The sequence below is a fragment of the Nicotiana sylvestris genome, chromosome 3 (genome assembly GCF_000393655.2).
Source record: "Nicotiana sylvestris chromosome 3, ASM39365v2, whole genome shotgun sequence".
Taxonomy (NCBI): Eukaryota; Viridiplantae; Streptophyta; class Magnoliopsida; order Solanales; family Solanaceae; genus Nicotiana; species Nicotiana sylvestris.
Genome location: NC_091059.1, coordinates 214,334,046 through 214,406,134, shown reverse-complemented (window position 1 = coordinate 214,406,134; position 72,089 = coordinate 214,334,046). Strand labels below are relative to the sequence as shown.

General features: G+C 34.9%; 5 protein-coding genes across 5 annotated transcripts in view; all 5 read right to left on the bottom strand.

Moving 5' to 3' along the window:
• Positions 1-1,428: 1,428 nt before the first annotated feature.
• On the bottom strand, positions 1,429-2,410 carry LOC104227293 (protein LURP-one-related 12). Its single transcript, XM_009779511.2, has 2 exons — positions 2,024-2,410; positions 1,429-1,897 (listed from the first exon to the last, which is right to left on the bottom strand). Exons 1-2 carry the CDS (start codon positions 2,246-2,248, stop codon positions 1,481-1,483), a joined length of 642 nt encoding a protein of 213 aa, XP_009777813.1. The 5' UTR covers positions 2,249-2,410; the 3' UTR covers positions 1,429-1,480.
• An 8,617-nt stretch (positions 2,411-11,027) lies between these two features.
• Positions 11,028-12,560, bottom strand: LOC104227292 (pseudo histidine-containing phosphotransfer protein 6). The gene is made up of 5 exons (XM_009779510.2): positions 12,301-12,560; positions 12,060-12,190; positions 11,633-11,776; positions 11,480-11,552; positions 11,028-11,327 (listed from the first exon to the last, which is right to left on the bottom strand). The coding sequence occupies exons 1-5, from the start codon at positions 12,367-12,369 to the stop codon at positions 11,274-11,276; spliced, it is 471 nt and encodes a 156-aa protein (XP_009777812.1). The 5' UTR covers positions 12,370-12,560; the 3' UTR covers positions 11,028-11,273.
• An 18,758-nt stretch (positions 12,561-31,318) lies between these two features.
• LOC104223253 (palmitoyl-monogalactosyldiacylglycerol delta-7 desaturase, chloroplastic-like) lies at positions 31,319-34,390 on the bottom strand. Its single transcript, XM_009774651.2, has 5 exons — positions 33,672-34,390; positions 33,445-33,585; positions 33,210-33,350; positions 31,906-32,012; positions 31,319-31,807 (listed from the first exon to the last, which is right to left on the bottom strand). The coding sequence occupies exons 1-5, from the start codon at positions 34,236-34,238 to the stop codon at positions 31,606-31,608; spliced, it is 1,158 nt and encodes a 385-aa protein (XP_009772953.1). The 5' UTR covers positions 34,239-34,390; the 3' UTR covers positions 31,319-31,605.
• Positions 34,391-49,962: 15,572 nt separating this feature from the next.
• Positions 49,963-52,525, bottom strand: LOC104223254 (phosphatidylcholine:diacylglycerol cholinephosphotransferase 1-like). Its single transcript, XM_009774652.2, has 3 exons — positions 51,885-52,525; positions 51,448-51,585; positions 49,963-50,453 (listed from the first exon to the last, which is right to left on the bottom strand). Exons 1-3 carry the CDS (start codon positions 52,278-52,280, stop codon positions 50,082-50,084), a joined length of 906 nt encoding a protein of 301 aa, XP_009772954.1. The 5' UTR covers positions 52,281-52,525; the 3' UTR covers positions 49,963-50,081.
• Positions 52,526-65,695: 13,170 nt separating this feature from the next.
• LOC104223255 (topless-related protein 4) overlaps positions 65,696-72,089 on the bottom strand; it is a 10,099-nt gene continuing 3,705 nt past the window's right edge. Inside the window, exons 9-26 of the mRNA XM_009774654.2 lie at positions 71,967-72,089; positions 71,755-71,864; positions 71,595-71,664; positions 71,047-71,120; positions 70,850-70,945; positions 70,667-70,762; positions 69,975-70,102; positions 69,654-69,888; positions 69,404-69,568; positions 69,235-69,333; positions 68,824-68,967; positions 68,060-68,170; positions 67,747-67,926; positions 67,516-67,644; positions 67,320-67,415; positions 66,799-66,987; positions 66,380-66,540; positions 65,696-66,285 (exon numbers count right to left, since the gene is read on the bottom strand). The exon at positions 71,967-72,089 is cut by the window's right edge and continues 46 nt beyond it. Of these exons, the coding sequence (XP_009772956.1) occupies positions 66,087-66,285; positions 66,380-66,540; positions 66,799-66,987; positions 67,320-67,415; positions 67,516-67,644; positions 67,747-67,926; positions 68,060-68,170; positions 68,824-68,967; positions 69,235-69,333; positions 69,404-69,568; positions 69,654-69,888; positions 69,975-70,102; positions 70,667-70,762; positions 70,850-70,945; positions 71,047-71,120; positions 71,595-71,664; positions 71,755-71,864; positions 71,967-72,089 (2,405 nt within the window). The 3' untranslated portion in view covers positions 65,696-66,086. The remainder of the gene's footprint in view (positions 66,286-66,379; positions 66,541-66,798; positions 66,988-67,319; positions 67,416-67,515; positions 67,645-67,746; positions 67,927-68,059; positions 68,171-68,823; positions 68,968-69,234; positions 69,334-69,403; positions 69,569-69,653; positions 69,889-69,974; positions 70,103-70,666; positions 70,763-70,849; positions 70,946-71,046; positions 71,121-71,594; positions 71,665-71,754; positions 71,865-71,966) is intronic.

The window sequence follows — 72,089 nt, the reverse complement described above, 5'->3', positions numbered from 1 at the left end:
TCCGAACTCAATCTAATCAATCCGATCACATAAAACGCGGATAACGAAGCATAAAGAAGCAGAAATGGGAAAAACGGAGCGATAACTCATGAGACGACTGGCCGGGTCGTCACACTCACCTTAAGGAAAATAGTCCTAATTCAATTTTAATTCACTAAAAACTTCATATTCTAAAAGGAAAATATTAAATATAGGTGGAAAAATATTAGAATGTAAATTAATCTTTTTAAACCAACATATTAAAAATACTAGACATTAACTATAAGATTAAGTGTCTTTTAAAAGCTTAAAATTAGAATTTATTTTTGATATCACCAACTACTTATTTTACTTAAATTTACTTTGTATAATTTATCTCATACTATAATCTTTGAAAATTACACCTCAATAATTTCAACAAGTAACTATAAAAACATAAGAGAGAGAGGTGTTTGGTTGTTGGCAATAGTAAAAAAAAAAACACGAATAGCTTTGTTAATACAATATCCAAACTTAAATATCAGATTGATTTTTTAGGCTTGAAAAATATAATTTTAAATAAAATTATAACTATAGTCAAATATTTAAAACTTGCAATGAGTTAATATTACTAATTTCAATCAACAAAAATTGAATCGTTTTTTTTAATAAGAATAAATATTAATGTTTTTAATAAACAAATTAAAAAAAAATCCCATTCAATTTCTTTCCAAATCATCATATAAGTAAACCCTTTTTCGACAAGACTTTTAGATACAAAAATTAGATTTATTTTTATAGGAATAGCATTTGTGGTGGAAAAAATAAAAAATAATGCAAATTCGATTATAATATAGTAATAAACATTAACTGCAAAATCCTATAAAACTCTTGAATAAATTCATACATATAATTTCATATATGGAAAATTAAAATAAAAAAAAAAGAGTAGATTAATTAAAATGTAGCGGTTGAATTTACTTTCTGTAATAGTAATTTATTTTTTTAATCAGTTGGAAATAGTTCCTATAGTATTTCTTATATATTAAAGAAATAGAACAAATTGCATTTTGCTCGAGAACAAAAAAAAGACGTTTTGTGTCAATTGAATGAGATGGTTAAGAACTTATATGGGGCAAAGTTTTATTTTCCTTGACCTACCTAAATAAGATCAATAATTATCACTTTTAGAAACTTACAATTTTGAACTTTAACTTTATTTTATAACTCAACCATAATAATATAACATTTATGTAATTCTTTGAAATATTAGTTATTGATACTCTAAGAATAGTCTTGTATTAATGAGACCGCCTCGCTCCAGGTAAATCCGCCCCTGTGTATAGAATATAAGATAATAATACATATATAACCATTCCACTAGTGGTTTACCGAATTCTTTAAATGTGATATTTTAATCCAGATTCTTTTCAGTTAGTAGGATTTATTATTTTACAAAAAAGCAAAAAGGGAACAAAAGAAAAGATTAGTTTTATAGATTACAGTGACATGGGATGAAAATTCAAGAAGAAAGATTGGGATAATCGGATATGGGGTCCGCATCGACCCGATTATCATTCGGATTAACATAATCATCACCTTGAATCTGATCAAGCACAAGGACTAATCCCATGGCGAAAGCACCATCAAAACCAGGCTTAACTGATAAAGAGAAAACGTCCTTCCCAAGCACTACATTGGCACAAGTATCCACTTTGCGTCTAATCTCAGCCACTGATACTTTATCGGCGTTGAAAAACGTGCAGTTCCTCTGCGCAAATGACCCTTCGATCTGATACTCTTCCATTGGATTGCTGTATACCTCCACCGTCACGCTCGATCTTCCGATAATTGAGGATCTACGCACGCTGAATATTGGCTTTTGTCCCTCTTCTCTTTCCCCTAAGAATCCTTCCCACCTGTTATGTAGACTCGGCCTCTGTTCCAAAGAATCAAAACTGAATCAACTCGTACATTGAAAACTGAATGAATATCGCAATTATATGATAACAACAAGGTCAAAATTAGAAATTGAAAGTTAGGGATTTTGACTATTGATGAGTACCTTACGTCGAACAGTGAGAAGGCATCTACCAGTGGCGTCCATTAGAACGAGTTCACCCAGGTCACGAGAGTCCGGTCCATACGTATCGACTCGGAAAACAAGCTCGCCTTTGCAATCGTAGGCAGTGAAGCCATCGCCAGTGAAGAAAAGGGAAGTCTTGAGAACTGTGAGATTCGTCTCTTCACTATAAAGGTATGCATCTTCAACAACAGCTTTACCATTCATTCTCTGGTTCAAATTGCTTGTCGTTTGGATTAAAATCTGAATTCGCAAAAAGCTTTACTATTCTTAACAATTAAAGTTAACCTTTTGGCAAGAAATTAGATATTTATGAACTGAAGATTCCAAAGGAAGGCCTGAGAAGAGGTACAAAATTCGCTAAAGCATGTGGTGTGTATTTATTAGTAAGTGGTCCTATATACGATCTACAGTATTATTTATTAAAGTATTGTACTTAGCAAATAGAGTTATTTAATAATGAAGGAGCGTGAAAGAATCTGACTAGGATGCCTCAAACTTCCAGTTTATAGTACGTGTATCAATATTTAAATTCATGCTCACTCCATTAAAATAGCAAACTTATCTTTTATATTTTTTAGCTCGTGTATGCATGGAACCAACTATATGTTGTGGAGATCACAAATCAATAATAATGGTATAAAATTCAAAGCTAATATTATCAGAAGATATTTACAAGCACTCGTCTAATACATCAGAGGATAACGGAGGAATCCTATCTAATTAATTAATATGCAAATAGTCCCGTCTAATTTAATTACATATTCTAGAAGACAAGAAAAAAATACAATATGCTGGGGCCGGATAACTTTTTTTTAATACCAACTTCCTATAGCTCCCACTAGTAGGGAGATCTTAATACATAAAGTTTGAAAAAAAAATTCAGATGAAACTTCAACCTTAAGACCAAGAACAATATATACATGACATGATTTTAATTCATACTTCTTGCATTTAATTTTAAGAAATGACATCTTAACTTTGAACAAAAGTTATTCGACTAATGTGCAAAAAATTATACTATCAGTGCATATATACAGTTAGATATCTCTATCACAGCATCTCTATATAATAACAATTCACTAAGCAAGCCAAATTTTTTCGAATTGATTTATGTTATATTATAATATATGTTTTTTATAAAACACCCCAACCAAATAATATCAGAACAAATAAGACTATTATAGAGAGGTTTGACCGTAAATTAAAGGAACGGAGGAGAGTGAAAAAGTCTAAACAAGCAAGGACCTTGCTGCAAGGTTGGTGCAGCTTGGTGTATGGGGCAGAACAAGTCGTTGGCAAAGTCAGACGAGGAGCCTAATTCAAAAACATTATGGAAAGTAATATACCTACTTAAGGAAATAATGCCTGTTTGCTGAAGAATGTCCATGCACAGATCACAGATCACAGATGCCCTCAATCTATTTACTCGGCGTCTATCTAAACTTACTATATAAGGAAAAGACTCTACCACCATGTAACGATATCTAAGAGATTAAAAAAAAGATATAGTGGATATTTTTTTTAAAAAAAATATAGTGGATAATGTAATTTACTAAACCCATTTTAAGAAACAGACATCTGTCAAACGACATATGCATGGTCAAATGTAAATGGAAATTAAAAGATCTTGCAAAAGTATCTATGTTTGGATTGATCTGCACTTTCTAAATATGGTGCTTTTAAGAACTCCATTCTTGTTTTATTAATTGGTAGCCGAGAAAGAGACCCATTGCAGCATTGCAGGTGTCACATTTTATAGGAATTGTACAAATCAATGCGTTTTTGTAACTGAGAGAGAGTCGGCCAATTAACTGTCTTGGTTTTTTGTGGCCTCTACTTTCCCTTTAGGTTAAGGGACTGGGTTCCATGCTTTTTAAACGTCTTTGCAGCATTTTTTTATTTGAAAAGTAAATTAAGTTAATCTCAGTTGAGTTAATATTACAGAGGTAATTATGAGCTATGCATTGGCGAAGTAAGAATTTTTTACATATGTTTCTTGGTTGAATTTGGCAAATGTGTGCCAACTGATATAGCATCGATTTGTCTAAAAAATTAGTCTCAATTAACTACGGTGGCTTTTGTTTAGAATTTGCAACAATTGAGTATACAAATTCAGTCTTTGATTCTCTAGAAGAAAAAAAAACAAAAAATGTTTGTTTGAGCTGTTTTTGCTAAAAATTATTACTGAATTTTTTTAAAAAAAAGTTTCAAACTGATGAATAATTCAAGAACTCAAAAATCAAATACCACTCTTATATCCTAGAGTTACAAAAATTCACCAATTATGACATTAATAGTGTTCCTAAGTCCTAACTTGACTTGGAATACATGCTATGTATGGTGGCTGCGATAAATCTCAATGTTCAAATTTCAACTGTAACAATTTCTAGATGGCAGACTTTTTCTTCTTTGCATTTATGGTACCTTTTTTTCAAGATCAACCGACTTATAAGTTAAAAAAAATTTAAGACAATAATATGTGGTTGTAGCTGAGAAGGCAAATTCAAAAGTGTGGAGAGCTAATATGCGCGTTGCCAATTGACCCTGGATCTCGGAATTTTGGGTGTGTTTCTCATTTTGCTTTGAAAATTGGTAAAGTTTTGTAATTGTGGTTGGAGACGTTGACATTTCAACAAGTACACACGTCGGTTATATACCATTTAATCCATGCATTATGTCTATCATTATCGTTAATTAAAAGTAGCTTTTAAGTACCTACTTTTGAACTGTAAAGTTTTATTAAAATTCAATATCCATTAATATATTGGAAAATTCATATCGTTCCTTTAATAATAGAGAGCCGCTTTTTTTAAAGTCATAATGAAAGCTCATACGCAGAATGTGCGCGGAAAGTAATTAAAAAAATCGGCACATGCTTTATTGCCACTTTAAATTCACAGATATGGGATGAGATATTTGTAATGTTTTCGTGGTTAGTAATTTGCTACAATGAAAGTGAAGGAAAAGTTTTATAAGCTTTACAAGAAAAATTAAAGTAAGGATTGCTAGAACATCAATTCAGCATATGGCCAAAAAGTGTTTTTCTTCTTCAGCTACCACATTTTGCAATCATGCATGGTCTTTCTTATTGGGGTAAAAACTTTCTTAAGTAAAGCAAATTTTAATCCATATTCACCCGACGAAACAAGAATTTAGTGAATCTTATTAAGTTTCTAACCCTTCCAAATACTAGACCTAATATCAAATGAAAGAACGGCATTAATGACTAAGTTTGAACATTAGATGGCCATACTCATTTGCCAACAATAATACTCTTAATTAGGTCTTCTATTGGTCCTCTACGCTTAGGTTGAGCAATGGAATTGTACGCTTTAAGGCCTATTATGGAAATGACACAACGGAAAAAACTCAGTTCAACCATGGAATTTTCAGCGATGGTCCTTGTTATATCAGTTGTTTAGTAAATAATCTATCTTTTTATCTTTCTCGCGACTGATAAATTCTTTAGACTACTGTCTAAAGATATATTTTTTGAGCAACTGAAAATTATATGAGAAAAATTAGACTTGGTCTAACATTTTCGGGGAAGTACACGGTTAGCCAGTAATAAGATATGTATTTACTTTTAAGCCACTATTTAAAATGTTTTTAGCTACTGCCTTAATAAACTTTTACCCGCCCGGTCGAAAATACCCCTGCTCATAAAGTTCAGGACCAAGTGTCCTTAACTTATGAGCTTGTTACTGTAAGTTCAGGACTAGCTGTCCTTAATTTATGAGTTTGTAAGTCTAAGTTTCGGACTACTTGTCCTTAACTTTTGAACTTGTAACTCTAAGTTCAGGACTACATGTCTTTAACTTTTGAACTGGAACTCGAAGTTCAGGACTATCTGTCCTTAATTTATGAGCTTATAAGTCTATGTTAAGGACTACCTGTCCTTAGTTTTTGAGCTTGTAACTCTAAATTTAGGATTACATGTCCTTAACTTTTGAACTTGTAACTCTAAGTTCAGGACTACCTGTGAGTTCAGTATAAATACATTCCTCCAACCTCTACAACTACGTGGTAACGGAAACACCAAACTGAGAGAACGGTAGGCGATTCAAATCCACTTGATAATGTGTAGATCTTCCCTATTGGAAACAAGTGATATCCATGTACACAAAGTCGTGGTACTTGATATACATTTGAGCAACATCCTTGCTAATACCAAAGCGAAACATCTTGCTTAGGCATGTTATCCTGTGTGATCCCAGAAAGAGCTTCAGTGTAATCAGTGGACTGTAAATTGAATGGATAGTGACGGAAGAAAGAAAGAAAGTGTAACACCGTCTTTTCATATTAATTTTAATAGAATACCATTTTAAAAAGTGGCAATCCGTGCAATTTTTACAACATTTTCCGGAAGAGATAATTTTTCAAGAGCTATATTTGCATAAAATTTTAAACTATGTTCAAAATTTAAACAGTAGGATAAAATCAGCCTCTTCAGCCTTGACCTTAAGGCCCAGTCACTAAGATAGCGGTAAACCTACAATACTTTCCATGCAAATTTTAAGGTCCAAAGATAATCTAATATCTCCAGTAAGCATCATACTTTCACCTCATTCTAGTATCTTTTTCTTTTTATTTATAAAGATTCTCAAACATGTATGATGCTAAACTGAAAAACAAGATATAGTTTTAGGCACACAGGCTTTGCTCAGGATACTGGTCTGGGCACAGCCTTTCCTGGCTTTGGCACATGGCAAGCCGTAAACGTTGTTGGATTTCGCCCGACCCAAACTTTTGTTTTATCCATAGGCCAAGCCCAGGCTTAAAAAACCAAGACTCTACTATGGGAAAAATTCAAAAATAGTTAGATTTACAAGTGGTTATTTAAAAATAGCCACAGTTTTAAAAGTAATTAAAATTTAGTCACTTTTATATAAAAATAAATTTGAACGAAAATACTTTTCAAAATCCGAAAAATACTCCAATATAATATATTGGACTTCCAGTATAATATACCGGTCCAGCATAATATGCTAGAAATTCACACAAAGGTGCTCCAATATCCAGTATATTATGCTGGAACTTTCTGCGTGTTGGAGTTCCAGCATAATATGCTGGAAGTTTATACACATATGCACCGATCTCCAGTATATTATGTTGGGACTTTTCGTATTGCATTAAAATAGTGGCTATTTTTCAATAACTTTGCAAACGCTAGCAATTTTTGAATGACCTATACGAAAACTAGCTATCACTTGCTATTTTTACCTTTACAATCATCGAGTATTGAATTTTTTTTCAAAGAATTTAAGTTTTATGTATTTATGATGTAAAATAATTTACTTAAATAATTCTTATTTTTATTCTCTTGTCTATGATTGTAAGACACCAATGATGGATTTTCAACTTGTGTCTGTTTCTTTAGTTAGAAATTTAGCGAATCAAGTTGCTCAAGCTTTAGCTTGGGTGACTGTTTCTACAATCTTTTATTTCAAAAAATTCCATGGCCGTCCTATTTGGTCGCCCACATTTAATTTATACCTACTTTTAAAAAAAGTTTTAACTTAGTACCCATTTTTTAAACAACTTCAGGCCTCCTCCTCCTCCTCCTCCTCCTTCTTCTTCGGGTGACAATGATTTTATATGATGTTTGTGAGCATATTTCAAGGTAGTTTATAATGTTTTACAGTGGTGAGTTGTTATGACGCTTTATTTTTACTATTACTTAGGGTTTCTTCTTCTTCTTTTTCTTAATTGCAAAATGGGTTCATTAGATTTATTGTTATTTTGACAAACTGATGATTGAGGTGTGTTCCTATTGATATTTGGAGTCTATGTTTCAAATTTGAGCTCATTTGGAGTAGATTTAGGTATTAAATCGTATATTTGATTGTTATAATTCGAAGAATAAATTTATGTTTCTGGACAATTTGCACTTCAGGCCTATTTGGCCTTAAGTGCATGAAAACGTTGGTTGCACTTTAGACCTTTTTGTCTTATGTGCATCTGAAGTGCAACTTTTCACTTCACACTTATTGGTCTTAAGTTGAACAAAAAGTTTGTTGCACTTCACACCTTTTGGCCTTAAGTGCATTTCAAGTGTAAATTTTCACTTCAGACTTATTGGCCTTAAGTATAGCTAAACGTTTGTTGCACTTCAAATCTTTTGGTCTTAAGTACATCTGAAATGCAATTTTTCACTTCAGACTTATTGGCCTTAAGTGTAGCAAAACGTTTGTTACACTTTAGACCTTTTGGCCTTAAGTGCATTTGAAGTGTAATTTTTCACTTTAGACTGATTGGCCTTAAGTGCATGAAACCATTGGTTATACGTCAAACCTATTTGTCATGGCCCAAAATCCAACTAGTCGTGATAGCGCCTAACCCAACCCGCTAGGTAAGACAGTTAACAACTATCCAATTTAATGAGATTGATTAAGAGAAGAAATGATATTACAATTGCTTTTATACAAGAATTTTTGAAGGACTGATAGTACAAATTATGAGCTTCTAAGATTTAGAGTTTACAAAGCTAGTGTAAAATTAATACATCATTTGTCTGAATTATACATAAATAGATTTTCTTTTCATAAGTCTAGAGCTACCATGAACAAGAGGCAGCTATAACTGGAGTGCAGGTACGTCTTCAGTGCTAGCTCTCGTAATACACAGCAACTTCAGCATCCAAATTTGCACACAGTGTGCAAAAGTGTAGTATGAATACAACCAACCTCATGTACTCAATAAGTAACAAACATAACTTTAGGTTGAAAGTAGTGATGAGGTGGGATAAGGGTCAGAGTCCAACTCCAATAACAGTAACAGTTCGTAACAATATAATAAAAATGGTATACGAAATAACTCTGAGATATGATGCTTAGTTCATTCGCAGTTACGGAAAATAGGCATGTTTTCAAGTATAACAGTACATTCTAAGTTTTTTAACTTCAGACCCGATAAATTTGAAGTTGATCGTAAATTAGATATGCTTGCAAATATTTCGCAAAGTGGGTATCAGTTCAATTGTGATCCCAAAACCAGGTAAGATGCAAAAGCCCCCTTTTATTTTTTATGTATTCTCTTTTGTTGGGTAATAATTGAGAAGGCACCTTTGAAAAAATGGTGTAAAATAATTTTTTAAAATATGTTACTTAAAAGATAATGCCATATAAGCACTAATTAATAATTTAGAAATAAGTGGTAACTAGGCTAATATAAGCAGTTAAGTGTAAATACTCATAACATTGCTGGTGTATAAGACTTAAATATGTTTCAAAAATATTTATAAGGGGAATCTTGACGTAACTAATAAAGTTGTTACCATGTAACAAGGAGGTCACAGGTTCAAACCGTGGAAACATCCTCTTGCAGAAATACAGAGTAAGGATGCATACAATAATTACTTGTGGTTCAGCTCTTCTCTGGACCCCGCTCATAGCAGAAGCTTGGTGCGTGGAGCTGCCCTTTTCTATTATACCCACCTTTCTATTTTAAAAAACATAAGTTTATTTTTTCTTTTATCGATAATGACATAATTTTATAATCAAACAAATGTTTAAAATTCCAAGTTAAAAGTATTCTTTCGTTTATTTATTGTTTGAATTTCATATCAGTCAAACAAATTTATATAAAATGAAACATAGAAAATAACACTTTCGTTTTAAAGAACATCAAGTATTTATTTTTAAACTTGTTTGCAATAATTTTTTCACATCGAACTAGTCATAGTGACATCACTCTTAGGTTTTTACTTTACGAGGAACTGTAGCTAGTATGCTTTCTGAAGACGATGTTAAGTTAATTCTTTATGATCTTGATAGCCCAATCATATATCAAAAGAATTAATTAGCGCCCCAGCATCGTTAGGACTTTGGACAAATGATACTCCAAAAGGTAGAAATAAAAGAAATACTTGTAAGTTAACAGTTTTCCTTTTTATTTTTATATTTATAGCTCCAGGTTAAGAAAATGAAGATGCAAAATGCATTGTGAGCTGTACCTTTGAGGGTGAAGCTGGATTTGACTCAATTTCCATTTTATATTCACTTCATTTCCAAAAGTTTCTAGGTAAATTTTTGACACTTGACTTTTTTAAATATCAAAGGTCTAGATTAATTTAACTAAACATGTATACCAACAATGACTAAAAAAAAACTTATCATTTAAATCTACCCAAATTTTGTAAGAAATAAGAAAACATCCTTCCCCTACAATTTAACATTACAACTAGAGTCAAAGCACAAAAGTAACCAAGAGTATCGATCAAGAAGTGCGGTAAATCATAAAAATGAAATTCCTACAATTATAAGAAGTCTTTAGAATTAAATTATAATTAGAAGATTAATTGTAAACTATTTGGATTTGAAAATAAGAAGTATTTAGAAGATTAATACGGAGTAATAAATAACTTTTGTAAATCGCTTTGTCATAGAAAATCAATATACTTGTATGTCGACAATCAGTAGCATCTCACAATTATGGCCAATCTAGTTTTAATCAGTCCCCCCCCCCCCCCCTTTTTTTTTGCAAATTAAACTTATGTTAATGCTAAGAGACGTTATTTCAGTTGATTCCTAATTTATGAATATTTGCTTATGAAGAATTGAGAGATTTAAATGGAGTACTATATAGTATTATTTAACCAAGTCTAGGACACATGTTTATATAATAATTAAGTCAAGACCTTTGATACTTAAAAGAATAGGTGTCAAATCCCAAAAAACTACTCCTTCACTTTAATTTAGTGATAGGAACCTCATATTAAATGCAGAATCTTAGACCCTTTTTCGACTGATAATAAGATGGTTGGTAACATCGTTGATATAGACAGATAAAATGTTCTTTACATGCAGAAACACACTCATTTGACTGATGTTTTTGAAAGCGAGCTTTTGTTTAAATGTTTGATAAAGCAAAATATAATTGATTGGATGCTTTTGCTGTTAGTACGTGGAAATAAAAGTGACATTTCCATAAAGGGAAGCACTCAGAGAGTCATTAAAACCGAATCTCCATACTTAAATTCCAGAATCACAATTTTGCAGAATTCATTCAAACTATACCAAAACATTAGTCCTAGTTCCATTAATTCCCCTCCATGTCTCAAAGGTTAAAAAAATACTTAAATCCAGAAAAAAGTTCTCTAAATTTCGCTATCTCATTTTCTTCTGCTTTTGTTTCGTTAACCCACATGTTAACTGGTCGTCAAACTCTAAGAACCAAAACTCAAAAGTTGGATGCAAGAAGATAGTGACGTCTGCTAGTTGTGCTTTGTTTAGTGCTGGGCTGGGTATCTGACTGCAGCTGCTAGCAGTCTTTGCTGCTCTATCTGTAGCACGAAACTATGATCAGAACTAATTAATGCTAAAGATTCATTATAAGAACTATGATAGGGAATGAGTAGTAGCAATAAATGCATGGTGTACTTTCATCAACGTATAAAATAGTGTAAAATAGTCTATATTTTACTTAACTACTTACCTGGAAAAGTTCATGGAGTTTGTTCTTGAGATAACAGTATTCATGTTCAAGCAACTCTAAAGCTCTCAAACATCTACCAAACGAAAACTTTGGTCAGTATTAATGACAAAATAAAGGTGGTTAATTAAACATTTATAAGAATTTTTTTTGTACCCTAGTCGATTGTTCTGCTCGGACGCAACGCGAAAGGCAACGCATACATTTCGGACGCGTTTGGCACCAATGCTTGAGCTGCTTCCTATGAACTGATTCAAATGCACTCCCATTTTCTTGTAGTCCGAGAACTCTTCGTCCATCCTATTTTTTTCGCCATATTAAAAAAAGCTAAATTAAGAAAAGATGAAAAAAGGTAAAGTATATAAATTCAGATGTATGTATAACCCAGACCAAAGAGAGAACATTTAAAAAGACTAGAACTTTTTCCTCCTTTTTTCCCACGCTTACCAAAAAACATGCCCACAATATAGTAAAATCGCTTTTGTGGGTTTATCTCTATCTATTCTTTTTGTTGTATATCTAAAACGTAGTAAGAAAGAGGCGCACAAATTAAAGCAAACAAAAAGGAAAGACTAAAACTCACAACAACGATCTGAGATTTCGTAAGAGTTTTTCGGACTCTTGAAAATAAATGTTGACAACTTCAGAGACGAAATTAGGAGAGGATTCATCTTGAAGCTGTTGCAGCTGCAAATATTGCTCGTCCAATACTCCCTATATATTTGCGTACGAATAAAATCACATTTAGTACGTACTAAAAACAAAAACAAATAAGAGATCAGAAAATAATGGCAGAAAAGAAAAAGTAGGAAATAATAAAATACCTGGTGGAAGAGTAAGGCGAGCAAGCGATTGATATCAGCTCGCAATCGCTCCATTCCGAGACCAAGCATCCACAAAGGTAGACCCGTTTTGGCTGCTTTATTTGAAACTTTAGTAGTAGTAAATGAGAGACCAAAGGAATAGAGAAGAAAGGGAGAGTGAGAGATTTTAATTTTGTCTCAGGCTTTTTACTAAATGTAGGGGCGAAAGGGAGTTAGTTTGAAGAAGAGTGTGGTGTCGTTTCCTATTCTGGGGGATTAAAAATGGCAGTCACAGAAATTGCAGTCAGTCAGGTGAGAGTGAAGACTTATATAAAAGGGTAGCCATCTGGCGGTGAATTGACCCCACCTATCCATATTGTACCTCCCCCTATACACCTACGTGGAGTGATTTTATTTTGTGTCTTAAACAAGTGATACTGTCCGTGTGAGACCTCTTTTTATCTCACGTATTGGTGAATTCATAAATTATATATTTGGATCCATAAAATTCTAAGACTCATACGGTTATAAGACAAAAAAAAGACCTCACACAACTAATGTCAGTTGTGCGAGACACAAAATAAAAAATGTCACCAACATGGTACGAGTCATAATGGTGCGTGTCTTCTACTCTTCCTTTGTTTTTTTCCTCCCCCTCCCATTTTTTTGTTTTTTTTTTTCTAATTGGCGCAAAATATTTTCTTGCAAATTGAGTTAGCAATTTAGCAGTATACTCCCTCAGTTTCAATTTAAAGGCTGAGTAGATTTTTATGGGGAGCAACAAATTGAAATTTAGGTTTTATATGACTAAGTGTTATTTATGCATTTTATCATTATTTAATCAGTATTATATACAGCGTAGATTTTATATGGTTTTGAAATCATATATTTTCATGCCCCCTAATGTACTATCTCATGATGATTAATAATGTTTGATAACTATTTTCTTCACTTGATCAACGCTCTTATTTCTAACTTAATGATTGAATATATAACAGCTTTGCAACTAGAGTAATATTTTATACGCAATCCATTTCAATTTAGTGGGTGTTTGGACATAAGAATGGTAAAATTCCGAAAAACAAAGTGAAAAAAATTTAAAACTGAAAATGGTATTTGAAAATTAGAGTTGTGTTTGGATATAAATATAATTTTGGGTTGTTTTTGAAGTTTTGTGAGTAATCTGAGTGGAAATTTTGAAAAATAGCTTTTTGGATTTTTCAAAATTTCGAAAAAAATCCAAAATTCATATAGTCAAAACTAGAAATTTGGAAATTTTATGGCCAATCACTGATTTCGAAAAAAAAGTGGATTTTTTTTGAAAAAAGTTAAAAAAAAAAATCTTATATCCAAACGGGCTCTTAGATGATGGTCATTGACTTGCACAAAATTTTAAATAAAAAAGAATTTTTTTACTACAACTAAAAATATTTAATAATATTCAAAGTAATCTTAGGCCTTATTTGTTTGTACTTAATGGAAGTCTGAATCTTAATCATTCAGATATCAGACATGAATCTTAATCATTCAGATATCAGACATTAAATGCGTTTGTTTCTAAAGTCTGAATCTTAACCTTTTAGATTTTAATCATTAAGTGTGCTTGTTTTTTTACGTCAAAACAACTTAGTGGTAGGGGTGTACATGAACCAGATTGGTTCGATTTTTATTAAAATCAAAGCAAACCAACTATATCGGTTTGGATTGGTTCGGTTTTGTTAGGTTTTTCGAATTTTTATGTTACTTAAATATTTTTTTAATCTTACTTTGTTAGTTTTTTTACAAGTAAATATATGTTTAATAAAAATTTAAAAAATTACAAACACATTATCTATTAAAATATTCATATGGGAGAATTTTCTTAGCAACATATGATAATTATTTTTTAACCGTCAGATAATAATTTTTGTTGATGTACACTTTCAAGGTTAACTGAATTTAGTAATTAAACATAAAAATCAATATGATAACTAAATAATAATAACCACTTCAAATTCGAAAAAGATATAAAAACTTAATAGATCCTGACATATGAATATGGAAGAACAAGGAGATTGACGCATTTCCGTAACACTTAATAAGAAAGTGATCATACAACCGATTACTTAAGGTTAATAATCATGGAGAACTTTATATTCTATTAAATATTACATCACATAAGAGAATCCCAAATATTTCTAGATATTTTTAAAGAAAATTATATATAAAATCTTAAAAGTATATATAAATATTATTTATTTATATGTCGATTTGGTTCAGAGTTTTTTTACTCAATACTAAACCGAATCAAACCAAACTTAGTCGGGTTTTTTAATCGGTTCGGATTGACTTTTCGGTTTGGTACGGTTTGTACACCTGTACTTAATGGGTCTGAATGATTAAAATCTGTAACAGAGACTTAATTTTATTAAGATGATATCATCTATATTCTTTATTAACTACCATCACTATCTACCATTAATTATCAACTACTACTACCACCACCCACCACTATAGCTACCGCCACTACTCCCCCCTCCCCCCTCTACTATCATCCTCAACCATAACAACACACTCGCCCACCTCCACTACTACAACCAACCACCCCATCATCATCAATAACCATAATTGGCATTGTCGACCATTATAAACTACTGCCACCGGGCCACCATCACCTTCCACAATCACACCTACAACCACCACCCACCATTATTAAATATCACCATCCTCTATTAAAGTCGTTACGCTACCAATCACCACTAGCTACTACATAGAACCACCATCGTTAAATTAATTAGTAATTTATTTAAATTTTATGCTTATTAATTTTTGAATAAAGATAAATTGTATACATTTAGATGTTAAAAAATAAACAAATTTAATGATTTAGTATTCAAATCTTAATTTACATCTAATCTTCAGATGTATATTCAAATTCAAATATCTTAATTTTGATGCACATCTTCATATTCAGATTCAGACGTATTAATCTTAAAAACAAAAAAAACAAAAAAATGAGCCCTTGACCATCTCCAACCCGACACCAATGTTGACACACCATTTTAGTGTAAGATTTAGTACTTTTTTTGCTCCAACCTAACACCATTTTGGTGTATGATTTGGTGTAACACTATTCATCAACACCATTACTATTCATCATTATTTTAATATTATCTTTTATTATATAACACTTTTAATTTAACATATTATAAATTTATAATTAATTATAATTTTTATATAATATTAATTTTATATTTGGTGTATAATTTTCATAAACTAATTTTTGTATATTTTATTTTTATATAAAATTGTAATTTAATTTTATTATGTTATAATTGTATAAAAATGTATAACCATAAAAAATGAAAAGTACAAAACTGAAATATAATATGTTGTTAATAAATAACACAATGTTCATTAGTTATCATAAAAAAAAATATTTAATATAATAGCGACTAACATAGATTAAATTGAAAACACATTAAATAATATAATGGGATGAGAAAAATTACAACAATAATCTAATAATTTAGAAGGCCGGTTCTAGATCCATCAATATCATTAAAATATTGAGTGTATGCTCATTTTGCACTTCGTAATGCATTAGTAGACCATTTATGGGAGCAACATACTAATCTTGTAAGTTAAATTTTTATGTAAAAATAATACTAAATTTTACGATAATGTAATATTTATTTAATTATATCTAATCAATGATTTCATTTTTATTTGGGTTATATATTAATATGTATAATATATAATATTTAAAAATTGAAGGTATAAAATAATTTTATATTAATTGGTTATATAAGAAAGAAATATGAATTATATGGGATAAATATGTAAAAACGAAAAAAGAAAGGATTTGTTTTATAAAGAAAATAAAAAAAATATTCTTTTTTGGTGTAAAAAATAATGTAATGGGCTGGAGTTACTTTACATCATTTTGGTGTTTATACTATTTTGATGTAAAAAATAATGCAAGGGTTAGAGATGTCAATGCCCTTAGTATCTCATACTCTCTCGTTCCATATTAGAAAGAAATCATTCTAATTTAGAACGGACGTAATAATGTTTTCTAAAATATCATTTAAGTCAGACTACCACGAATTTGAAAGTGTCATATTAACGGACTTACTGCAAATCATCACCTTCTCACCAGGGGAGGATATACCGTTGAACCAACGGGTTCAATTGAACTCATAATTTTTTATGCGGAGTAAAAATTTGTATGTAAAAATTTATTAAAATTGTAAAAACAGTAGATATGAATCCATTACTTTAAAAATATAATAGGTTCAATTCTAAAAACCTTGAATATTGAACCCATAGTATTTAAATCTTGGATCCGCCCCTGCTTCTCACGATGTGCCCTAAATCCACCTACAATAAAATTTTAGGTTTTATTTCGAATCCTCTGTTTTTCATTGAACTTTAATCGGACAAAATCAATACTATGTGTAAGTCACATTGTAAGGAGTAATTTACCGCAGATATTCTGGTTCGACTTAAATTTTATACTAGTATTTCAACTAAGTACTCCTTTTTAAAGTAATGTTAATCTCTTTAATCTTAAATAAATCGAGAAATATTCTGCTTTTTTTGTCATGCATCGCCTTTTCGCTTGTTACTAGTGTATGTGTCAAAATCAAATTAGAGAAATTTGACATGCGGAAATAATTGTCATGAGGAACATGTGAATCAAATTGAGCTGTCTGGCCGAGGTTGAGCAGTGATCAATAAGGCCGAGGTCGAGTATTGATCAATAAAGCCGAGGTCAAGCATTGAACAACAAGGCCGAGGTCGAGCAGTGATCATCGACAAGGCTGAGGTCGAGCAGTATAGATAGATATTCCCTCTAATTGTACTTTTTTAGGGTTTTCTAGGGATATCCCCTATAAATGGGAAGGGAGGACTTCTCTAAATACTTCTCTCAATAGATGATTATACATGCGCGCATGTTTGATGTTAGGGCTCGAGTAACCTATACGGGCACGGTCCATCTGGTCGTTTGACCCTTACAACACTTTCATATCGAAGCCCCGGTGTCATGAAGTAATTTCCTTGCAACAAAGTAGACATTCAAGGGTAATGCCCCCAGCACTCGAGACTTATTATAGGGAACCTTGGATGCTGTTGAATTGCTCTAAGTTAGCACGAACAATGGTTGTCTCGTTAAAAACATTGCCGAAAAAACCCATTTGGGACAAAAACCGGTCTAAGAAAAAAAGAGTGCAACGCGTGATTTAAGATCCAAAGCTTCGTGCTGATCCTTGTCGATAGCCTGCAAGTGTTAGTCGAAAAAAATAGAGAGAATCGGAATGGCGCCGTGCCTTTATTCGGATTTTGGATATTTAACGTGATCTTCCTCGGCATCAGGCCCTCGTGAATTTTTGACCTCGATCATTTCTCCTCTCATTTTGTGCAAGGCTTCGCCCAGACCCGCTGCCTCTACGGTCTTCGTTGTACGGCTGATATCGATCTATATTCGACCTCGGCCCTCGATCGATGTCCCTTTTGATCCTATCCATGGGCGTGCTAGGATAAACGGACCTCGAAGGAATCCCCAATTGATCATCCTCGAGCTTGATCTTTGACTAATATCGATTATGTGCGTCGGCCCAAGTGACAGCCGGGTACTCAATTAAACTTTACTTCAACTGGTGTGAAACTATGGAACTCTGAGTGATGAGACCTTGAGTGAAAGCTTGAACAACCCAGTCATCGGTGATCGGAGGCAAATCCATCATCTCCGTTTGGAACAGAGATACGAATTTCCTCAACATCTCGTTATTTTTCTGTCTTACCTTGAAAAGGTCCGACTTTCTCGTTGCAATTTTAATGGCTCTGGCGTGTGCCGTTACAAAAGAATCTGCAAGCATAGCAAACGGATGAATAGAATTAGGGGGTAAGTTATGATACCATATTAAGGCCCCCTTTGATAGAGTCTCCCCGTATTTCTTCAGCAATACAGATTCAATTTCATCATCTTCCAAGTCATTCCCTATGATAGCACACGTATACGAGGTGACGTGTTTATTCGGATCGGTCGTCCCGTTATACTTGGGAATCTTGGGAATACGGAACTTCTTGGGGGTTGGTTTCAGAGCCTCACCAGGGGGAAGGGTCTTTGCACGAACTTTTTAGAATCTAGTCCTTCCAATATCGGTGATTCCCCCGGTATTTGATCAACACGGGAGTTATAAGTCTCTACTTTTTTGTCATTATCCTCAATCTTTTTCTTTCCAGACTCGACTCTCTTAGTGAGTTCCTCAAGCATCCACATAATCGTAGGGCCAGTCCCCGAGCCATTACCGTTTGATATCTATGGCACTGGCTTAGTACGTTGAGTGTTTTCTGGTTCGACTATACTTGGAGTTTTGTGCTGACTTTGAAGTTGAGCGATAGCAACCTGTTGAGCTTGATGCATCTCGAATATTACTTGGAGGCTGACTCCCCTATCTCCTATACCCTATGTTCCTTGGCCACCAGATCGGGTTTCCCTGCGTACACTTCCTCCGGGGTCTGCGCCTAAATTCGCATTCAAAGCAATGTGTGAACTGACATCAACTGGTTCCATATTTGGCACCTTCCCAGGGTTAATCGCTGGTACACCAACCCCTACATTGTTGTTTCCCCATGGAATCCAAGACCATCGTCGCTGCGTACGGGTGCGTTTTGTGAGTTTGACATGCTTTAACCTGAGAACAAAAAATTCTTGACAAGAACAAGTGTGAAAATAACGTATGTTATTAGAATAAGTATTGAAATAACCACTATTATCTTTATCCACACGGTGGGCGCCAAACTGTTTACCTCGAAAATACGAGTAACAATTAAACTTGATTTATGGTTTTAAATATATGTAATTTAGTTTAATACTAATTGATAACCAAGAAGTATAACGTATAAATTAAAGAAATAAGTAAATCAAACCAGTGTGCAAGACAATCTCGACCTCGAGCTAGGTGGCCACGAGGTTGATTAAGAATAGTAAAATAAGAACAATAGAGTAAAGATACGATTCTGATAAATATGAGCTAGAACGTAAGAGAGTATATTCTTTGACAATGATTGATGATGGTTATAAATGATTGGGGTATCCTTTATATAATAGGGGAACCCTAAATAAGGTACATTTCTATTGACAGTAAGGAATCTTATTGGGACAAATGTCTAACCGCCTAGTACAGATTAGTACTAACTTGTACAAATATATTCCGGAATTTATGCCATGATCTTGGGGATGTGGCGAGAATCTTGCTATTTCTGTTACAAAACCACAACGGCATTATCTCGAGGCCGGTCACATTCGGCCTTGATATTCATCAGACACTTTGATCTTCGAAGCCTTCCATCGGGCTCGCTCCTGGCCTATTTCGATCTCGCTCTTGAAGTGACTCTCGAGCCCACGAAATTGGGTAGCCCCGATTTCTATCGTATACAATGTTATCCATCTCAAATTTAGAATTGATTATCCTTAACTAGGATTTATCCTCTATCTTCTTATTTAATTAGTTTAACAAAAGGTCTCATACTTTTTGGTCAAATAATTTGTCGCCGTCTGTAGAGATTTTCTAGTTAAAATTTTAGTTTCCTCTAGATCTAAAATTCAATTCTATTTCCACTTTCTGTTCATTGTAGAATCACCCTTTCGTTACAAATGCAAACTTGAAAAACTGTAGGCAAAAGCTTTAAAGCATGCCTTTGTGATATCTGTGTCTTATCTTTCTCACTCTCCTTGGGTCCTTGTGGGGTTTCGTCCTTTCTGATAGGCACATTTTTCACCTACAATAAGTGTTATTAAGGAAGCAAAGGTTAAAAACAATTTTATTAAAAGTAACTCATCTCATAAGGATGTTTGTGGTATACTGTCAGTGGCATGCAACACTATACCAAATTCCTAAACTCAAGATTGGTTATGTGCACCCAAGATTGTATTGGGTTACAAATGCATCACGATTGAGACTGGGACTCGAACTCGAGATCCCAACATGCGAAGTAATTTTCCAGTCCATAAGATGCTGCGATATGACTAACAACGAAGCCAAGCATGAGGCTGTGATTGCAGGTCTAAAGCTAGCACTCGGGTACGGAGCAGAACGAGTCGACCTATAGTGCGACTCCCAGCTCGTTGTCAATCAAGTCACAAGGACTTTCCAAATCAAGGAACAGAGACTGCAAAAATACCATGCCGAGATCTGCAAGCCGTTACCCGAGTTCGATAAATGCCAGCTCGACCAAATCCCTCGAGCACAGAATATCAAAGCGGACGGCCTTGCCAAATTGGTAGCGGTTATTAAAAGCATATCCGGAGAAGGGAACGTGGCTACTCCCCTCCACTCGTCGACCGATCAAATCAAGGTAATGAACAATTTCATTTGGTTTTAACTGACTATTTTTCAAAGTGGAATAGAAGCATGAGCATTCTCCCAGATACGCGAACAGGGAACGATCATCGTCATAGCAAATCCGAAAATGCCAAGAGACCATATAGACTGGGACTGGACTGTCAGCCCAGAAAACATGTAAATCTCTCTGATATATTCAGGCAAAGCATGAGTGCATGAAGCTCACACGCATTTTTGCCAAAGCGACGCTACATCAATTAAACAAGTTACATTCGACCCCGCTCGAATCAACATTCGACCTCGCTAGAATTCATGTTCTACCTCGATCGAATTCACGTTCGACCTCGCTCGAATTCACATTCGACCTCGCTCGAATCGACGTTCAACCTCGCTCGAATCAATATTCGACCTCGCTCGAATTCACATTCGACCTCACTCGAATTAACATTCGACCTCACAAATCGACATTCGACCTCGCTCGAATCGGTATTCGACCTTGATCGAATCGACATTCGACCTCGCTCGAATTCACATTTGATCTCGTTCGAATTCACATTCGATCTCGCTCGAATTCACATTCGATCTCGCTCGAATTAAACATTCGACAATGCTCGAGTCAACATTCGACCTCGCTCGAATTAAACATTCGACCTCGCTCGAATCGGCATTCGACCTCGCTCGAATCAACATTCGACATCGCTCGAATTCAGATTCGAGCTCGCTCGAAAAATAGAATCAGAAAGAAGCAGCTAAAATAGTATTCCAAATTAAAGGGGTTACCTGATAAGGCATTTTACAAGAGCCAAATCGCCCGTTCAGATCTGAGGACGCGGATGACCTCTTTCGATGTCGCCCTCCTTGCCAAAGCTGCCATCCTGGCATCGTTGGCCTTCTCCAACTCTACTGTCTTCTCGATCAACTCATCACTCGAGTCATTGGCCCTGGTCGAACTCTACTCAAATTCAGCCCGCAGAGATACCACTTGGACCTGAAGATCGACACCCTCAGCCGTGATCCTCACTATTTGACCTCCCCATCCGAATTTCTCGAACTGCGATTAATAAAATCCGCTTACCGAGCTCGGCCAAAAGACGATCTTGATAAGCGGAGGGACTAACTGTATGGGTTAAAATCAAATTAGAGAAATTCAACATACGGAGATATTTGTTATGAGTAACATGTGAATCTAATTGAGTTGTCTTGCCGAGTTCGAGTGTTGATCAATACGGTCGAGGTCGAGCATTGATCAATAAGGCCGAGGTCGAGTAGTGATCAATAAGGCAAGGTCGAACAGTGATCATCAACAAGGCCGAGGTTGAGCAGTATAGATAGATGTAACGGCTAGTTTTGCTTTGTAATCTTCAAAGAGAATATTCTACTGGATATTCCTTCTAATTGTACTTTTTAGGGTTTTCTAGGGATATCCCTTATAAATAGGAAGTGTGGACTTCTCTAAAAGAGGGCCAGACTCTCTATCTCTAGAAAAAAAAGAAAAACACATCTCTCCAAAGAGATTAGATGATCTGTTATCCCACACTCCCCATCAGATCTGAAAAGGGTCCTAAGATTTTTGTATTTGTCTATCATTCATCTTTGTCAAATGAAAGATGATCCGCCTCACTCAAGATTGGGTGAATCTTCTCCTTTATTTACATTTTATCGTCATTTAATATTTTTTAATATATGATCTTTTTCATACTATTAGATTCAGCCATTACTACTAACATTTGTACTCAACTATATTTTTCTATTCATGTTATCTATCTCAGATCTAGAATTGATTGTCATTAACTAGGATTTACCCTTTATTTTCTTATTTAATTAATTTAACAAAATGTCTCGTACTTTTTGGTCGTGCACTAGTGTTTCGTTTCACATTGTTTCAAGTTTTAATTAGATTTTAACCAACTGTTCCTTTTCAAATACGAGTACTTCAAACTATTCAAGCACAATTTCTCAATCAGACTGGTAATTGGGTACGGGAAAGAGGGTAAAATCGAGGTGAATGTGGGGAATCAACTGGACCAAAGCTCCTACTCAGGATGGTCTACATTACATAGAGAGACTCTGTAACCGCAGGATTAAGGGTGGCGCAGGCGTTTTTGAAATGTACTAGTAATAGCTGCCACTGCGTTGGTAGTGTAGCTGGTTATATGGTGGGTGGTGAGTGGCGACCTGCAACTTGTTTATACCCGTACTTAGTCAGTCACCTCACCTCCCGCGTGCTGTCCTCTTTTGCTGTCAAATGCGGCGTTCTTTGTTTCTTAAGCTTCCTCTCTCTCCCTTTCACCCGACAACTCACTGCTACCCAGTGACTGTCATTTCCTCACCTCCTTTTACCTGCTATAAAAAAATGCTAGCGCTGCAGTAATTTGTAAGAACATTACCATACCTTTATACTCACTCTACATACTGCCAAAACCCACACCTACACTGCATACGAGTGTGGTTTCACACTTTTCATCTGACTCCTAATTTCGTCTTTACTTGCTTTTTCTTTTTTCTCGAGTGCAAAAAGAATTATTTGTTTATGCCACCATCCTCTCTACAAGTCCATCATCCCATGCCCAAACCTTGGAGTTTGGGCTAAATTTTTGTGGTCACTGTTCAGCTAGTCCCCCGGTAAACATGGTACAGTCACTTGTTGGAGCATGTTCTTTACTATGTAACAGCTCTACTGAACACGTGGCAATCTGGGTCCTGCTCCCTGCTGGAGTGCACTAGGTGCCTTGTTTTTTCTTGCTGAGGGCAGTGGAGACGGAGTAAGGAAAAAGAAAAGAAAAATTGGGGTTAAAAACATAAAATACTCTACTAATATAGGCAACATAGCAATTTGTTACTTAAGTTTCATATTTTTTCATTAACTTTAGGGATTGTTTGATTTTGAAGACAAGTTAAGCTGGAGTTAATTATGTTGTGATTAGTTATGTTGAGATTAATTATTTTAGTATTAGTTATTATTGATTGTTTGGCATGCTATATTAATTTTGGACCAAAGAAGATATAGGACGGTACTAAATTTTTATTTTAATTTTTTTTTGCTTATCTAACGTACCAAACGACCCCTTAGTTTCAATGAGCTCTTCTGGAAGCGCCAGCTTGATTTTTGGGTTAGTAAAAAGAATTTTTTGGTATACAATGTTGTATTAATCATAAATGCGTGATTAACATTTTGGTTTTTTATTTTTCCAGTACAAATAATCTTTTATACACTAATTTCTGTAAAATTTAGCAAGTACAAATATATGAGAGGACCTTATCTGAGTAAGCAATTACGTATGCCAGGTCTCTATATTAACAAATCTTTTAAAAATCATAACAGCATAGATAACCGAACAAACATTCTTATTGTTTATTATACTTTAATCCAATGTTAAATTAATTAACCCACTTTTGAAACTGTCTCTTCCTCCAGGAAATTCTATAAAATACTGCACGCTTGGAATTACATTAGCAAACTTTGAGAGCTCGGAAGATGAACCCTCAAACTTTGGTTTTTAAAATTAATAAAGAACTTTTGAAGACGTCCATACCCAAAATGCTTGTCGAATTTTTTAATATGCATAGACTTCATAATCATGCTTTATGCTCCCGTGCTTATTTACTGTAGGCGTTAATTACTACTTTCAAAATACAACTTTCTAACTGTTGCTTATTGTTATTTTATAATTATACCCAACTTATGTTGTCTTTTGGCCTTGAAATTCCAAATGTATACAAAACATTAGTTAATTAATCAATAATCTAATAATTCGTGCGCTACCGAAAAGTTGTTAATTAGGACACAATGGCATCCTCTTCATGTCACGTTTGTACTTGACAGTGGCATTGATACATTGCTCGAGATCACCATTATTTTGCCTTTTTATTGCCTGATTACCTCTTATGAGTGGAATACAGAATTCAATAGCTAATGAAATTATTTGTCTACCTATATTCTACAATAATCCAAGGTAGTATCATAATTTCATTTGTGAGAATGCGGGCAGTTAATTATAGTTTTCTTTTTTAAAAATGAATCAGAGTGATAAATGATTAAATATCAATGGATCGTGACGAGAACGCCTGTCATTTACAGTATACTATCGCATAGTTAAGTTGTAAGCAAAGGACGGAGCACAGAGCCACAGACTATTCTTTTTTTTCTCTCAATAGTGAAATTTGGACAAAAGCAAGTATTTTCTTTATTATTATTGATCGGATGACACCAATTTCATTTCAGGATATTCAAAATAATTGACATAACTGTATTATATATTAATAGTATATTTTATTTCTAAAAAAAATCCAATCATTTAACTAATGAAATTTATATCGACTGCCTGTTAATTAAGAGAAAAACAAAATGTGTTTTCACGAAAAAAGAGAGCTTCATTTATTTTAGATGCTTTGTAATTCTTTTAAGAATGTGTTAGATGGAAGAATGTGTTGGTTAATTTGAATTGTCATCCCTGTTAGGGGTAGATGATGTCAAGGGATAACCTCCCTTAAAAGGGAAAAGTTTAAGCTACAAATTGTTTCAGCAAGGCATAGGTCTTTAGTGATTAGTTTTGGCTATTTTTGCACATTCTAGCCCTTGAATCTAAAGGCTAGTTTGTGTAAATCGCTTACTTGGTTAAATGTAATTTTCATTTTGACAAAAACAAATTAGTATTCAAATACATGGACATAACTTCAATTGCTAATCTTCCATCATTTAAAGATCTAATTTTTATTATAAGCTCGAGTATTTTCAAAATAAAAGTCCATAATATAATGCAAATAGAAATTATTGATAGAACAAAAAGATATTCGTTTGAAAATGCAAAAATAGAGCTTAAAACAGAATCTTTGAGCTTGACGTCCGATACCTCTAGAATTTGATTTCTTGAATGTTATCCATTGGGGAAAGTTTGTTTGTCACTAACTTATTTGGAAATCATTGCCTAACAGTAAACAACTTCAAGATAACATGAATTTACAGATTGCAATTTGTAGACTTCTGGAGCACTGAAGTGTCCTTAAGTTTGTAATGCGCAAATAAACGTACAAATGGAGGGGGGGGGGGGGTGAAATAGCCTGATTTAGTGATTTATAACTAGTAATTAAAACTTAGCCATAGTTTCAAAAATAATCGAAATTTAGCCACTCTTTCAGGTAAAAATAAAATCTAAATAAAAATATCCTTTAAAAATCCGAAAAAATCCACCACAATATGCCGGAGCTCAAATTTTTTCGCATGTGATTGGAGTTCATTCCATAATATATTGAAGTTCCAACAGAATATACTGAAAATTTAAACGTGAAAGTTCTATAATCCAGAATATTGTGCTGGAACTTTCCGTGTTTCAGCTAGGGTATTTTTGTCTTGATTTATCTCCATATAAAATAGTGACTATTTTTCAATGACTTTGCAAATGCTAGTTATTTTTTAATTACTAGCCCGAAAACTAGGTAGCTCATGCTATTTTTACGTATAAATGATTTAAGAGAAACTACCAACTATGTCCATTTATAAGTAATTTACTTCAAAAATTGGCCAATTCATTAAATATTACTAATATTAGCCAAATGTTACCAATATTAGCCAATTAGCTATTTGTAGCCAAAAATGGTTAATTTTTGCTTTTTTTTTGTGTGTGTGTATCATTAGAATAGATTGGTACATCTTAAGGAGTTTGAACCTCGGTTATTTAATGACTTGGTGGAGTTTTGAGGTGGTTTGAATTGAAAATTCGAAATAGAAGATGAAACATGAAAAAAATGATGTGTACCACATTGTGCATCATTTGTGTATCACATATGTATCATATTTCTATCAAATGTGTATCACATGTATATCCATATATACTCGTGTGTATGATACATGTGTCGCAGAAGAATTTATTGAACTCAATTTTAACTACGAGTTTGGATACCAAATCAGTCTAATCATCTCCATTCTTTCTCAAAAATTGTATATTGACTCGCCTATATATTTTTAGTGGGTTTCAACCATACCCATTGACAAATATCCCTTTTTGCTAAGATTTTTGTAATTTTGTATACTAGATATATATATTTTTGTATTTCATCACCTTGTTTGCTAACTCATCCATAAAATTTTCCTTTCGTCTTGCATCTACTATTGCTGATCATGCTTAAAAATAAGGAAGGAGATCTTTGCGTGTGATTCTTGGAGAGAAAGAACATTATTGATTTGTGTTTTCTATTTTTATATGTGCTTGGTTAGTTTTGATAAGTCTATAATTAATGGCTAAAGATTGATAAGTTGAAATTTTTGATACATTTATGTAAGATTCCCATGATTTAATGGGGCATTTGCATCTATACCCGCTTTTGTGTCACGTTTTAACTTGTGCCCGCTTTGCAAAAAAATTATAAGCGTACCCGCTTTTTTGCATAACTTTAGCAGACGGGGCTGAAGTAGCAAAGACAATCACGCAAAACTTCAGCATTCTAGTAGCCGGGCCTGAAGTTCAGCTCTAGAGCTGAAGTTTTTGTTTTGTAACTGTCGAACTTCAGCTCTAGAGCTGAAATTTTTGTTTGTAAGCTTCAGCTCTAGAGCTGAAGTATTTGTGTTGTAACTGGGAAATTTCAGCTCTAGAGCTAAAGTTTTTGTGTTGTAACTGGGAAACTTCAGCTCTAGAGCTGAAGTTTTTGTATCCTAACTAGGAAACTTCAGCTCTAGAGCTGAAGTCTGAGGAAATCACTACTGTTTTTGGTGTTTCACGGTTGATCAACTAGAAAGAAAAGAGAACTAAATAACTTCAGCTCTAGATCTGAAGTTTTTGTTTTGTAACTGACGAACTTCAGCTCTAGAGCTGAAGTTATTTAGTTCTCTTTTCTTTCTAGTGCTTGTGTGTTCCAGTTCTTTTCTTTCTTCTTCAGCTTCTGCTTTTTTAGCTTTTGTTTTGTAATTTTAAACTCCAGTTATTTCTTGCTTACTTAATTATTAATACTCTTGAATTCAAATTTTATTTTAAACAAGTTCTCTTCTAAACCTACCTGATAAAGATAAAGAACTATCAATATGCAAGCGTATTCAACATAAATTCTTATTATGAGTAGAACAACAACTTCAAAAGTATTATATTACAGAATACAGATGTACATTTAAATCAAACATAAATTGTTTCAATGTGTGCTGAGCACCAAAAATAAATACGTATTACATAAAAGGTAAAAATTAGAAGGATGAGGAAAAAGGGGAAGGAAGAGGAGAAAGGGGGCTGAATTTATTTTAAAAGTGGGTACAAGTTAAATTTTTTTTAAAAAATGGGTATAGGTTAAATAGGGGCGACCAAATAGGACGCCCCGCGCAATTTTTACTGATTTAATCCCCTGTAAGGCCCATTACTGAAACTAAGCAACCTCTGCTCCAAGAATGAGTGGGCTATAAATATAGTAAATTTAGCTTCTATAGCAAATTATTATTCCTTATTTATTATAAATCAAAATTATTTTAAAATATTATTATCTATAGTTACCTTTTATATTCTATAGCAAAATAGGTATTTATTGTATACACTGCTATATAGGCGTGAAATACGCTATTTATATTATTTTCTCTCTTTCTTTCAGTTAACACACATTCTCTCTCAAATCGTAGCAAGATTTTTCTTCTTTCTCTCTCCACAATCTCTCTCTCACAACAGGATCGTAGGAACAAATTTCTCAGAATTGATCCTCAACTTTTTTGCTCTAAAAGTTAGTGGTAATTGGTAAAGCTTTTGGCCGGTTCACGCCAAATTACTATGTCATTCTTCTTTTTCTCTTCACTTTTTTGTTTAAAATTTTCGCCATTCTTAGGCTTTGAGGAAGAAACTTCAAATTTCGTCTGCAATGGCTGATTCAACAACTCCGAAGAGGGTTACACGAGGTATACCCACTAAGGCACTCAATTTTGATCGTCGATGTTAGAATCGTCGGCAACATCATCCATTATTGGCTCACCCTCTTAGGCGAACAAATCTGGCCATGGCTTTAGCTATGCCAGAGAAGATTTGAGGGCCGGATTTTTATTCGTCTCCATTTTTAGTTTTGATACAATGTATACAGTATTTTGCTTGACAGAAAAAAGCCATATCCGACAAGATTTCTTCTTTTCTTTGCTTTTTTAGTCACGTACAATGATACAAATATATTGTATTCTGTACAAATACACTCAAATATATTGTATTTTTATATAAATACATTATTTTTTGCATGTATTTATGTATTCTGAAGGTCTGTATTTTTTGAATACAGCCGAATATCATTGTGTTTTGTAATTTTTTGTTGTTTTAATACAGTTGAATTGAATACGGTATATTGAATTCAATGTATAATAGTGAATAATAAATATATGTGAATTGAATACAATATATACAGTCGAATTGAATACAAAGGTATACACCCTATTTCTTGATTACCTCATTGTATTTATAAATACAGTCACTCGAATACAAGGAATATTGCATAGTAGCAACGAAATTTCTGTAGAATTGATTTTGTTGAGTTAAATTAGGAGTGATACACGCTAATTGATCCTCTTTCCGTTTTTAAACAGCTGGACTCACCTATTTTTAGGCGAATTTTGCCACTGTATTCATGAATACAATAGCGCAAATGCAACGAATATAGTTGCACATCTGGACTCCCCTTATTACTGTAATCATGAATACAATAGCACGAATACAACGAATTCAGTCGCATAACAGCAAAATTTATGTAGAATTAATTTTGTTGAGTTAAATTAGGAGTGATACACGCTAATTGATTCTATTTTTGTTATTAAATAGCTGGACTCCGCCTATTTTATACGCGAATTCCGCTACTGTATTCATGAATACAGTAGCACGAATACACCGAATACAGTCTCACAATTGGATTCCCCTATTTTTAGGCAAATTCTGCTACTATATTCATGAATACAGTAGCGCGAATACAACTAATACACTTGCACATCTTGACGCCCCTATTACTGTATTCATGAATACAATAGCGCGAATACAACGAATTCAGTCGCGTAGCAGCGAAACTTATGTAGAATTAACTTTGTTGAGTTATATTAGGAGTGATACACGCTAATTGATTCTCTTTCCGTTATTAAATAGCTTAATTCCCCTATTTATTACGGGAATTCCGCTACTGTATTCATGAATACAGTAGCGCGGATACAACGAATACAGTTGCACAGCTGGACTCCCCTATTTTTAGGTGAATTCTGCTACTGTATTCATAAATATAGTAGCGCGAATACAACTAATACACTTGCACATCTGGACTCCCCTATTAGTGTATTCATGAATACAATAGCGCGAATACAACGGATTCAGTCGCGTAGCAGCGAAACTTATGTAGAATTAACTTTGTTGAGTTAAGTTAGGAGTGATACACGCTAATTGATTCTCTTTCCGTTATTAAATAGCCTAATTCTCCTATTTTTTACGCTAATTCCGCTATTGTATTCATGAATACAGTAGCGCAGATACAACGAATACAGTTGCACAGCTGGACTCCCTTATTTTTTAGGCGAATTCTGCTAATACACGCTAATTGATTCTCTTTCCGTTATTAAATAGCCTAATTCTCCTATTTTTTACGCTAATTCCGCTATTGTATTCATGAATACAATAGCGCAGATACAACGAATACAGTTGCACAGCTGGACTCCCCTATTTTTTAGGCGAATTCTGCTACTGTATTCATGAATACAGTAGCGCGAATACAACGAATACAGTTGCACATCTGGACTCCTCTATTATTGTATTCATGAATACAACAGCGCGAATACAACAAACAAAGTCGCGTAGCAGCGAAATATATGCAAAATTAATTTTTTTGAGTTAAATTAGGAGTGATACATGCTAATTGATCCTATTTTCGTTATTAAAGAGCTGGACTTCCCTATTTTTTACGCGAATTCCGCTGCTGTATTCATGAATACAATAGCGCGAATACAACGAATATAGTTGCACATCTGGACTCCCCTATTACTGTATTCATGAATACAATAGCACGAATACAATGAATTCAGTCGCATAGCAGCAAAATTTATTTAAAATTAATTTTGTTGAGTTAAAGTAGGAGTGATACATGCTAATTGATTCTATTTCCGTTATTAAATAGCTGGTCTCCCCTATTTTTTACGCGAATTCCGCTACTTTATTCATGAATACAGTAGCACGAATACACCGAATACAGTCGCACAATTGAACTCCCCTATTTTTTAGGGAAATTCTGCTACTGTATTCATGAATACAGTAGCGCGAATACAACGAATAGAGTCGCGTAACAACTAAATAATAGTTATAGAAAGTAAATATGTATATGGTAGCTATAAAAAGTTAATAGCCACTAAACAATAGTAGTTCCAGAAAATTCCCTAGGGAGATAAGTATAAAAGATAAGCAGGAAATAACTGAGACATGTATTAAAGACATGAATCTATGTATTTTTAATCAGAAATTGTGTATGGTTCCCAATTTGTTGATCATTTCTAAAATTTACCTGATATTCTCAAGACTAACGGTGTAAAATACATTCTTTATTCGTTGGGATTTATTCTGTTACAACCATTTTGTTATTTACTAACGGTGTAATTCAGCATATTGTCATCAGCATGCAGACATACAATTAAGATATGATCTCTAATACAATCCCCTCATTAACCTATGCAACCCATTTTAGAATATGCTATGATGTTAGCAAGCCTAATTTCCTTTGGCAAATGCTACGAGCCGCCATTCGCATAAACATCTGCTTCTTAAATTAAAGGGACTCTTTAAGCCCCATCCAACTGACAATTTTCCATAGTATAACAGCTATCAACTTTAATGGAAACTATGGCAAAAGTGCTAGTAATTGAGCAAATGTGGTTACAAAATGAGGAGTAGAAGAAAGAAGCTTCACCCGTGTGCTCAATGTATAGTCTCACCTTAGTTACATTAGTAGGCAACGAGTCACTCAAAAATCTTAATTTCATGGGATACACATCGACGAAGTTGAACCTCAAACAATATTGTATTTTGTCCTAACTGTCAGCTAAAGCCAGCCTCTGTTTGTGAGTGTCAGTTGGCAACTTGACATCAGTGGCCAATCCAATAGCTTGAAGAAACCTCACTACATACCAAGTCATGTCAAGTTGCCACCATTCTAAGCCGTGCCTAGCCGAATACTCAAACGCATGGTGGTTGTTGTGCCAACCCTCTCCAAATGCAAGCAACGCCACCCACCTATATTGGATCAAATCAATTATCTTGACGGAGTTGAAAAAATTGGATGAGTTTAACTTCTATACACACACGAACGATAAAAAATTAACGATGCATACCAGTTGTTCCTTGAAAGGTCACCAGTATTCCACGCCTGCTTTCCCCAAACATGGCATGCTGAATTTACCAGCCAAGTTATGTGGTATACCCACACAATTCTCACCCCCTGCATGCCCCAGCAAATTTAGCAAATGAATTTTCAAAATCTTGTTGCACCATATGCATAATAGCAACGAATTCACACTTGAATAAGCTTGTCCTGTAGTTCGTTTATGAAAAAAATAAAGGACCCTAAGAACAGATTGTCTTACACAACATTGGCTCACAACTTGAGTTAGGCGAGCAGACACATAAACATATTGGGAGATTAAAAAGATAATAATACTTGCTAAATATTGTTATAAATACCCAAACACAACTATTTAGAGTTCCTATCGCGCTCTCCAATCTAATTCAAGTTCTAAATAGAAACAAATCAAAACGGTGAGCTCATAAGCCAGACCTACCTAAATTTTTTATTTTCATTTGCATATATGGTATTTCAATCTTCAACGTTGTGCAAGTGGAAAATACATAGTAAATTTTATCTACCAAATCTCCCTTTTCCCTATTCTAATAGTTTTTTCCAAATTGTTGAAAGGGGAAAATGAAAGGTTTCTCCCTGTATGCAGCAGGGCTTTGATGTTTTGAGTAGTAAGACTTGTGCCTTAGCCCCAAATTTGAGGGCCCTATTTTTTTAAAAATAATAGTTTTATAGGTATTTAAAAAATAATATTTAGTATTTTTAATACAAAAGTAAAGTTTTTAATATAAAAGGAAAGAAAACTCTTTACATATATAAATAAAATAATAATTTAACTTACTTAAATATGGGTAGATGGATAGTTTTTCCAACGTTTCAATTTTCACTTCTTACTCCTTCATTAGAATAGCGTGTAAAAATTTTACTCTCCCTTTCTTTTGTCAAAGTCAATCTCTTTTTCCCCAATCTCTTCATACCCTACATATTTTCTCTCTTTTTCTTTAATATTCTTCCTCCCCTTCTTTCTCCAAGAAATTTAAGCTTCCAATAGTTCTACTTCTATTGCTCTATAAAATCTTATCTAAAATTTACAATATCTCAAAAAAGATCAAATGAGTTTGCTATATAATCAATTAAAAAGGAATTATTAGAGAAAATCGATTATAAAAAGAATTATTAACAATTTTTTATCTCAAAAAGCTAGAAGAATAGACATTAAATAAGAGCATCTCTTATAACTTTTTAAAAAAATTTAGGCGTCATATTAAATTTTGTCTTTAGGTCGCGCATATACTTGAGCCGCGCAGTTGTGCAGAGGAAGAAATTAAAAGCTGCACTTACCATGCCCCAAACAATATAAGGAAATCCTCCCATTGCATATAACAGAGCTGCAAGTGCAACAGGATGGAAAACATAAGTGTCACGAACAAACTGATAGAAGGGCTGCTTCTCCAAATCCCCCACATTGTTGGGCTTTCCTGTCTACACATTAAAAAGAACATACACAATGAATACACGAGAATTTTCTATCTTTTATAGTACTATATGTAAAGATACTGTAGAATGAAGTGCTTACCCTCTCAACAATGGTGTCAGTATCGAACATCCAACTCATATGACTGAACCAAAATCCTTCAATAGGACTGTGAGGATCTTTATCAGAATCACAAAACTGATGGTGGTACCTATGAGTACTCACCCAATCAATTGGATTTCCCTACAATCACACAAATCAACAAACATAAACCACTGTAAAATTAAAAAGCCAAATACTAGAAAAAATTATGTTTTTTTTTAATTTACCTGAAGTGCTTGGACACCACAATAGGCAAAAAGATATTCTAGCCATTTGGGAAGTTTGAAACTTCTATGAGACAAGTTTCTGTGGAAAGAAAGAGTAATACCCAAAAGTCCAGTGATTATATATAAGCCAAATGCAATTCCAACAGCAGCCCAATTGAAGGTAAAGGGTGCTAATAGACTGAGCAAATGCATAGCCACAACCACAGCAGCTGAGCCCAAATCCACTGAATTCCACTGCCTACCAAAAAGTACATCCCTAGGCCGCTTAACCACAACATCAGAAAACAGAATTCTGTTAAAGTTTGATTCTTTTCCATTTTCTGATACCGACGTTGACGCTACATTCACAATTGACATTACTCTTCTGCTAATTCTAACTTTTCCTTCCAGTCTATAGCCATTCCACTTGTTAAGTACGCTTGTTTTTGTTGTCTTATATGATAGGGTATGTACATTCTTTGTTGGTTGTGAAGACAAGAAGCTTCTCGCCGGCCTATGGATTGGTTGAGGAAGCGGCGAAAATGGGTAAGGCTTAGACTTGGACGGCGGTGGTGAAAAGAGGGCCATTTTTGGGCTTGGCAATTATTTGGTTGGGGTTGCTTGGTTTATATAGTTGAAAAGGGAAAATTTAGAGTATAAAGGAGTTTATGGTGGAGATTTTACGCTGTGAAAACACCTCAAGTGCAACATACAGACGGAGAGCCAACTTGGCAAAGAAGGTGATATAACTGATAAGGCGGTGGGGCTTTTAAGATTTTGGGATAATTGGAAATTTAGTTAGTTAGAGGCCGCAGATACAATAGTAGATTTTTGCGGGGCCAGAACTTGACGCCTACGGGGGAAAACGATTGTCTTTTGTGTCTTTTTTTTAATTAAAAAAATTAAATAATTGTGGTGCCCGAGCTATTAATTAAATAATAATGGGTTCCAGCCGTGAAATCAGACTCCTGCCGAAATGCAGGTTAAGGCTGCTTACTATAGATTCTTATGGTTCAGTTCTTCCCTAGATCTCATAGATAACGGGAACTTAATACACCGAGCTATCCTTTAGTGGTGGCCAAGCTTGTATATGTATATGCTTCACTTATTAGAAGATTATAATTTTTGTCTGAGCTGAAATTTAACCTATGCTCTCCCATTTTGACAGAAAATTTATGGCTGGGGCAGGTGGTGTTAGAGATATTTCTGCAAAGTCTTTTAAGTTATTTTTTTGTTTGTGTGGTTGCGTTTCTATATTTCTCACGCTACGTTATCTTATTCAGAAAGAGTCTCTCTATATTTGCACAGTGGCAGCAACGGCTGCAACAAGTGTATCCCTGTAGTAATGCTAGTCCCTGCGCTATATATACATATGTGGGTATTTTGCTCCGAATTATTTTAACTTATTAAAGGACATTCTTGATCTGTATATGACTCAATGTGCTTAAATGTTTCAATTCGGATAGACAATTCACAGATAACTGCTTATTGTTCAACCCTGAAGATCTTGGAATTTAACCAATTTGTTTAATACTTCGGATAGACATTTCTGAAAAAATGACTTGCTTTCATTGAATTAGTTCTCAATACCGTTTTACCTAGGCCTACCTGCTTCAGGGAGCGAGAGAGACTCAAACTTTTCCATAATCCAGCTGAAATCTGGTGCCTAATGAAGATTTTGGAATTGCTTTTAATGGTAAATTGGTTGCTTCTTGAGAAGAACTCGGTGTAGGAATTTCCAGATGACATAATAGTACAAAATTAATCAGTAAGTGTGCCTCTTGGGTCTTGGCCAATACATCAGATTTCTTCATTTCTTTTTTCTCCCTTTAATTTGCTTGGCAATTTGGATAAGTTCTCCCTTGGCTCACTGAACTATCTTGAAATGTTTTTTCCTTTTTCTCTGTTTGTTTGCGTCATGGGATAGGTGTGTGTAATGCCAATTGACTAACAAATTTAAAAGTACATAAAACAAAATAAAAAATTCTCTATCCTCTGCATATGCACAAAATGTTTCATGTCCCATATCAAGGCTAAACGGAGTGTTCACCGTTGGACCAGATAAAACAACATTTCCCGAACTCAAAACGAACTCCAAGACTTCGAAAAACATGGCAAACGGCTACACATGATTAACAGATGGCCGAGATATCCGCACCCGATCGGATAGTATGGCGCAGATCTCATCCGATGTTATTAACACATTATAACATGCAAACCAAGGCAATACAATTTCATTTTTACTACTCTCTAGCTCTAGCAACACTATTACTTTACTGTTTGGTATTCATTCTCCATTGGCGCCGAACCGAGGGTCCGATCGACGGCAAAAGTATTGTCCAACTCAAGTTCAAGATGGGCCATAATATTACAACTGGTTTGATTATTATTTTATTTTTACTCGTTTATCTAATATCTTTGATTATTTGTGTTGAATCAATTCACGTATCCTTAAAACGGTGTATAAATTTAATTGTTATCCGTTGTAGGAGTAAACAAGCATATTTTTATAAATAATATATCTGTACTCTTATTCAAAGTTACTGTGTGCCCCTCCAAACCATTACCGTCCCCCCCCCCTCCCCAGGGCCCACCCGGCTACGTGGCCAGGTTCACAACAATAGTAGGTTATCAAGTTTTTCTTATCTTAGGAAAATAGAAGTAGTTGGGAACTTCTTATGTTGGGATATGTTGACGTCCAAGTCGGTGATTTTATGTAAAGAAGGAAAGAGAGAAAGCAGATAGAAATGCAAATGTCAGTGAAGAAGAATGAACAACTTGGAGAGACATTGTCAAAATATTGGATTAGAAGGCACTTCTTTGTTCAACTCTTGCACGTTTTCTTTATATTTAGCACCATGCTTTTCCACTTATCTTTCTATATTTTGGGGCTGTTCGGAAATTGGGGCCTAACGGCATTGCACTAATTTTCTTTTCTCTGCCCTTTTTGTTTTTGGGTAACGCTAACTCTTATTTTCGAGGCAAACTATTGAATATATCCATTTTTAAGTAGCTTACTATAAAACTTGATCAATTCATAATATATTATTAATATTAGTCAAATATTACTAATATTAGCCAATTAGTTATTTGTAGCCAAAAAGATTAAATTTTTGCTTTTTTTAGTGGGTTTTACTAGAATAGGTTGGGTACATTTTAAGGAGCTTGAATTTCAATTTTGGATAATTTGCTGGATTTTTGAGGTGGTTTGAATTGAAAATTCAAAGTAGAAGATGAACATGAAAAAAATAGTATGTGTATCACACTGTGTATCATTTGGGTATCACATATTTATTATATTTTGTATCAAATGTGTATCACATGTATACCTATGTGTGAGATACAAGCGTGATACATGTGTCGCAGAAAATTTTTCTGTCATTACCACCTCCAATTAGGGGTGTCAATGGTACGGTTCGACCGGCTATTTTATAAAATTTGTAATATACCAATTTTTCGGTTATTTTATTATATATAACTAGAATTAAACTTTTCGAAACCGGCTATATTAACGTAACAAAAAATTCATCCTCAATAGGTTCAATCAAAACCCTAGATTAAGCGTTTAGCTACTCATACTCATATTAACAATATCCAAAGTAATTTACATAATTAAATTACAGAGTAAAGATAAAGGGATGTAGATGTCACGACCCAAATCGATAGGCCGCGACGGGCACCCGGTACCTTAGTCAACTGAGTACCAACGTAACGTATCTTTCATATCATTCTATCATAAGTAAATAAACTGGAGTAAAGCATGAGGGAATACAAACTTATACATATGAAGTACGGGCCTATAAGATCAAAATAACCACTCGTGTACTGAACGTTGGCTGACAAAGCCATACAATCTTTTATGTACATGACATATGTCTACAAGCCTCTAAAAATACATCATTTTTATAAAGATCGAGACAGAGTCCCGCCATACCAGACATTATACGTCAAAATCATATTAACCAAACAAGCAACTCCGAAGCAAATGGAGCGCACCAACATTTTCCGCTGAGCTAATAGTCTACTTGGAGGGTTCTCGACCTGTCTATCGGGACTTGCGGGTATGAAACGCAGCGTCTCTAGGCAAAATGGACGTCAGTACGAATGATGTACCGAGTATGTAAGGCACATAAATAAGTACATAACAGACATGGAAGAAATATAGAGTAAATGACTCAACCTATTAGTCTGGATAACTCTGTAAATCATGAAATAATTATAGTGTCATGCATATGCGTATGAATGTCATGTCGTGCATAGGTACATGTTTCATAACATCATCAGGCCTCTGAGGGCATCCCATCATATCATCTCGGCCACTATGAGCAAAATCATCGATGTATACCAGCTGATCAGGTGGTGGTGCGTATATAACGCCGTAACCTTTTCCCATATCCCATATAAATATAATATACATATATACGCTTATATAACACCATCTAGTCGTGGGTCAATGTACATGTATAAATGCATGAAATGCATAAAATACATTAATAAGATTTTCTTGGAATGCCATAAAAATCCATATGCCTTTCGGATGAACTTTATCAAATACGTATTTTCTGAGACCCATGAACAGAAGATATAATAATAATCCACATGGGGAATCAAGAATATAGACACCCCTAGTATTTCTATGAATAGAGTCATTTATGAAAGTCGTGTATTTTGCTCGTTTCATTTGTATTATTTGGATCATGCCAAAAAGAAAGCAGGGATAACCTTAACATACCTGGAGTAGGGGGAAATTCGTATGATATTCTTGAAAAAGATTGAACCGTACTCCCTTAGAATTGTAATATTTTACGTTGCTAAAGCTTTACCAATTCTCGTTGGATTGGTTGAAGAATCACGTTACTAGAATTCGGTTTGTATTGAAAATCTTACTTGTATTAAAATGTTACTAAGAAGTCACATTATTAAGAAGTAAGGTTTGTAAGAAGTAACATTACTAAGGAGTCAAATTTGTAATAAGTCATACTACTAGGTTATTAGAATTTTATAGGAATCTTATTTGCACTCAAAATGTTAGAAGGCAAATGAGGTTGGCACCTATAAAAAAATTACTCTTAGTCATGAATTATGATTAAGAGTCATATGGTTGGTGTATTAGTTTGCTGCCACTTGCTATTTTGATCTTATCCATCAGTGAACTAATCTAATTAGGTAATATCCTGCTACCCGATAATTAACCAATTACCCGCATAATTAAGAGTTGTCTCAAATTACTTAAAATTCTACTTATTTTTAATATACTTTATACATTCTACTATCTTGGTCATATAGTACCTTGTATGGTACTAGTCCATAAATACTGGGTATTAACATTCGGCCCGCATTTTATCCGACATGCCAAACTTGGACGAAAATTCAATTTCTTTGACTTGCTTCCCCTCTCGCCTTCACGAATTTACTCATTACTTGTTAGAAATAGCATAATGCCTATAATCTCAAAATAATCCCATTCCCGAACTTATGTCGATTAACTTACGAGAAAACTTTAAAATACGAATATGCGGGATGTAATATCATTCCCCTCTTTGGAACATCCGTCCTTGAATGTTGACGGATACACTTATCATTCTCATAACCCATAGCTCTTATGAATACTTTAAGGCTCCTCTTATCATCTAGGCAACTGTTCTGTGATAAGTCCCAAGGCCAGGGCATTTCTCCATTTAGTCCTCTTCCACATATCACGACTTGTGGTTAGGATCTTTTCAATCTCGTAATTGTTGTTACCTTCTATTATGAAGCCTGTACGATAACCCCCACCTGAGTCCGAGCAACTTAGCTTATTCCAACTCAATTTATGTGAACGACACTAGAATTGAGCCTATATGTTTCTGATAAATCTTGCATTGAGACATAGTTCCAGGGAGTAAGGAATTAAACACAATTGTGTTGATTAGGGAAGAAGGTCGAGAGTAAAGGTAATCCCTATGTTTCAGTTTAAATGACAAACTTTCCTTATTAGTCTATTCCAAAAAGAACGACACATATCTATCTATATTTGGGAACAATTTAACTTTAAACTTTTTATTTTACCCACTTTACTCTTAATGAGAAGCTTTTATAGCCACAAAAATGTCATGGTCCCACAAATCTTTTGCCCCTTAAGCCTTTAGGACCACATGTTTCAAAAGTTTTTTTTTCTTCCTTAAACTTTGTGCCAAGTCAAACTACATCATCTAAATTGGAACGGAGGGAGTAGAAGGTTAGTTGTCGAGCGTCTTTCACGTCCATTCTAGTAGCTGTATTACTATTCTCTTTTTTTCTTTATGTTTCTTAGATTTGTAGTTACATGATGTTGCTTCTGCCTCGGTTTTATTCTCAGCATGTTGTTGTTACTGCTCCCTTTTCCTTCTTTATTACTGCATTTCTCGTTCTTAATTGTTGTGTTTATGCTTGTCTGAACCGAGGATCTATCGGAAACAGCCTCTCTACCTGCATAAGGTAGGGTTAAGGTCCGCATATACACTACCCTCCACATACCCCATTTGTGGGATTACACTGGGTAGTTTGTTATTATGTTAATTATTTTTACTAATCACTAGGAGTATTTTTTTTCTTCTAAACTTTTGGTAGAACCAAGATATCTAAATTACAAATCTGTACTAAAGCACAACTCAAAGTCAGATTCATATGAGAATCTCTACCAATCTCACAATTTTAGTCTTTCCCAATCGTATTTTTTGTTTAACTAAAATATTTCAGGAATAATATTAGTAAGCTAATAAGGCATGTAAGCTTCTTGGTTTCACTTGCAAGTCCTAGATGAAACCATTCTCTCATTTACTCTAGACCAGAGATGGCGGATAATGTAGCTCCAATCAATTGTCATCAATTTAATGAATTTCATGGGTGAAGAGTGATAATTGTGGATTTTAACCACTTATTAGTACTTTCTTGCTTTAGTTTTTAATCCGAAAGTAATGATTTTTGTCTCCGAATCTAATGAAAATGGGTGAATCGCAAGTGTGCAGTAGAATGTGAGCTCAATGGAGAAATCTAACTCAAAGAGGAAATGTTTTAGCTAAGATCAGTTGAGAGGAAGAATGCAAGAGCAGTGCGGTCCACGGAATTCCATCTGCGGCCGCAAAAGCAAATATGGCCTGCAGAAAATGACATGCGACCGCAGACAAAGATCTGGAGTTTCAGGGATTTTTGGCAGAATTGCGGTCCGCAAATCAAATAGTGTGGTCACACTTCAGGTTCGCATTGACAAGCCTAAAAGATCAGAGAAGACGCAATTGAACAAAGTCTGAAGCCTCCTCAAAGTGCGGTCCGCAGCAATTTAGTGCGGTCGCAGAAGCTAATGTGCGGCCGCAGAATTCCTCCAACTGAAAGCACTCGCAACGATAACCTACCAAAGTGCAGACTGCAGATGATAAAGTCCGGTCGCAGAACCCTCCGAAGGGAACTTGTTGGCTCATAAATGTTTCATAATTCCAAGGCCCAAGAAAAAAATTTAATGTTTTATTATTTTAAAACTTAATATATAAATATATTTTTCATATTATAAATTTATTCGGTACGGCTCGATATTTTTTCGGTTTATTTTTATAAAATAAAAAACCTACCTTAATTATCGGTACGGTAATAAATTTATATAAAAACTACGGTTTTTTTAAAAGAAACCTAAATCGGTTCGGTACGATACTGTTCGGTCGGTTTTTGAATATCCATTGACACTCCTACCTCCAATCTTTCTCAATTTTTGTATATTAATTCATCTATATATTTTTAATGAATTTCAATCATACCCATTGAAAAATATTTCTTGTTTGCTTAAATTTTTGGAATCTTGTATACATATTTTTTTTTTTGTATTTCATCATCTTATTTGCTATTACATCCATAAAATTTTCTTTCCGTCTTGCATCTTATGTTATTGATCACGCTTAAAAATATGAAAGAGATCTTTGCGTGTGATTCTTGAAGAGAAAGAACCTTATTTATTTGGGTTTTAAATTTTTATATGTACTTGGCTAATTTTAGTAAGTCTATAATAAATTACTAGAGGTTGATAAGTTGAGAATTATTTGGGACATTTACGTAAGATTCCCTATTTTCAATTCTCATGCAATGTTTGCTTTATATAAGTTTTTTCTTAGTCTGGTTCATTTTAAACAATAAGTATCTAGTAACAATTTAACATTCATTGATACAAGTCCTGCAAATGAAAGATAAATTTGGAATTTACAATAGCAAAGATTGTGTTAAAAGAATTGATTTGATCCAAAGTACGCATTGGATATTCACAACCATTTTGGTATTCACAACCAATGTTTCCATTGGATATTCGTATTTAATAGTTGCTTCTGTTCATGGACGGAGAAGACCAGAACCCATGCTAATATTAATAATAATGTGATCTTCGTGCTGGTGCGCCTCAGCCACATTCAACATCAATTAAAACTTTTTCTGTTCTGCTTCTTTGCGCTTTTTTGGAAAATTATAAGAACATAAATATCTTTCGGGTATATTGTCCCGTCAAGATTTTAATCATTAACTGATTAAAAGAGTTGCCTTAAATAACACAAATGTGTCTATTCTCTTGAAAATCCCTGATTAACATACATCTAGTATTAATGCGGCAACAATTTTAATATTCAAAGGCTTTTCATCATTTTATACAACATGGGGAGTTGCTGTTTCTTTTTTTGGGTGGACGGTGGGTTGGGTGGAAAGCTGCAGTTGCATTCATAAAAAGCCCAAGTAGAACAGAATTGCATTAAGACCCCCCACAAATTGACTAAGCCAAAGTTTTCTTTTACATTTCAAGATAAAATCCACCCCACATTTGAGTGGACACCTTTTAATTTAAAGAAACGCTTTGATAGTTGACACCATGTATACTGTTAAAATGGGGCTCATTTGATTTTACTGATTTAGCGAGATCAGTGTGAAAGATGGAAGATTAATCCCGTAATAAATCAGACAGAGACATGAGGAAAAGATACCGAGTTCGAGATTCAAGGTACCGGTCAAGATCGAGACCGGTAGTGATTAAGACCAAATAACACATACATTGAGCGATATCGAAGATAGCATAATAAGAGAAAGGTGAGATATCCGTGACTGGTCGAAGATCATGACAGAAATCTCGGAACGGATCAAATTTAGGACAGTTAATTAGCTAATCATGAGATTTCCTTCTATAATTAGAGTTATACCATAATTAGAATTCCTTTACTATATAAAGAGGAGTTATTTTTATTTGTTCTGGTATCAATCGGCTCAAGCAATATAACGCTCTTTTTAGCTTATACTTTCTTGTTCATCAGCTTGTCTTATTTTTATTTGTTCTGGTATCAATCAGCTCGAGGCATTCTTACTCGAGGGTTGAATTCCGTCTCAACACTTGTTTGCTTTACTTTATTGTTAATCTCTATCACTAATCTTCACATTTATCAATTGATATTAAGTGAAATCATGTGTCCTTAAAACCACATTATAAGTTTAGTTGTTATCCAATTTTAAGGGTATAACAAATGTGATCACTTGCTCTAAATTAAATTTTGTGTTTCCGAGGGTTTAAAAACCTCATTTAGAGTCACCTCGATTCGTATGCGCAGTCCGAGCGCGTACCCGGAAAGCTTAAATATGAAAATCTGTGAAAAATGATAACAATTTGGTTATAAAATGAGTTAATTTGACTTCGGTCAACGTTTTGGGTAAACGAACCCGGACCCATAATTTGACGGTCCCGGAGGGTTCGTAGGAAAATATGGGACTTGGGCGTATGCCCAGAATAGAATTCTGAGGTCCCAAGCTCGAGAAATAAATTTTTTAAAGGAAATTATTTTCTGAAATTGTTTAAGGAAAATTGAAATGAAATTTGCTTAGATCATGATGGTATCGGTCCCGTATTTTGGTTCCGACACCCGGTACAGGTCTTATATATGATTTAAGACGTTTCTGTGGAATTCGGTGAAAAACGGATGTCATATGACGTGATTCGGACTTAAATCGCAAAGTTAATGTTTAAAGAAGTTTTGAGAAAATTTCATTGATCTCGAGATTTAATTTAATGTTCGTGATGTTATTTTGATGATTTGATTACACAAATAAGTCCGTAGGATGTTTTTGAGATTTTCTGTGCGCTTGGTGTCACACCTCCTTTTGCGCGCCTACCCCGAAGGATAAATGCGTGAGGGAGTTTTTCCAATTTAAGTGACATTATTCGAAAATGAGATTATTTATTTAATTCAGAGTCGCCACTTGGGAAAGGTTTGGCTTTTGGTGTCCCAAGTCACCGGTTTATCTTGAATCCTAATTCGAGGAAAATATTCGACTTTCCAAATGAAGTCTGCGAACCAGAAATTCTAAGTAAGAAATTCTGTTGACCCGAGGGAAGGTGTTAGGCACCCACGGATCCCGTGTTTCTAGCACGGTCGCTTAAATTGTTATAATGGCTAAATATCTGATTTTAATACATGTTATAACCTGTGTGCTTTTATTAAGTTTTAAGCCGCTTTATTATTATTTTTATAGAATTGCAACATCGTGGAAATGGATCTTCGAACCACGTCGCAATCAATGCACCCGTGGTTGTTGATACATTCCGACACCGTTGAGATTTGGATTTGGGTCACATAAATGCGCACCCGAATTTAAGAATGTAAATTAATTAAAATCGCGCCTAAAGAGTCTAACGCGTTATTATCTTTGAGGAAGGCAGTGAAATTAGCTAAACGACCCATCCCAAATTCTAAGTATTTATTATGACCAATTATTGAGGGCCCCGCAATTTACATTTTTATTTGGCGAGGCTCGTCTCATTATCAAAAAAAATTGACCTATAGTGACTATGTTTTCTATTTCGTTCGTCTCTATAGTGAAAGAAAGAGAGTTCTAACTTATTTACATGCTCACGAGTTATTATGGTTGAGTTTCGAAAGTGAGTCGTTAAATCTGAAAACGATATAAGAGCGGTCGGTTAACAATTATGGGCCCAGGTCCGATGTATAAGGGGTAAAACTGGACCTGTGCCATCCTTATTCAGATGTTGGGCTTAGCTAAATGATTCTACACATGTTCAAACTTTAAGAATCCGAAATAAAAGTGATACCTAATGAAACTTATTTTTTAACGAATTTAGATGAGCAAGTTGTTAACTAAAATAGTTTGAACTATTGAGTAATCAATCTAAGGCCTAATGTGTATTTGGAACATGCTGTTTAATCAAACAAATTGAACTAGCAGAATGTTACAACTACACTATTAGTCCTTTTAAAACTAAAACCTACGGGGAAGAAGTTTACAACTTAAACTGCTATAGGATAGTGCCCATGTTATACATAATAAACAACTACCTGATTCTAGTGAAGACAACTAGCTAACATATATACAACCGAGATTCAGTATATAACCAGAGTTTACATGGGCAGCGCATAGAATGTTCTAAGTGCAGACAGTAAAAGAAAGAAAAGACTACATTAAACTACAACTTCAAATCTTTCCCATTTTTGCATTCATGCTTTGAGTAGCTTACAAGATGAACCAGTGTATCAGTTTGTGTACCTGGTATTTGGAAAGCAAGGAAAGAAGATGAAGATCAGTAGAAGCAGCAGTAGTGTAAATACACAACAACAACAGGTTCAGCAACACAGCAAAATCAGTAATGATTAGTAGAATAACCCAGTAACAGATTGAAAACCAGCAGTACCAGAATGCAATCACAGTCAAAGCAAAAGAGAGACGGATACAAGACGCAGTAGTTTACTGATTTTTGAATAACACTCAAGGAAAAGCAGCCTGAAATTATTCAAGTAAAAGTTCAGCTTGTTTTTTCTATTTTTGCTCTCAAATTCTAATTTCTCAAAATTCAGTCAACTCTCTCAACTTTCTCCTCTATCCTCCATCATCCTCCTACAATGTGTAAAAAATGACTCTATTTATAACCAAGACTCTTGTCTTGAACCACTAACCCGAAATATTCCCATAATTGCATGCCTTGCCCCCACTACTTAATGTTTTTCTTATTTAATTCCCTTGTTCCCCATGCCTATATGTTTTGTCCCCCACTATATTAAACAAATACATTATTCTCACTCCATTATGTCTTGTCCCCCACTATATTAAACAAATGCATCATTCTCACTCCATTATGTCTTGTCCCCCACCAAATTAAACAAATGCATTATTCCCACTTCATTATGTCTTGTCCCCCACCATGTATTGTAATATTATTAATGCCTAGTGGACGGAGCACTCAGATTAAATAATTGTTCAAATTTTTAATTTCGAAAATACCCCTCCGAACTTACTGAAATTATCATTTTACCCATGAAAATACTGCAATTTATCATTCTACCCCCATCAGCTATAACCAATTCGCCTAATCAATTCTAACCAAAATACAACAACTATAACCAATTCCTAAACAAATTCAAACAACAAATTCAAACTAAATGATGAACAACAAAGAAACAACTCGAATTATTTTGACTGAACAATTTTTTTTTTTTTTTTTTTTAACAACAAACCTACTTTCAGATTCAACAACAATAACAAACAAGTAGATTCAAATCACTAAACTCAAAAAATCAATTGAACTTCAAATTAAATCTAACAACATTATAACCAACACACTTCCATATTAAACTAAACAAGAACAAATGAATAAAAACAAACTGAAGAAATAATTAAGAAATAAATCAAACATATACTGATTTCAAATCCGAAAATATTAAACAAGATACGGACAGAAATGAAACTTAAACCAACTAACCGGATCGGAACAACGACGAACTCGAACGGAAACAAATCTGCCCGGAAATAATTATCGCACCAAAATAACTCGACGACGAAGATGACCACGAAGAAGCAGCTAAACGTAGCAGAATGCAGCAAAAATAACGGGCCTGACTGTTGCTGCATCGCTGAGCCGGAGCTCGACGAACTGAGCTCGAGCTGGGGTTGTCGCTGCTTACTCGTTCATGGCTGCTCGGAGATCGATGGACTGGGTGTCGGAGCTGGACGTCGGCAGACTGTGGAGCTATGTGTGTGTGTTGCGACGTGAAAACGAATCGGAAGGGGAGGTCGTCGATGGAGCTGGTCGTTCATAGCTGTTGTTGGACGATGATGGAGTTGGAGGGTGGTGACGATGAAGACAATGGAGGCTGGCTGTTGGTTGTCGATGGCTGGAGCTCGACGGACTATTGATGGTCGCCGTTGGAGCTGCTGGTCGTGGGCTGCAGCGCTGTGGACAAGCTTGAGGGGCAGCCATGGATGGTGTGGCTGTTGGGAGATGGAGGAGGGTGTTCATGCTGTGCGTGTGTATGTGTGTGTCGACGAGAAGGGAGGTGAAGGGGATGACGGGGGAGGGCAGCCATTGAAGGGGAGCTTTGGGAGTTTTGGAGAAGAAGAGGGAAAGAGAGGGGGGCGGGTGGTTTGTTAGGTTTAGGGTTAGGGAAATGAAAAAATGAAAAAATGAAGAAAGGGGTTGGGTCTTTGGGGTTATGGACTGGGTCGACCGGGTTTAAAATGGACCGGATCGTAGGGGAAAGCTGGGTATTTGGTTTAAAATTTGAAGAAAAGGCCCAATCCGATTTCTTCTATTTTTGTTCTTTTCTATTTATTCAATTTCATAAATAATAAAGCTAAAAATGCTGAGATTAAATTATAAAAATCCAAAATTATCTCAAAATACTAATTAACTTTTAATAATAATTATCGCACATTTAAATAACAATTAATGATAAAATCACACAATTTGGACGTTAAATGCTAAAAATGCAACGTACATTATTTTTTATGATTTTTTTTCATTTTGTAAAACAAATTTAATTAAATATTAAATGCCAACGCGACATATTTTTTATATTTTATTAATTTAAACAAATAAACATGCACAAACAAAAATACAAATAATTATCCAAAAATGCCACGAAAATTCAAAAATCGCACACAAAGGAAAATTGTTTTATTTTGGATTTTTGGGAGTAATTCTCATATAGGGCAAAAATCACGTGCTCACACTAGGTATGGAACCCCTAGAGCTCGGATGAGTTTCGGGTAGGTTCCGAGATGCCTTAGGCCTAAAAACACAGTTGTGGCAGGTTTAGAGAAGTTGCAGGTCTCTGAACCCGCCAGTGCGGTCCGCACAAAAACATCTGCGGCCGCGGAAGGGGGCCAGTGCGTTCCGCGGTCGGCTTTGTGCGGTGCGCGATGGAGGCCTGTGCGGCCGCAATCCATTTTGTGTTGTCCGCACAGGGGGTCTGAGAGGGGTATAAATAGACGACATTTTCAGTTATTTATCATTTTTCAAAACCTCAAAAAACATAAGAGGCGATTTTTCAAACAACCTTTCTTTTCCAAATCAATTGTAAGTCATTTTTAACTAGTTTTCTTCAATCATTAACATCTTTTAACATGATTTCAACTTCAAATCAATGATTTTCATGGGGGAAAATTGGGTGTTTTGGGTAGAACATAGGTTTTTTTTTCAAAAATTGGGGATTTGGACCTCGATTTGAGGTCCGATTTCAAAATAAATTATATATTTAGTTCGTGGGGGAATGGGTAATCGGGTTTTGGTTCGAACCTCGGGTTTTGACCACGTGGGCACGTGGGCGATTTTGACTTTTTGGGTAAAACTTTGAAAAACTCATTTTCATGCATTCAAATTGATTCATTTAGCGTTTATTGATGTAATTAAGTAACTTGTGGCTAGATACGAGCGAATTGGCGGTGGAATCAAGGGGTAAAGTTATAATTGAAACGTGAGTTGTGTTTGAGGCATCGAGGTAAGTGTTCGGTCTAACCTTAGCTTGACGGATTAGGAGTTGAGTCCTATTTGCTAATTGTTTCTTGTTGAGTATGACGTATAGGCATGGTGACGAGTATCTATACGTTGGTGTCGAGCATGACCGTGAGTCCTAAATTGATACTTGTTGTATTCTTGAATGATACTACGAATGCTATAGTGGGTGAATTCTTGATAATGAGTAAAGACTTAAGTTTATTTTCGTGGAAGATACTTATGATTGAGAAATGGTGATAATTGAGATGAGTAGGAGCTGAGTTAAGATTGGTTATAGCTGATTCTCCCTTGCCGGGACGTATATACTTGTACTGTTGAATTCCCTTGTCGGGATAGTGTAGTTTATTGTTGACCCCTTGCCGGGACTGTTATTATGATCACTGTTGACTGTATATTTGGGACGGGTTGCACGCCGCAACATTTTTATATATATTTATGGATCGGGTTGCACGCCGCAACAAATATTATATTGGATCGGGTTGCACGCCGCAACAGATATTATATTGGATCGGGTTGTACGCCGCAACAGTTAAGTTATATATGTGGATCGGGTTGCAGGCCGCAACAACATTAAATGATAAGGGATCGGGTTGTGCGCCGCAACAGTATTGTTATTGTATTGTTGCAGCTATTGAATTATCCTTTCATATCTTATTAAGTTGTTGTTGGATTTGATATGTTCCCCGAAGCATGTACCCCCGCTCGTTTAAACTGCTTATTCCTGTTTATTTTCTGCCATATGTTATATAACTGCACAGGTTTATCTGGAGTCCGGTCCTAGCCTCGTCACTACCTTGTCAGGGTTAGGCCAGACACTTACCAGCACATGTGACCGGTTGTGCTGATGCTACACTCTGCACTCTGTGCAGATACCGGAGCAGCATTGGATCAGTAGCTTGGGAGCCAGCCTTCAGTCCACAGAGATTCCGAGGTAGTCCTGCAGGACCGGAGCAGCATTGGATCAGTAGCTTGAGAGCCAGCCTTCAGTCCACAGAGATTCCGAGGTAGTCCTGCAGGCGTCCGCAGGCCCGACATCTCCTCTATCTTTTATTATGTTCTGTTATCGTTTGTATCTGAGACAGACAGTGATCTTTCTTTCAGACATTTGTATGTAGTAATCATAGTTAGTCCGTGAATGTTGTGACACCAATTTCTGGGTAGAGGCATATGTTGATTTTCATATTATTTTGGTTTATTTTGTCTAAGTCTTCCGCTTAATCTCATATTTCGCTGTTATTTAAATGTTTATCACTTGTTAATATAAATTATAAAAAAATTAAAATAAAAGAGTTAAAATTCCTAATTTCATGGCTTGCCTAGCTTCTAAGAGTAGCGCTATCACAATTCACAGGGTGGGAAAAACCTGATCGTGAAAACACCATTCTCGTGCTTAGGGGAAGAGGTGTGAAATTACCATTAGTGCCATTACTACCATTCACATCAAGCTGCTAACGTTATCAAAATAAAATTAAAAAAAAAACATGCAGAGTTGTTGGTTTTCTTTCTTTTGTTTTTTTTGGGTGGGCGCGAAATGTAATCTGCAGTCAAAGAACCTAATTAATTGGAATAGAAGTGCATTAACACCCTACAAATTGACTAAGCCAAAGTTATCTTTACATCTCAAAATAAAATCAACCCCGCATTTGAGTGGACACATTTTAATTTGAAGATACACTTTGATATTTGACACCACCATTCTCTTGCTTAGGGGAGGTGGCATGAAAAGCACCATAAGTAGTACCATTTGCAGCAATATCTTTTGTCCTAGTCTCCACATACTTTCCGGCCATAGAATCAAACAAAATCCCAGCTCCAATGCCAACTGCCAAATCAATAGTGTAATGACCTCTGGTGCTCAGCAACCTCACCACTTGCAATACATTTAAGGTGTCAAATGCTCGAGCCAATTCCCATCTCTGCATGCGTTTCATATCCAGCGAAGCAATCACGGAGGCCGCAACATGTCCGGAATAAAACAAGAAAAACGACACATTCCCTACTGGAAAATCGACCCCCGACCCCAAGAAATCCTACAATTGGAATATCAGAAAGCGATTTATCACTGCATTTTATATACTAGCACCAGTATTAAATTGAATCATAGATTAAAATTATCGCAGCACATGGAATGTAATTAGATACTCCCTCCGTTTATTTTTAGTCGTCCACTTTTGACTTTGCACTCCCTTTAAGAGAAAAAAAAAGTGAAGTATGTATTTTATAATTTTACCCATAATAATCAATGCAATTCAAAATGTCTTGGGAAATGACTTGGGGAATGAGTAATTAATGATAAGGGTAAAACAAGAAAAAAAAATTATTTTATCTTAATTTGCTAGAATGGATAAGTCAAAATAAAAATATATTTTTAATATAATAGACGAGTAAAAAGAAAAAAATGAACGGAGGGAGCTAAATGGGAAGAGAGTGACCACTTGTCAGTTTCAAAGGTGAGTGAAACATATACTATAATGTTTATAAGAATGCAGAACTACCACCAAGCAAATAATGACAGCTACATAAGCCCATTAAGGCTAAAACAACATATGAATGACAGTTGGATATGTGACATAATGTGCAGTTGGGCCATATGGTCCCCCTATTATTTACTGAAAATAATGTACTATGTAAGCAGAGCAACACTTTCAGCATTACTACTTTTATTTTTAAAAAAAATTGTTTGAAACATAACGTAATTGCTTATTTTAAGCACAAGACAATCCGTCTAGAAATGCGATTTAAGTCAAGAGTTTAAATTAGAGATCTTTAACCAAATAGCCGGCCGTAATCACTGTTTACATGATTATACACACGTAACACAAATTATAATGAATATTTTTAGTTTAAGCGGTTGACTATTTGGATTGTTTTTACACTATGAATTCACTAAACTGATATGTAAATAGTTAACTTGTGATCTACGCGAATAAAGTGGAAAGAACACTTTTTTTTAGAAAAAGCTTTAAAGCAAAAAGAGATCTAGCTGTACACAATGGTTAAAAAGGAAAGGGAAAGAAAAAGTACCTCAGGTAATGGCAGCTGTGTAGCATACCCAAGAATGCCTCTGAATGTAAACATGAACAGCGCCGATATTGTCGCTCTCGGCCGCCCTTCTATAAGGAAAGTCCCCAGAATGTACGCCGTTTGCATCGCCACGAACACCTAACCAAACCCAAGGTAGATTTGTTAAAAACCAGAAAAATAAACAACCATCAACATGCACTAGCAAAAAAATAATCCTACACTAAGAAAATGGATGAATTTTGATAAATGGGAAAATTCTTTCGATAAAAATGCAGACAGTGTAGATCCTGGCGAAGCGAGGAATATTTTAATCTATAGACACAATATAAGTTTTTATAATATTTCGTTGACCACCCTCCAAATGTATGTGGCTACACCGCTGGATCTAGTACATAGCAAGAAAACATAGACATGCACAAATTTAAACAAGTGCGTACCGTGTTTAATCCAGCAAAAATAGTGTTGAGAACGGGTTTGGCAGCAAGCAAACGATTAAGAGGAATCGTAACAATGAATCCCAGATCAAACGGTGGAGAAGTAGATGGGACCATACGAAGAGTGTATTCCACTCCCATGAAAAACAACAACGAAGCAGCAAAGACACACGGTATCGGATGGTACTTCACCACACCCAATAAATCCTCCGTTCTCCACTTCATGAAATACGCATTGCCTAGCCACCCATTATAACCACCCAAATCTGACGACGTTTTCGTCTTCATTTCTCTAATCTTACCGTTCTGTTCAGTTTTCTCCTTGCCGTTATGTTTTCCGTTAATGCTACGTCTATTGCTGAGGGTAGGGGAAGAACCATTACGAGCGTCTCCGTTCATTGCTGCCGTTAGAGATGGCGGAAACGGAGACGGAGAAAAACATAGTGAATGTGGGTGTATATATAAGTATTATATATGGGAGTCAAGTGACGGATTATCCAAAGATGGGTGTCGTGGAGATATTGTAGATCTTAGTCTATGGCAGAACACGGAGGAAAGGGGATAGAGTTTTCACAACAAGTGTTGGAAATGCAGGACAATAGGGATACCTACTTGTCGACTAACGCCAAATAAAGGAAAATGTTAAAGATTCCACACGCGCCTCTTAACGCGTATAATAAAGGGTTTTCGCAAAGTGGTGCGCTGTTTCAATAGAAGGTGGGGGTGACACTCACGTTATTACTATTACTATATATAGTATTCCCTCCGTTTTAATTTATGTGAGTCTATTTCCTTTTTGGTTTGTATCAAAAAAAATGCTCCTTTCTTTATTTGGAAATAATTTATTTTTATGCAATGATTTATAGCCACACAAAATATATGTGGCTCATTTTACACCACAAATTCAAAAGTCTTCTCTATTTTCTTAAACTCCGTATCCAATCAAATGAGTTCACGTGAATCCAAACGGAGGTAGTATATTATAGAGGAAAGAAAACTTTACACGGCATGGCCATCACTCTCACTTGCCTAACTTCCTATTTGGGATCTAAAACTTTTTTAGTAGAGTAAATTTATTAGATTCAGTCCTACGCCTTTAATTTACTTTATTATAGATTATTTATAACCCTTTAAACACTTTCTGGAAAAGTTGATGAACATTCAAATATGTGTCTATGTAAACATTAGGAAAACTTATGATGCTACGCTGTTTTGTTCGTATTATCTGGCTTGTTTTTTTTATCTATTTAAAAAATATGTTTAATAATCGTGATCGTAAAGTATTTATCAGAAGTCAGAACTACCAATTTGTATTCTTTAAATGTCTCACTTAATAACTAATGCCTAATTGAAAAAACCGAAGATTTGAATAATGAAGTAATAAATGACTAGTACAACTAAAAGTAACAAATACTTACTCCTTCCTTTTCAATTTGTTTATCTTAGTTTGACGAAGAAGACTTTTCAAATTTTTGGTGCTAATTATGTTATAATATTTGTGTGACTAAAATATTTATGAAATTTGTAATATTAAATAAGTTATAGTATTTATGTGACTATAAAAGATTCTCATTAAGGAAATATTGAAACGTGTCAATCATTTTAAAATAAAATATGCCAATTATTTTAAAATAGACTAATAAAAAAAATAGTATCAATCTTTTTAAAACAAAGCTAGTATTTATTCTCTATACAACAACAAAGGGAGTTAATTCTCTGTATATAATGTTTTATGGGACATTGGTCCCGGGCTCCAGCTACTATTATAATTTAATATAGGGTACATATTAAATACAGACCAGTACGGTAGTAGGTGCCCTTATTTGTTAGTACTTCATTTTTGTCTCCGGTCTATATATATTAAGGAAAAATCCTTTTGGCCAGATTGACCCAAATGGGGTCATTTACTTAATTTTATGCTCTAATTAGGGTATCAGGCGTATTTTTATACCCATAATGCTCTTTCAGTACCTTTTTGAGTATTTCTCTCCTACCATTTAATAGTTGTCTTCCCAATACATGAAAGATTTCAAAGGTTTAAACATTATTTTCCATAAAGCTTTTTTTTTTTTTTTTTTTTACGTATTTCTATCCTTTTTTTAATATACACATATATATTCATCTATATACATCTATTTAATTGTGCATTTCTTATATGTTTAGTATTTGAGTGTATTTCGTATATTTTTTAGTAGGTCTTCAAAGCCCTACTATTTAAACAGTTGATACCCTACTTAAACAAATCCTAGATGGCCGAAACTCATACTTAAACAAACCTTCATTTAAACTCCTACGTTCTTCTAAGTTTTAGTTAATAGATTAAGGATGCATTCGAAGAAGAATAGTGCTTCCAAAGTATATGTTGTATTTTCTGGTAAAAGGCCAGGAATATACTACTCATGGAGTGAATGTTCTCCTATGGTTATCGGGGTTAAGCGTAGCATCTTCCAGTCTTTCAAGTCTCACGATGCGGCCATATCGGCGTTCGATGAATTTGAAAAATCTGCTGAAGGTAAACAAAAACTCAATCTATGGTGTTTGTTGTTTTTTGTGGTAAGAAGCTGGGAATATACAAATGTTGGTCTGAGTGTGTTAAAATTCTTGTTGGAATCGAGGGTAGCTACTTTCATGTTTTCCAATATTATGATGAAGCCTTCAACAAATTTAAAAAAATAAGTTTTTCACAGGAAGAGTCATCTTCAAGCTCGGCTGTTGAAGAAAGTGAAGAAGTGGTAGCAAATGAAAGTGCAGCAAGTGCTATTTCATCTGCTATGTTAGCGGACATATTTAGTGGGTTGAAGCTGTCTGAAAATGTTGGAAAGTAATTATGTCAATTTTAGTTCATATGTTATCTTGTGTTTGAAACGTGTTTGTTATATCTCTTTTGTGTGCAAGAGTTGATGACTTTGTTTTTACTTTTGAATATCAAGTGTTGTAATGAAGTTGGGCACGATTATTCTATGTTTACTTGCTTCATTAGTTCATTATCTATGAAGTTCGAATTTTGTGACTTCTTTAGCATTTCGATCATGTTTAACCTTTAGTGTGATCTTTGTCCGGTTAATATGTGATTTATAAATTATGTAGATTTCAAAAATGTAATAATAAACAACATTCAGGTATTAAATATTTGCAGCAATCAGCTTAGGTGACACTTGAATTTCTTGTTGATTAAGCTTTCTGGATTAGTTTTTTGAGAAAAAAATTATTTTAGAATGACTTTTGGAGAATATTATTTTAGTTTCACTATAATTAAAACCGGACTTTGTGTTATTTAATTTTTCTGATATATTTTGGTGTGATTTTTGTAAATAAATTTTGTATTAATTAATTAAAACCAAATACTATTTAATTACATGCAAATAGTTCCAACGTGTTACTTGTAGAAATTTTGTGCTGATTCTAATTTTCTGAATGAAAACTTTTGAAAATAGTTAAATTCTTTGAGATCTACATAATTCACAGTGAAGCTGAATTATGCATCTTCTTTCGTTTTGATTTTCTGAGATATGCCTTAATTTTTTCATTAATTTAGTGAAATAGAAATTTCACCTACACTATGTCAGTATTATTGTTATAGATGTTCTTCCTTAAATTTATTCTTTTAATATTAGAGTGATAATTTTTATATTGTTATAGATAGGCAAAGTGACAATATTTTTACCTAAAAAGGGTATTTCTTTTGGTTCCATAATAACATTAACCAGGGATTAAAGGAAGCAAAAATATTTTAAAACATGTAGCAAAAAATAAGAATCAAAAGTATATGAAGCAGAAGAAATACTAAATAAGCATTTTCATTGATTAATTGATAATTTTCAAAATATTCCAAATAATATTTGGAAAATACTTTTAGCATACCATGCTAATAACATGAAATGCATCACAAAACAACAACAAAAAACACAAACTATTACTCTTCGCTCTTTTGGTTAACAGACTTTGAAGCCTTGGAAGTGGCTTCAGTATCACTACTTATAACAATCACAGGAGTATCGGGTTCTTCATCTTGCTTGGCTAGAAGTTCCTCAAGCATGTCGTAGCAGGAAGTGAGAGGGTAAGAATCAAGGAGAAGATGTTTAACATAGTCTGGTCCGATTTCCCTTGTCAGACGTAGCATCAACAGGTTTGTCTTCGTCTTCGAGTTCTTCAACTTGTTCCTAACATCCTGGTATAGGATGTTATGGTTGACGAGTGAACCATGTAGAGGTTCATCTACAATTTTACTAGTAGGGGTTCTTTCCATTGTTATTTTCAGAAATAATTGAATTAGAAAAGATAATTTGGATGAATGAGATTAATAATGTATAGAGTTGTATTTATAGTATAATTTTTTAATATTTCTAGGATTAGGGTTAGGGTTTGTCTATTAAAATTTGAATCACAATCTTCAATGAACCCTTTACACTCCTCAAAAAAGACTTTACATTCTTCAATGCATCCATTTAGTTTAATCAAATTTCTTTTCATGAGCTCTTCATCCAACCATGAGAATATCCGGTTGGATAATTGTAACGACTCGACTGGTCATTTTACTTTTTAGAATCCCGTTCCCCTAAATAAGACTTCCCGTACTTGCTTTAACTAATTTACGACCTGCGGGGATGGTTGGTTCGGAATTTGGAAGAGTTTGGGTTGAAATAGGCACACTTGATTCCCTAAGATTTTCTTAAAAGGCTAAGTTTAAATTTGGTCAACATTTTTAGTAAACGGACCCGAACTTGTGTGTTGATGATCCCGGAGGGTCCGTAGGAAAATATGGGACCTGTGCGTATGCCCGAAATTAAATTCCGAGGTCCCTAACCTAAGTAATGAATTTTTGTTAGAAATTGTTAAACTGAAATTTTAAGGATTTAATGAAATTGAATAATACTCGATCATGTTGGTATCGAGCTCGTATGTTGATTCGGAGCCCGGTACATGTCCAATTGGTTTCATAAGTTTGATTCAATTGGTTTTAGGGAGTGATTCTTAGATTTGGCGTTGTTTCGAGCATTCTGAGGGTCCGAGCAGGTCCATTTTATGATTTCAAACTTGTCGGTATGTTCGAGCGGGGCCCGGGGGGCCCTGAGCGTCAATCGAACGAGGCTCGAGTGTTGTTGGAAAAGTTGGCAAGAAGCTGAAGCTCCAGCTATCTGTCATAACCGCACATGTGGTTGGTCAGCCGCAGGTGCGGTAAACCCATCGCAGAAGCGGCCAAGGGGGAGGAGCCCAAGAACCGTAGATGCAGTTCCTTCTCCGCAGAAGCGGCTATGCAGGAGCGGCTCCATGACCGCAGAAGCGGCCCCAGCCCGCCTGGACCAACTCCGCAGATGCATGCCCCCTCTTGCAGAAGCAAAACCGCAGATGCGGTCCCCTAACCGCATGTGCGGAAATCGCTGAAGGCAATGCCTTCATTTAATACAGGAATGTGTCATTTTTGACACATTTCCACCATTGTTTGGGCGATTTGGGAGCTTCCAAAGAGAGATATTCCACCTAGCATTTTGAGGTAAGTTCATCCCACTTATTTCTAGTTTAATACTTGAGTCTTGGGTAGATTAACACACAAAGGTTAAGGAAAAATTATGTGGTTAGAGCAAAACTTAGGGTTTTGATAAAAGTTAGATTTAACCACGAAATTTATTATGAAATGAAGTAGAAATCATATATTATTGATTCTTAGGTTATAAAAAATAACTTTCTTTGAAAAATTTCGGAATCCGGGCGCGTGGTCCCGGAGTCGGATTTTAGGAAACTTGTTATTTGGGTTGGAAAATTACTTTAATAGTTAGAATGCGATCTTGTGAACTTGTATTAATTAGTTCCCACCTCATTGAATTAGTTTTGGATCGTTCGGCGCCAAATTTGAGGGTTTGAGCACGTTCTTGGTATTGGAAGTACGCTTTGGAGCGAGGTAAGTCTCCTTTATAACCTTGTAAGAGGGAGTTTGTCCTCATAGGTGAAATAATTGAATAATTTGCCACTAAATGCGGGGGCTATATACGCACTAGATGACGAGAGTCCGTACGTAGCTACTATTATGTTAATTGTCTGGGTAGTTTAGGACTCGTATCCTACCATATTTGTAAATGTTTATATCCTTTCATGCTAATGGGATCACTTAGGATATGCTAGAGATTTGAAAATGAACATATGTGAACGTATGCACTTGCTTGAACACTTGTATGGATTATTTGAATATAAATACGCCTTTATGCATCTTCTTGAGGATAATTGATATTTGTGGATCGGGTCGATCGCCTCGGTAGAAATAGATGCATCTATGGTTCGCGTCATTCGACCCTCTGGCAGTGCATAGTTTCTTTTCTGTTGGACCGGACCGGACCGTACGACCTCAGCATAATGTGCGCATGATATCTATGTGAAACCTTATTCATGACTTACTTTGTTAAATGCTCTGAAATGTAAATGGCTAGCTATGATATTATCTAGGACACGACTTATCACTTCCTGCTATAAATTGTTATTTATTTGTGACATCCATGCTTAGCATAATACTTATGAGACTGGTAGCCAGATGTACCTGCCTCAGATTCTGTACAATTAAGTACAGAAGCGTAGTATGAGTACATAAACAATATGTACCTAGTAAGTATCCCGTCTAATCTCAAAGAAGTAGAGACGAGAGGTTGACTTGATCGTAGTCCGAGACTTTTACGGTGAGTTGTTCCCTTTCTATGTCGTTCAGCAGCATGATGGAGTCTCTTTGTACTTTTGGCTGTTTATTCTATTTCAGACAATAGGATAGATTTATTCTTTTGTATATTCTACTAGTTGCCCACATACTTGTGACACCAGGACTTGGCACACACATTGATAGACTATTCTTTTGGGGTTGTATAATTATTTTTTTGTACGTCACTAGTTATCACTTATTTTAAATTCAAATTAAGAAACTGTTGCAACTGTTTTAGTAAAGTAAACCTAGAAATTATTATTATTTCCGCATTGGCTTGCCTGACAATGGTGTTGGACGCCATCACGACCTATAATGAAATTGGGTCGTGACAATAATATTTTCCAGTAGCTTTTTGAGCTGGTTTTGACTTCCTTGTGACTTTTTGACCAAACTATGCAAACAAGCACAACATGCAAGCTTTCGGGATTACTTGTAACATTTTTAATCCAAAACTCAAGCAAAAAGGGTTATAAAATATACTAGAATCCCTAGTTATCAGTAGCCGATATATAATTTCACTCATTAAGGTCATACATATCGGTCACTAATTATTCGTAGCAACTATATAATTCAATTGACTAAGGCTTTAATATTAATTTCATTTTTTGCTCTTTATAGTTATATTGAACGTCTCTCTCTCTCTCTCTCTCTCTCTCTCTCATATATATATATATATATATATAGTAGCCGATATATAATTTTATTCATTAAGGTCATACGTATCGGCCACTAATTATTCGTAGCAACTATATAATACAATTGTTTTAATGTTAATTTCACTTTTTGCTCTTTATAGTTATATTGAACTCTATATATATAGTAGCCGATATATAATTTTTATTCATTAAGCTCCTACGTATTGGCCACTAATTATTCATAACAACTATATAATTCAATTGCTTTAATGTTAATTTCATATTTTGCTCTTTATAGTTATATATATTGAACGTCTATATATATAGTAGCTGATATATAATTTTATTCATTAAGCTCACACGTATTGGCCACTAATTATTCATAACAACTATATAATTCAATTGCTTTAATGTTAATTTTATTTTTTGCTCTTTATAGTTATATTGAACGTCTATATATATATATATATAGTAACCGATATATAATTTTATTCATTAAGGTCATACGTATCGGCCACTAATTATCCGTAGCAACTATATAATTCAATTGACTAAGTCTTTAATGTTAATTTTATTTTTTGCTCTTAATTATTGGTTAATCATATTATACTAAAATCATATGGGTTTTCAAATTATATTACATGACATTTTTTACACCTCATGTAAATAATTTTCTCCTTATGTATTTTTGAACCAATTCCAAGTACATGAATCGTTTTAATAGGAATTCAACCATTGAATTAATGTGGTAAGTAAGGAGAATTAAAGAAGTTGCAAAACAATTCAATGCAAGACCCGATCAGTCCTCTCATTCATCTTAACAACCCTTCTTCATTTAATTTTCAATGTGCATTAAAGACCGAAATTTCAAAAGACAGAAATGGAATTGAAAATTCAATTGAACTGGTCCATATGAAACTAATCGTTTGAAAATTAGTTTGTGAGTGATATGAAATCAAACATATATGCAGTGAAAAAAATGGGATAAAGAAAAACATGATAAATAATTTTGACTAAAATTTGAAATAAAATATTTGGAGGTAAACAAAGGGACTAGAGTAACGATTGGAGGGAGGAAAAATATTTTTGACTCTCTCTCTCTCTCTCTCTCTCTATATATATATATGTACACACACACACATATATATATATAAACATAAGTTAACCTATATTTGCTATGGAACAAACGTTTCATATGAATGCTAACGGATGGATTGAAGAAGAGGAATTCTATCTATGGTTTAGGATGAACTTGCCCAAATCGTACATCAAGCGCGATTATATGGTAAATTCAATTTTTTCTTTTTTTAGTTAACATGAAATGATTTTTACCCTATTTTTCCATTACGCTTGTGCGGTACCTTTCAAAGAAAATCTGTCAATATCTTCATCCTAGTACGGCTAAGACATTACTATGATGTAATGGAAAGGAGTGGAATGTGACTCTAACAGGTGTTGTTCGAAGAAGACTCATTAACGGGTGGAAACGATTTGTTGTCGACAACAATCTGAAGAAAGAGAGTGTTCTTCTTTTTGAACTTGTAGAGGCTACATCAAGTGCAATGATATTCGCTGTTGAAGTGCTAGAATAGGAACATCAAATGCTTAGGTTTTTCATGTATGCCTGTGTTCAACCCTTGTCATTAAAATATTTATGGATTAATATGATTTTCTTATAATATTGTCTGATATTTTTTCTTTTATTATTGTTATACTTATTAAAGGATAGTGAAAATATTGTTTGTGATTTTTGCTTGTTATAGTTTTTTCATGTTTATGAAAATTATTTTATACATTTAGTATAAGAAAACAAATACACCTCATCATCATACGGCTAAAACCTAAACGACTAAAATCTCCTCAAAATACGACTAAAACCTAAACTACTAGGAAGAGGACTGAAAATTACACCTCCTCGTCTTTTTTCAGATGTAATAGAACCCAGAAAAAAAATTTAAAAATAAACTCTTGAAAATCTTAATACAATTTGGTCATAGAGAATTGAAAAAGTCATCACGAATAACGAAAAGTTGTATTAATTAGTGAATCAAAGTATTGGAGACCGAAATATTAAATACAATTCAGCCTACGTGTGTGAGTATGAGTGGGAAAGACATTGGAGATTTGATCAACCAGCGGGTCTATGGGCATTTTCAGTTGGATTCAATATAAGAAATAGTTTTATTAGTGAGTTGATAAAAAAAAGAATAATTTATTAGTGGTTGTATTCAATATTACAAATACCTCTCTTTGTTAGAATACAACGTAACTAATCCAAAATCGTGGGGAGAGATAGCAACAATCATGTAGTAGTTAATATGCCATTACAAACACTATAAGAAAAAAAATTGATTTGTTTAAGTTTCATAAATCACTAAACACCAAAGTTTATACAAAACAAGTAAAATGCCTTCAAAATAAAAAAGTTCTAAACCAAATAAAACAACAATGCAATTCGGCCAACTGATAACCCCAAGTTTCAGCAAAATTCTTTATTATAATTCCAAGTCTGGTTCGGCATTGAGATCAAACAAGCTTGATTGCGATTGTGTAGCATCAATTTGCTATAATTAAAATCAAACAAACACTATAAGAAAATATGATATGTTTAAGTTAAGTAATAAATCAAATGTAGTCGCAATATTATACCTCATTCACATCTAGGGAACCATCAAGCTCAATGATTGTACCTCTGCCTTGCCCATTACCCCTACCCTTATGTCCACCACTTCTACTGGCACCTCTACCACCACGATTGCCACCAATCCTACCACCACCCTTGTCACCCCCTCTAACACCAGTTCTTGCGCCATTACTAGCTCCAAATACACCACAAGGTTGTGAACTTGTAAAGTAGTATTCAATTCTTCCTCTATATCAATTCAAACGTGGCCTGCCACGTGAATTAGTGTACTGGGGATCTCGTAGAGTTGTGCCTTCATTTTCATCTGAGTCATCTTGGTCTTGGTTTGGAGAGATCATTTCGTTGTCCTAGTTTTGAAGATTATGCACCATCTTCTTCAAACTATGCTTAACATATTGAACCTTCACGCTAGTGCCCAGTGCTATATCACAAGCCATGTCAAAATACTTCAACATGCTCCTGTATGTCTTATACTCAGGAGTCATGTTTGGGTAACCAACTTGATGGAATCGATTCAAGTGTGGCCTAATAACATTGCTTCTCCACTTTGTCAGCATATACCTTTCATCAATTTTATCAATCTTCTTGTGCGACAAGATCTTGAGTATATGGAAACAAAGTATCCCTCTAGACTCGAACCATTTGCAGCTGCAACTAAAATAATCATCGATAGGTATATATTCAACAGTATACTCAACTGGATTTCCATCATTTTTTTTATAACTGAATAATCACTAACGATGAATTTCTCAACACCGGGACAACTTGATGATCATCGGGGTTGCTGACTTCACAATCATACAATTTTCTTAGTCGTGTCTTGAAAAATTCATACACTGTACGCGTATAACATTGAATTGCCTGCTTCTCCCACTTGAACATTGACTCGCACACAATTTGAAAGCCCTTTGACCTGTAATCCGCTTCCAACTCTTTCTCATGCTTAGCTATTATAGCTAACTCATATTGGTGAACAAACATCCTAAAAGTACTTTGACAGGTAATTTATCCATCAAAGAACGCATGCATCCCCTCACTTCTTTGCGTAGATAGCATACCATCCCAAAAATACACATCAAGGTACATAGGAACTCATTTTTCCTTCTCAGAGTAAAGCTTGTTGAACCAATTCCTTGTATGCAAATTATACCTTGCAATATATTCTGTCCATTTTCTCTCAAAATCTTTAACAGTAATGCTATCAAGGACCATGGATTTAAATTCTCCACGTGCAATTTTAGAAGGACGAACACCACTTAAGTAAAGAGGCAACTTTGAGAATATATGCCAAATACAATACCTATGTATTGTATTTGGCATCACTTCAGCAGTGGCTACATTAATGCTCTGACACGGATCAGTTATGATCGCATCTGGATGAACATTTCCCATGGTATCAAGCCAAGTTCTAAAAACTAATTTGTAACTATCGATATCTTCATGAGACATGAGAGAACATCCTAGTAAGATGGACTGTCTATAGTTATTGATGCCAACAAATGTAGCACATGGCATATTATATCGATTCACAAGGTACGTCGTATCAAAGCATATCAAATCATGGAATTGCTCATACGTTGCCTTATAGTGTGAATGCACTCATACCACATTTCGCAGCCTACCAATATTATCAACGTCGATTGAATAGAAAACTCCCTATCCTTTACCTGGATTTCACGAAAAAAGTTGAGCAGCGACTGTGCGTCCCCTTCTTGCATTTCAAAATTTCTACTCTTCAAAATATAATTTCTACAATCCTTTGGAGTGCAACCCAAATTTTACGGTCCACCACGTTGAACCTCAACAAGTCTAATATTCTTGGAGGGTCTAATGCCAGATCGATCGTGAGCTACAAGATCCCTCTTCAAAGAATCAGAAACGGACCTCTGTCGAGCCGTCAGGCGCGATACAGATGGGAGCAAATCATGATTGTGATCGTGAACGACCTTAGAGATGCGCCAACAACCAGAATCATCCAAAACAGCAGGTAACCTAGCTTTACAATTGTTACTTTTGGTGGTAAACTTGATTTGCAAATCCTAGCCCTATCACAACAATAGGTTATGTACCTGGCAGTGTCACCATCCTTCTTGTTGGAATTTCTTTTGACAACGGAGAATCCTTTCAGTCGTGCATGTTCTTTGTAGAATGTAAACAAAGTATCTTTATCTCTAAATTGCATTCCAGAGATTGGACCTACAACCACATCTTCTTCAGTGAATTCATTCTCCATTTCCCGATCAACATCACATAACTCTAACTCATTTCCTAAAACCTGCTCCTCATCATCGTTAGCTTCTCCATGATATTCTCCATCGGCTTCTTCATCATCATCTAAGTACACAACATTGTTGAAACTAGGGCTGTGCACGAATCGGATCGGATCGGATTTAACATATTTCGGATTCGAATTTCGGATTCTAGAAAATGCAATCTGAATCCGATCCGAATTATATCGGATCGGATTTTAAAGTTTGGATCGGATCGGATATCGGATCGTATTATTATGCCTCAAAGTTAAACTAATATGTATATTTTCTTTGTAAAAGAGGCAATACATTAAGAAAAATTCATGTTTATGTAATTATGAGAGTACTATGGTGCCAATATAGCTAAATCTAGCAATTGTAAAGGTAATAACTTGGAGGTTGATGTAAATTAAAGTGTAGTATTTATACATGTCCTAATAATTTCGGATTTCGGATTGGATTGGATTAAAATATACCAATCCGAAATCCGATCCGAAATCCGAAATTTTAATAAACATAATCCGAAATCCGATCCAATCCGAAATCCGAAATTCAAAATTGAATGGATCGGTTCGGATTTCGGATATCCGATCCGAATGAACAGCCCTAGTTGAAACTGCCGTGAGAATCAACATCGACCCATTCGTATTCATTCAATAAACTATCGTCCGATGCCATCCCTAAAGATCTGTACAACTCGTCCCTAACTCGATCAAACCTATTATCTTGGTTGATATTCATGGTTGTTGTATTTGTGTTATGTTCATTTGGATTCATATTTCGTTGCACCGCCAAATTTTCTTGGTTTGAATCCATTTTTAGAGAAGGAGAAAGTGTCCGCTGGTTTAGGGTTTGGCAAGGAGGAAAGCGTCCGCTGGTTTAGGGTTTGGTAAGGAGGAAGTATACAAAATCGTATACCGTATTTGTTTTTAAGAAAGTTAGAAAATACAATAATTTGTTAAAAATTAAAAAACGTATAATTTGAATAAAATACACATAAATACAAATATAATACACAAGACTCTTCATCTCCCAATATTTAATTTTCGCATACTTCAAGACTTGAAATTTAATTTTGTGTTTTGCAGGGGAAAATGTAGGCTAATTAGTTAGAGGTTTTTTTATGTCTCTCCCGTGTTGTTTTTCTTCTTTTTATGCACTCTCATAAAGTGAACGAGAAATTTTCTCAAATTAGACGTTTGAGGAATCAAATCATACCTGTTGATAGTTACTAAAAGAAATATTAAAAGCAAAAGACAAAAAAAGAATAACAAAAAGTAGGTTGATCTATTATGTTAATGAAGAACTTGCCTAGGTTGAGAAGCCATTTCTTAAATAGTTCAAATGGTAAATTTTATTAAGAAATAGTACATAAGTGATATAGTACTACTGTATAAATAATGCGGTTGAAATAATTAAGGGTTTTCTGTTTCCATTTCCTAATTTGAACCTTTAAATCATTTTGAAAAATTAGATTCGCTATACCATTTATATATCGCTACTGTTATGTTTTCACCTTAATTTAACATTCCTATAACTTTTATACAGTACTACCGCTTTTTTCCTTAATTTATACATTACCTTTAATATCATTCGGAAAAAAGTGCGCTTTTTAACCTGACTTAGTTCCTTGTTGAAATGTCACGATTGATAATGCCGGTTGGTGACTGACTTTCTGGAGCTGTTGATAATTACAGTGCCATAGTTTAGTTCTAGAACAGAAACAACTTACAGGCAAAATTTCTCAAGAGGTCGAACTGAATCCCTATTCCTTTACCTATGAATATCAACATTTTGGCTTTCCTTGAACCCTCCTATAAATGAATACTGATTTCCGTAGTGTCTCAGCTTCCAACTGGAGACATCACCAATCTTCTCATCACTGGTGTCAGAGATGTATCCTAGATCTGAAAATCTACAGCTCCGTCGAAAATATAGTACAAGAGCACTTGATGGGCAAATTAAAAAGTTGCATCAGAGAGGCCCTGTAGACAACTACCTTGATGCTTGATCAAGACCAGCGGCAGCAGAGCTTACGCCACCGGCAACACCATTTTCCTTTGGAGGCGGCGTACCCCATTTACCTTCCGATTCCAGAGGCTCAAGCACATACACTCCGCCATCAGTAAGTCCTACTGCACACTGGTTTGCTTCAGATGGATGAGCAGCAATCACAAGCGGATACACTCTGGAGCTGTCAAGAAAATCATCAGACAACTAGAGGACAAACATGAGAGGATGTGAAAGTAAGACGAGTTTTAGTCTGTTGTTCCTGATATGATTCATACCTTGGGTTAGAAGGCAAATAGGCAGCAGGATTCACCCGACACCTCAGTTTGAGTGCTGCAGCAGTAAAAATACTCACACTTCCATCATCAAAACTTGCATAGATTGACTGGCTATCACACGAGTACGTTGCATCAGTAATTGCAACGTTTGGTGAAACCCACTGCAAGGAAAGACTTTGAATGAGTTCAACCTCCTTTCTTGAGTTGATCAGATCAGACAAATATACAATGACTAACAGCAATAATTTTGATGATAATTCCAAGTTTTGCGTGATTTGATCAGTCTATTTATCTGAAAAAACATAGAACTATCTCCCACCATGCAACAATATAATGTTTGCCCAATAAAATAGGACATAACATTATCGTAATCCATCAAGAGCAAAGCAATACGTAAACCAGATGTATGCCTTACAAACCTGCTTCACGCATTCAAGCTTTGATGCCTCATATATAGCTATTTGCGTTTCATGAACAACCAACAAGTGCGTCTGATCTTGATGAAACTGAACACGTGTCTGAGCAAGAGGATTTATTGCTCTACCCGAGGGAATCTGCAAAAACTTGCTGGCTTTCTTCTCCCATCCATCCATGCTCCAAACACAAAGCTGAAGAATGTAAAGGTAAGAAACACAGTTAAAAAGAGACATGCATGCCACACTACAGATGTCACACTCGAATATATTACAGGATGGAAATATTCTGGAGAAACCAAGAGAAACAATTTTGGAAGGAAGCTGCTGTGTTTTAACTTTTCCACCATAGACGGATAATAAGAATGACAAGGTAGAAAGCTTCTTTATTTTTATGAGAAATTCTACACTCTTATCACCAACTGAATTTTCTTAAGCGCCAATCACAAAAGCATCACTCAAGTCCCTAAAGTCCCAACATTAAAATCTGGGTCCTGCAGAATTTCTAAGTAGAACTGGGGATTTACCTGAGCATCAGCTCCGGATGATACCAGAACATTCAAAACATTAGAGAAGGCCAAGCCAGTTACTCTCTTCTGATGACCTTTAAGTTTGCTTTTCACCTGTAGATTTTATTCACACATAGAACTAAATTGTCACATAAAAGCAAAAGGTAATTCATCACATATCTGTATGATATTTAGTCTTAATTTATTTCAGGACCTCATCAACTCGAACATTGTAGATTTGTATCGAAGAGTCCTCCATTCCGATAGCAATAATGTTATTATCCTGTGGATGAAAGGCAAGAAAAGTTGCTGCAGGTGGAGGGGGCATGAAAGTTGTCATTGTCTGCAAGGCATTAAGTGCAAGTTAACCCTAATTATTAACCACCGCCAATCACATCGATACACAAGCTATACAACCAAGCCAGGAACATTGGTTTATGGATACCTTGAAGGTCATCATGTTAAACAAGGAAATTTTTCCACCAGATGCTGACATAACATACGAGTCATTCTTGGAAAGTGCAAAGCACGGAACAGCTTCTTCGGGGTTTGTCTCGCTTATATCATTTGTCATCAGAATTCCACTGGAAGGTTGCCATAATTGAGGCGGGACAACAGTAGATGCCTGGAGAGATGTATTGCGAAAGGTCTTCAGAAAGAAACATTAACGATCAAGGTAAAGGAAAAAAAAAAAAAAAGATAACTGAATATGGAATATGGGAAGAGAAAAAGAACCTCAAACTAAAAGCCCTCAGTACCTTTCCCGTAACATTCCTCTCATTACGTGGCCATTTCCAAAGTTTGTGTACGGCATTGTATGCCAAAGCCAGAATTGCAGCTCCAGAATTTGTATACATTAATCTAATAATCTGAATATAGCAAATAAAAAAGCATATCCAGAATACGTCAAGTTAGTTTAGATATCTGAAATATAAACTTGATAGTAGATCAAAGGCGAAAAGCGCAAAAAAGCTCTAAGGCCTGTTGGGGCTTTAAGCACAAAGCGCAAATACAGCATGGGCTTTAATGAAAAAAGGCACAACTGAAGAAAAAGTAAAAATATGTATACGTAGTCCAAGATCAATAATTATAAGCATGAATAACAAATACATGGACAAAAAAATTGAAAACAAATTACGATAAAGTGAAATATCAATTGTTCAGTGTCGCCTTTTCAGGATTACACTCGTTGGCAAGGAAAAGTATGTCTTAGAGCCTTGATGCGACATTGATGCGCCCGCAAACCAAGGCGAAGCGCTCAACATGTTTTGAGTCTCGCTTTAGGGCTTAAGCGCGCTTTAAGCATGCCTTTGACAACACTGGAGTAGTTATGAAACCTAATTTACAAATGAAACCTAATTTACAAAACCAGTGTAGTTACCTATTTTTTCTTTCCAGTAAAATAAATTGACCGGACAAAAATTTGTTCGGGAACAACTAGCTATCAGTGAACTCCTAGACACCTCACCCCCAAGCAGAAGAAATAAAACAAATAAGCAACAGAAAGGAACCATATGCTTACTCTCACGGACAGTAGACTATCTGGAAGCCTCGAGGAACGAACTTGAGCAGGTTCACTAATTTCAGTCAGTTTCCAAATTTTGGATTTCTCCAGCTCATCAGAAACCCTGGGCTTGGCATCTTGCAGGCTGCGATTATCTCCATTCTGAAAGGTAGTCTTAGACATAGTCAAGAAAATATTCAAAGAGTTCAAATTGATGAACATACAATATCTTGCACATGGAAACAGAAACATAACAAGAGCCGATACCATTTAATTAGAATGAACATACAATATCTTGCACATGCAAACATTAACAAAATAAGAGCTGATACCATTTAATTTAAAATAAGAAAAGAATGTTATTCAGTGAAAACCCGGCAGCTTTGAAACCGACTCTTTCGACCGCATAAGCTAAGTAGAAAAACCTACCAGCTGAACAACGGCGTTCACTGGCGCAGTTCTATCTGCAATACTCATACTAGTTCCAGCAGTTGAACTAGAAGCACCATATGTGCTGATCATGGGTGCCTGCCAAGAGTAAAAATTTAAAATGAAATAATAGTCTTAAACTGATACTGATGCCACCAAACAAATATACCTTCGCAACAGCGGCAGGAGGAACTCTGGAGGGATCAAGAGCACGGCTTTCAATAGCACGGATCAGGCGAACACCATCAGCATTTGCCAGTATTTTAACACCATTCTCACTGGTTGATACAGCCAAAAGTGTCCCTTCTTTACTAAACCGGATGCACGGAGATGCCTAAAGGTGAATTTGCATATTTTTAAAAGTGCTCGACATTTTACACAATAACCTTCAAAGTAGTAATAAGATTTTAACTACATACTGGTAATCCGCCCTCAGCATCTATGCTTGTTAAGAGGTTTGTATTATCCATGTCCCAGAATTTGATTACAAACTCATCACCAGCAGCCAAGAATCTGTTTTTTGTTGTATCAAACTGCACCACCCCGACAGATCTCTTCCCAAGACCAATATAAGTACGTTTAACAGCACCTTCACTTTCATTCCACTCCACAAGGTATGATTCACCATCTTTACTGGTGCCACAAGAAAAGAGCCTACAGTTTTTGGAAAAAGAAAATATACTTAGGCACTTTAACCTATCACCATTACCAAGAGCAAAGGCCACTAACTAGATTCCTACCTTGCTCCATCAGCACTGTAAGCCATTGTAGTACATGAGTGGCCTGGAGCATCATAATCAACCCTGGATCCCATGTTGTCATACAACCAGGCCTTGATCTTCCCATCAACCGCAGTTGCAAAAATGAACTAACACAAAAAAGAAGACTTTGATGAGATAGAAAAAAGATTTGATGAGTAGGATAGATAAAATCGAAGGAACTCTCTCAAAACAAAACTCATTAGGAAAATACACAAAAGTTCCTTGTCCTTCTGCGAACATGCCTAGCAACATAGCATATCAGATAGTTGAAGCTACACAGTTTTATGTCTAATAAATGTTGTCAAGAGATAATTACAAAGATGCCTAAACAGTAAGCAGAAAGACAAGATTGGAATAAAAAACACATCCTAATTCACCGTTGATTAATGCAAGTTTAAAAATATGCAGTGGCCACAAAAGGTAAACAGCGATGCCCAAAAGCGTATCTGAGCAAAAATAGAAACATTTGCTGACATTACTTTTTCTCTTGTAATGGTTGTCCGCATTTTTTGGGGGGAGGGAGATAAACTTGCATAGGATGTTCCCCTATCAATTTCACACTCTTCCGTCGTCCACAAAATCTTAAAAATCTTCCATTAAAATGAACTGCAACCAACAATCCATATATATCTCATCATTCTGATTCTATGGATGCACAAATTAGATGGTACCTGAATGTTTTCCTTATAGTGAGGACACACAGAATAGACAGGTGCCTCATGGCCCTCAAAAGTATATTGCTTAGATCCAGTGGCAGCATCCCACACCTGTGTGAACACCAAAGACTCCAAAATGAGACCCTCCGATAATTTAAATTCAGCTTTAGAAGACTGACAACTAACAACAATGCATACCCTGATAGCCTTGTCATCTCCACAAGTTATGATGCATAATTGTTTATTTGGATGAGAGAAAGCAAGATCATTAACATTGCCAACATGGGCATCAATCTAGAAAAAAAAAAGATCAGGTGATTGTTGCTTATAAGATGGTGACAAGATCTCAGACAAATAAAGCTTAATATAACTGAAATCTTAATGTCAACACAAACCTCAAGGTGGTTCCTCAAATCATCACCACCATGGTAGGAGTATAGATGAACTATGTGCTTAGAATACGCAACACCTGGATCAACATTGAGAATCAAGAAAATAGCATGATTAAATAACAGAAACCACTGAATTTCATTTGTAATATCACATACTAAAACAGAAAATAGTGGCTCAATTCACTTTCACAAAATCTTATGGAGTGGAAAAAACTTGTCATACTCGAATGCTACTTATGCACTTTTTCGACATATCTGTGGCTAAAATTTCTATTCTAGTCCATGCGTAAACCAAGATGGTTTTGGGTATATAAAAGCATTTCATACAACTATGCTTAATTTTACCAAATATGAATCCATCCATAATCCTCTTAGCACCTGAAAACCAAATGATATAGTAAAGAATTTTTTTAAATTTAACAATGAGCTCTCAGTCCATCAAGAATTCTACAGACTACAATTACTCTCTCCATAGCAGCAGCCCTATCATAATGCCTCCACCCAAGAAAAAATCCTCACTCAAAATGATAGGAAGGATGATTATTACATACCAAGAAGGTTCCCATCAGGACTCCACATCACACGGTTGACTGTAGCAGTATATTCATTCGCTAAAGATGCCTATAAGTAAGAAAGAGGAAATTAAAATCTACCTAAATTGGAAGGAGGCCCTTAAAAGTTTAATCAAATACTCAATAGAGATACACTAACCTGAAGATTCATTGAACAATTACTTATCTCCCAAACTTTGAAATTTTTAAATGCAAGCCTCTCCCTGCCACCAACCTCCCATATAGCAATGTCGCCAAGGTTTGTTCCAACTGAAAAGGTAGACAAGCGCAATCTTCAGAAAGATAAAACATCACATGCTTAGAGTGAAAAGCAACATGTATTTAGATAATTCAGTAACATGGAAAGCTGACCAAGAAGAAGGGTTTGTTGCACAGGATGGAAATCCATGCTCTTAACAGCAGACCCTTGATTCAAGTTCACCACGATAGTCTTGGGTAAGTCATCAGAAGAATACAAATTATGAGCATGGCTCT

What these genes read in the sequence shown, in the direction of transcription:
- LOC104223253 (XM_009774651.2), bottom strand. Translation starts at nt 34,238, where the DNA reads ATGGCCCTCTTTTCACCACCGCCGTCCAAGTCTAAGCCTTACCCATTT. An exon ending in CTGACACCATTGTTGAGAGG is followed by an intron (nt 33,351 to 33,444) that starts GTAAGCACTTCA and finishes TTTAATGTGTAG; the next exon opens with ACAGGAAAGCCCAACAATGT. An exon ending in GACCTTTCAAGGAACAACTG is followed by an intron (nt 31,808 to 31,905) that starts GTATGCATCGTT and finishes GATCCAATATAG; the next exon opens with GTGGGTGGCGTTGCTTGCAT.
- LOC104227293 (XM_009779511.2), bottom strand. Translation starts at nt 2,248, where the DNA reads ATGAATGGTAAAGCTGTTGTTGAAGATGCATACCTTTATAGTGAAGAG. An exon ending in TTCTCACTGTTCGACGTAAG is followed by an intron (nt 1,898 to 2,023) that starts GTACTCATCAAT and finishes TCTTTGGAACAG; the next exon opens with AGGCCGAGTCTACATAACAG.
- LOC104223254 (XM_009774652.2), bottom strand. Translation starts at nt 52,280, where the DNA reads ATGAACGGAGACGCTCGTAATGGTTCTTCCCCTACCCTCAGCAATAGA. An exon ending in TTTTTGCTGGATTAAACACG is followed by an intron (nt 51,586 to 51,884) that starts GTACGCACTTGT and finishes GGGTTTGGTTAG; the next exon opens with GTGTTCGTGGCGATGCAAAC. An exon ending in CACAGCTGCCATTACCTGAG is followed by an intron (nt 50,454 to 51,447) that starts GTACTTTTTCTT and finishes TTCCAATTGTAG; the next exon opens with GATTTCTTGGGGTCGGGGGT.
- LOC104227292 (XM_009779510.2), bottom strand. Translation starts at nt 12,369, where the DNA reads ATGCTTGGTCTCGGAATGGAGCGATTGCGAGCTGATATCAATCGCTTG. An exon ending in TCGCCTTACTCTTCCACCAG is followed by an intron (nt 12,191 to 12,300) that starts GTATTTTATTAT and finishes GCAAATATATAG; the next exon opens with GGAGTATTGGACGAGCAATA. An exon ending in CGAAATCTCAGATCGTTGTT is followed by an intron (nt 11,777 to 12,059) that starts GTGAGTTTTAGT and finishes CGAAAAAAATAG; the next exon opens with GATGGACGAAGAGTTCTCGG.